At 43.9% G+C, this 51,890-nt stretch overlaps 3 protein-coding genes across 11 annotated transcripts in view; 2 read left to right on the top strand and 1 right to left on the bottom strand.

Annotated features, from left to right (window-relative positions):
• The first annotated feature begins 1,726 nt into the window (after positions 1–1,726).
• Positions 1,727–25,729, top strand: TRAF5 (TNF receptor associated factor 5). 8 transcript variants are annotated; one of them, XM_030034538.2, is made up of 13 exons: positions 1,727–2,121; positions 12,117–12,256; positions 14,438–14,586; positions 14,948–15,318; positions 16,464–16,521; positions 17,814–17,915; positions 18,474–18,638; positions 18,947–19,024; positions 19,406–19,480; positions 19,755–19,847; positions 20,797–20,937; positions 21,449–21,617; positions 22,130–25,729. In XM_030034538.2, the coding sequence occupies exons 4-13, from the start codon at positions 15,104–15,106 to the stop codon at positions 22,705–22,707; spliced, it is 1,674 nt and encodes a 557-aa protein (XP_029890398.1). In that variant the 5' UTR covers positions 1,727–2,121; positions 12,117–12,256; positions 14,438–14,586; positions 14,948–15,103; the 3' UTR covers positions 22,708–25,729. The 8 variants fall into 8 exon arrangements, with proteins under 8 accessions (XP_029890398.1, XP_029890403.1, XP_029890401.1 ...); XM_041128249.1 differs by lacking the exon at positions 1,727–2,121 and adding exons at positions 2,241–5,339; positions 11,899–12,025 and having other exon boundaries at positions 12,117–14,586; XM_030034543.2 differs by lacking the exon at positions 14,438–14,586 and having other exon boundaries at positions 12,117–12,184; positions 15,094–15,318.
• LOC115350242 (ADP-ribosylation factor-like protein 6-interacting protein 4) lies at positions 24,901–34,672 on the top strand. The gene is made up of 8 exons (XM_030035653.2): positions 24,901–24,995; positions 26,885–27,222; positions 27,837–27,908; positions 28,161–28,292; positions 31,427–31,479; positions 32,118–32,201; positions 32,437–32,529; positions 34,093–34,672. Exons 1-8 carry the CDS (start codon positions 24,901–24,903, stop codon positions 34,141–34,143), a joined length of 918 nt encoding a protein of 305 aa, XP_029891513.1. The 3' UTR covers positions 34,144–34,672.
• Positions 34,673–41,250: 6,578 nt separating this feature from the next.
• RD3 (RD3 regulator of GUCY2D) overlaps positions 41,251–51,890 on the bottom strand; it is a 23,878-nt gene continuing 13,238 nt past the window's right edge. For both annotated transcript variants that reach the window (XM_030034523.2, XM_030034524.1), the window contains exon 3: positions 41,251–45,480. In XM_030034523.2, the coding sequence (XP_029890383.1) occupies positions 45,183–45,480 (298 nt within the window). In that variant the 3' untranslated portion in view covers positions 41,251–45,182. The remainder of the gene's footprint in view (positions 45,481–51,890) is intronic.

Below are 51,890 nucleotides of genomic sequence, written 5' to 3'. Positions count from 1 at the left end.
AAACCTCAGTTTGCCTTTCTCTGAGTGAGTTAAAGGCAGGCACTGTTGTGATAGACATCTGCTTTAAGATCACAGGAAGTTGTATGTGAGATGATAGGCAAATATAAACTCTTTAACACAACTTACAGTCTGTTACTGATGAATTAAGCATCAAAGGAGGAGAGGGAAAATACACAGGCAAGAGTATCTGGACTGTTTCACAAGCAACTGGCCCATTTTTTATAAGACATCCTTAAAATTTGATACTCAAGTGCAACTTTAGAAAAAAAAATTTGCTTCATTTTCACCACTAGTGAAGGTCGCTACTTCGCAGTTGTGTCAATTATTCTTTAATCTTAAAGCTCTTTTTCAGTGTAGTTTTGTACACTGAAATAATTATAGCAGCAAAATAAATCCTCATTGCTGTTACTGACTTTGGAAGTTTTCCCTTGGACTGGCACAAAAGGAAGCACTGAGCTTCAGGGACTGTGATCTCTACTGCTGCCTCAGGGATATGACTTTATCTTAATGCAAACGAGACCTCCTGTTACCCTCACGGAATCTTAAGAGTTTTGATTTTAAAAGTAACGCCTGCACCCTGATATTCGATGATCCTTTTGACAGATCTTTGTCACCACAAAGCTCATTTCTGGGGAATTATAATGTTCTGCAGTAGGAGGATCATGAGTGCAGCAAATGTCTGTTCTTGGGAACCCGATCCCATCTCCAAAGAAACTATTCATTTATGTTTAAACATTTACTTACAGAAACATAATGCCTGTTGTTCTGATGGATATTCCCACAAAATTCCTGGACAAGTAGTACCCAGACCAGTCGGGATAGTCCTAAAAGCTAAGAAAAAAAAAAAAAAATAGTCCTCAGTTTTAGCAAGAGGGAGTGCTTTAAAAGATCTCTGTCATAGTAATGGCCTCTACACCTTTGCTGGACTCCCAGAATCAATGCAATATGGACTGACACCCTTGGGAGTGGCAAGTCTTGAGTCATTTTAGCAAAAGAATCTTTCTGAAACCATTTTATTACTATTATTTTTAGAGCTCATCTTAAGACAATCCAGATAACACAGCCTAATTGTTTCTTTTTCAGGTATTGTTTATTTTTTGTCAGCCTTAGAGCTTTTGTCCGCGTGCTAGTATGGTATTTTCCTTAGGGACTGGTTTTCCTAGAAGTGGTTTAATGTGAAAGACAGAACAAAGTGCAGCAGCAGGTGATGGGGAGCGAGCGGTACAACAATTGCATCAGTGCCGTTGGCTGGAGGATGGCTGTGTCGCCTGCGTTTGTAAAAAATCCTTTGAGATGTCTTGAGTAATTAGCAAATATAATACTGGCATGTGGTAATAGCTAATGTCTGTGTTCTTTGTGTATTTAGCAGAGGCTTTGTTTTGCCGTTTCACTACCGCAGATGTAAACAATAAAGACGACTAACTGTATTCCAGGCAGGCAGGCCGAGATGCGAGCAGGGCGTATCGCCCAAAGGAGTGGACAAAGCCTGCCGATCCTTACCAGCGCAGCGGTGCTCCTCGCCATGGACTCTCATTAGCCCGTCCTGGAAAACTAACTACGTAGCCCGTGGCCGACTTTTGTCCTGGCTTGATCAAATCTTCCCGGAGCGTTCGGGAGGCTGCAGAGCCCGGTGCTGAACTCCGAGCCGGCGGCGGTGAAGCGGGGCTGCCGGGGAGCCTTCCTGAGCCACGGCGGCCCGGAGCTAACGTCTTAGCTTAAAGCTGAGCGGCGGCGCCGTTTCGGAGGGCGCGGGGGGAAACGCCGCCGCTCCCTTCCCAACCCGGGGACGCTCCACGGCGTCCGGAGCGGCGCGGAGCTCTCCCCCGGCCCCGCGGGCGGGGCGGGGCCGCGCCGCCGCCGGGGTCTCCCCGCCCGGGGGTTGCCATGAAACCGAAAGCGGTTCCCGCCCGCGGGGGCGGCGGCAGCAGCGGCAGCGGCAGCCAGGGGCGGCGGCACTAGCGCTTCCTCGCCGCGCCCCCCGCCCCGCCGCCGCCGCCGCCGCGCACGGTACCGCGCCCCGCGCAGCCAGAGGCGGGCCAGCACCTCCCGCCGCCGGCGGCGGCCACCGCGGCCCCGTCACGGCCCCCGCCCGGGGGCGGGGGGCAGCTACCGCCGGCACAGGTGCGGCGGGGGGCTGGGGGGGAGGGGGCGGTGCCGCGGGTGCGGGGGTCACGCCGGGGCCGGGGCCGGGGCCGGCAGGTGCCGGGGCCGCGGGCGTGTCGGGGAGCGGGGCCGGGGCTGCGCGGGGCCGGGGCTGCGCGGGGCCCGCGGGCGGCGGTCGTGGGCGGGAGGCGCCCGGGGTTGGGTGACCCCCGCTGGGAAGGCTCTCTCTTCCTGCCCCCTCGACTGGGAGGGGAAGCCTGCGCGGCGCTTTTCTTTTTGCGGCGCTTTTCGGCTTAAAAAGGAGGGCCGCGTAGAAAACCTGAACTTGGTGCCCCCGGGAGTTCCGCCTTGCTGTGGAAGAGCCCCTCTCTGATGGCGCGGGAGGTGTCCTCCGGTCTCCGGAGCTGAGCCCGGCGCCGGCCCGGCGTGCCCCGGTGCGGGCTGGCAGCGTGAGCTCCCCTCTCCTCTCCTCTCACGAACGGGCTCACCAACGCCGCCTTCCCCGCGATGCTGTGGGGAAACGTAGGCCCGGTGCGTGCCTCGGAGGCTGGCAGGGCTGGAATTTTGGAGGCTGAGAAGGAAACAAAGAGGCAGGGACTGCTCGGTTGGATGGCTTTGCAGCGGCTCTGATCGCTTTCCATTGCGGGGAACTGTAGCAAGTATCGCCGCTCGTGTCAGTTGAATTCTGCTGGGGGGGGCCGGGAAATTCCCCTCTGCGTGTGTGCAGGGAGACCCAGCCAGCCCTCCGATTTTCCTTGATTAACAGCACTCTAGGAGCATACTGAGGCAGCAGGCTTTGACAAAATACTTTCAACACTCTTTAGATTTAGAAGGAAAAATGGAGAGCGCCTATTGTTGCACTTCTTGAATCGCTTCGCCTATTGTTAGCTTGGCAGCGCCTTCCTGGTGCCAGCCAAGAACAACTTTCCTCATAACTTCCGTTTTATAAATACAGGATGGCTGAAAGGCGTGCAACGATGTCCTAAAAATAGCTGGGTGTATTCAGGTCAGGCATGCTTCCAGACTGGCGGCAGTAACACGGTCGTATTTTTAAACAGCCCCAGCTGATTCTACACAGAGCACGCAGGTTTAGCAGTGAACATAAAATTGAGGCGCTCTGGGGTGCTCTCGTGTAGTACTGTCCTGGCTAGTATTGCATTTCATCTTGTTTCGCCTGAGGACTGCATTGCATTGTTGCTTTTGATCTTAGCGTGAGCCGTGGTGGTCATGTGTTATACTCGGCCTAAGACTACCCAGAGTAACTTCCTTTGCCGTTAGCCTGCATTATCCTTTTTATTTCTGTCACGTGGAGAAGAGTTTGCCGTGGGTGAGGACCCTGGTGTGCCGGGAGCTGTGCAAGCAGAGGGCAAAACCGCAGCCCTCAGCTGAAGGGGGTTTATAGTTCAAGTTGGGAGGGAGGGAGGGAGGGACACACCTGTGTGCAAGAGCAATAGGAGACAGTGCGACCCTCCAGACCAGTGTCATAGTCAGAAGCCAGTTGTTCCCAGCTGCTTGGCGAAGGAGATTTTACAGAAGAGACTTGAAGTAGAATAGCCTGCTAATAACCCTCCAAAAAATCTGCCCTCATAGTACACACTTGCTCAGATCGTTAACAAGGAGGCAGTGGAGCCTGGTATCATCATTTGGCCAGAGATGATACCAGCCCTTTTAAATCGTTGGAGGGGATGCAGGGGCAAGTGGAGGGAGACTAGAACAGGCTTTGAAAGTCAAGAAGTTTTGGTGCAGTGGGGAAGTGGAGGCACGGACAGAGAGGTGATGTGGTTATAGCTGTGACTTAGAAAAATGATCCCTGCAGCAGCACCCTGGGTGGCTAAATAAGTAAAATATTGAATTTCAAGAAAAATGAGTGTTTGGAAAACCAGAGAGTATGATGGATGTTTTATTTGCATGAGTGGACAAGAAATACTGTATCGTATAGAGTTATGAAGCAGGAGAAGTTGGTGAGATACTGTGAAGATCTAAGGCGTCAAGCCTGAGAGAGATGAAGGTTATGGACCCAAGTGGGATATAGGCTGGCTGTGTCAGGTTTGGACACTGAGGCGCTGTGCAGAAGGCCGGTTGGGGAAGGCTGGGGACAGTGGGCTACCTCTGAGCTGGTAGTCATCCACAGCTCGGGTACTGGAGGAGAGGCCGAGAGTTCAGCCTATGCAGGAAGATGGACTGCGGCAACAGGGCACATCTATGAGTAGTTGGCAGGAAACTGTGGCTGAAGAGGTGTAAGCTGCTGAAAGATTAGATTCAGAGTAACATCAGGGAGGAAGAAAGAAATGCTTGTGGCACTCACAGAAACTGTGGAGGGCATGGGAGTAATTGCAGAGTTTAGAGAGGATGAGGAATGACATCCAGGAGGGGACGATATTTTAAAGCTAGAAAGCTGCTGTTGGAGACTTGACAAAAGGAATTTCAAATGAGTGCAAAGAGCAGAAACCAGACAGCGCTTTATTTCACCCCACAGGCTCCCTAATCAGTCTCCCTAAGGAGTATAATTTTTACACAGCTGTCAAAGCTACGGGCCAGGTCAGGAGTTCTTCGTTCTGTGCTGCGTTATCGTTTGGGTCACTTTGCCACATTCCTTCAATGGGAAGCTGCAGACTCGTAGGGTGCTTCATCTCCTGGACATTATTTGTGTCCCATCTTTAAGCTAACTTATAGCCCTCTATCTTCTTCAATTCTTTGTCTGCCCCTTTGATTTTATATAAATAGACATTATTTATCATCACTAAGTAGCTGACTACGGAGAGGTGTTCCTCCCTGTGGCCCTCCAGGGGGTCTGCATGAGTTATAACTTTTCTTGGGCTTCTGATCTTCTTGAGAGAGTTGGTGGTGGCTGCAGTGATACAGGTAGTTTCTTTCATCTCGCAGAGATGCCGTTGTCAGCAGTGGTCAGCGGCCTGCCCGGAGCAGCATGCCAACCTGAGGGTGCTGCTGCAGGACCGCAGCCAGCTGGCTGGGGTACCTTATGGCCAGCGCGCCCTTGGGTCTGGGCCCTGAGTTGTGGTGAGGATTTTGGAATCTCTTCTTTTGCTTTTTGGTCCTTTTCTGTCCAAGTTTCTTGGTGAATGACTGTGAAGAGTTAATATTCATGCTGTTAAGTCATCAGGTCAGTCCCTTATCTGTACCAATTTGGGCTGCAATGTGCGGTTGTTCCACACTCTTCCCTCAGCCCAGGAAAGAAGCGAACTTCTCTACCCCAGTGCGTGGCTGGGCTCGGGAAGGTGAGGAAACTTGAGTCACGCATATTGTTAATAAAAACGTTGCAAAAATTTCCATAGTCTCCCCAGCTCGGTCTTGCAACAAATAAATAAGTGTGTGAGAAACTGTCGGCACCCTAAACCGCAGTGGTTTTGATATGGGACTGCCCAGAGTGCTCTACAGTTAAGCGTGTTTGGGGGGTGGGCTGATAAAGCAAGTTTTTATATGTAATATACTGACATTTGCATATAGGGATTCTCCAAGGGTAAATATGTTGCTGTGTGCTTATTTTGCAGAAGATAATATTGAAATGTAAAAGTTGGGGGCTTTTATTATTATTATTGCTACACAAATCCACCTAGTGACTAACCAAACCTCAAGGAGAGGAGCAATCTGCAAAGCAGTTTTTCCTGAAGTGGTCGCTGTGAGACATGCAATGATCAGACCTGTGCTAAGTCATATGGTTTTCAGTCTTGTCCGCTATATCCATGCACTTGAAACGGGAATATGGCCCTTACTAACTATGAAAGAAGCAAAAATCGAGGGTTTCATTTCTTAATATTGCCTTAAGAGACAGCAGGTACAAACAGTTGCCAGATCACATATTCAATGAAAGATATTATGGAAGGCTACTGGGCACTATCTATAAAGAAAAAAACTTGTCCGTTTGTCTGTCTTGCTGTCATTGACGTTAAACCTTGTGTGATGGCAGTTTTTTACTGAGGAATTATGAATGTGGACCTTGGTGATGCCTGAGATGCACCTTGAGGTCACTAAAAACTGTGACATTGTTCACTGCTGGGAGCAATAAAGCTAAAACTGGTGCCAACAGCGAGAGCAGGGTTGGATGCTGCCCATGTTTAGCATCCTTCTCTCACGGCATCTTGCCTGATGCCAGAAGGGGTGGTTCTGTCGTTCACGCCTCATGGCAGGTCCCTGCGCCTTGCTCCCGGCACTCATCCAGGCCCATGGCAGTGGTGGGGCTTGCTGTGCAGCTGCACTGCTGCCTGGCTGCGGCAGCGCGCACGGAGGGGCGGCAGCACAGCTGTCAACTGCAGATCGCATTTAGAGAAGGGGCCGCGTGAAAGCACCGCTCCCAGTTCATACCTCTGTAAATCTCCAGCCTGTCCTGTTTGATCTCATGGGAAGGACTACTTAAGAACATATCCTTTCCCCTGTTTTTTTAGGAAAAGAAAATGGTGACAATCTTTGCTGTCACTGCTTTCCCAACAGCAAGTTCATGGGGTCCCCAATAGCATTTGGGTTTTGACATTAGCAGTTACCTTTTCAGTGAGGACTGTGACTAGAAAAATGTGTGTCTGTATGTTGTCAAATCCATGTGTGTGTTAGAGCAAAATCCACTGAACTCATGAATTCTTGAGGCTGCAGTTGGGGGGAATCGTTTACCCCTGGAACAAGGGAACACGTCAGAAGAAGGGGGTGGCCAGCCTTAGCAAAATTTGAGTTCATCCTAGTAATTTGGATAAATAGCCATTGAGTTGATTCCTAGGTTTCTGTATACATGCTGATTACGTTATTCATTAAGACTAAATTGAAGGGTGAGGGGTGTGGAAATTTAAAACCAAGACTCTCTTATGCCTTGAATAGGTATTCATGGCCAAACCAACTGAATGGTCAAAGCAACTGAAGTCCTGGATAGCATGTCCCCTTGGGGCAGGGAAGGAGATGTAAACTTAAAAGCCCCAAAGACCTAGTTCTGCAAAATGTGTAATGGCCTATTATTTGTTAGGAAAAGTGAGGACTTCACTTTGGCTCCAATACACTAAAATAAAAAATACTAAAACCCATTAGCTGTCTCGCTCTCCATCCCTTATTGTAACCTCTTTTCAGTAAATTTTGTTTCTTTATGTTGTTCTTGTGCCTCTCTTCCTTCATTCTGTTTCCTAAATGCTATGCTGTCTGTCTTTTCACTCACCTTCATCCCCTTGAGCATGCTTGAAACTTGGTGAGGGTTTCAGCACTGCAGTTGGTGCTGGAAGAGATGGAGGGCTGCCCACAAACAATAACACTGGCCTATTGCTCTCTACTCATCTGCAGAGTGAAATTGTTTAAAATTAAGATCCTGCTCCTACTCAACTTCTCCATTTGGGGTTTTCCCCAAAGCTTCCCAGAAGCAGATGGTGCTTCCTGGAGCTGTGCTCGCAGAGCACTATGCTTTCTGCAGCGCTGCCTCCTCCCGACGAAACCACCCGTATCCATCCTTCCTCCAGAGCTGCCAGGTTCAAGGAAAGCCAGTGTACAAGCTCTTTTGCTGTTCTGATGTCAACCTGTGCAGAGGTTGTGTATAGTCAACAGCTTGACCAGGATGCACCCTGAGGACGTGAGTTCATGGCAAGGACAAAAGAATATCTTCTGGTTTAAAAAGCTTAACTGTAGAAGTGAGCTTAGGCTGTGTCTAGAAATACGACTTGGATCAATTTAATTGATCCCATAAAGAAGCAGCATGCCTTTGAATCGATGCCTTTCCCTTTGCCTGAACAGACTTCAGCGATGACTTGTCTGTTCCAGAGCTTCAGGGAAGGTTCAGGAAAACATGCAGTAGGTTGAGATGCCTCCTGGGAGGGGAGATGGAAAGTGAAATAGGTTAGAAATGCTCTGGGAGCAAGCTCCGTTAAAGGGAAAAAGCTAAAGAGGATATGTATTGCATTTACTACAAGATAGAATAGTAGCTTTCTTTGGAAAACTAGTATTTTAAATAACAGGAGACTTAAAAATTATTGCCTTTATAGAAAATAAGATACCTTACTTTAGGAGAGGGGAAAAAAGAGACTAGAAAGCCAGGAGAGGGGGCAGAGGACAATAAGAGTGGGGTTAGAGATGGAACCCATGGCACTGCCGTGAGGGCAGCACGTTTTGGTCTGGGGAAGGAGGCTGACACAGAGTCAGTGGAGATGAAGGCTGCCAGGAATCCTGTGTGCACAATTAAGTTCAGGCTACAAAATCATTAGGGTTTATGGCCACTCAAATTATTACAAACCCAAATATAAACGTTTATTTTCTTAAAATTGATTTTATCTCAGTTGGAGAGTTCTGGTTTAAATGCAAAATCCCCGTGCAGCCTGTAGCGTGAGTTGATGTAGTCGCTCTGTGACCGAGCCGGTGCCGTTTCCTCCATGAACCATCCCTTCGCTTCCTGCAACAAGTGGGTCCACCTGGGCTCATCAGGGCTACCGTGGAGGGATTCACAGGGTTGGACCTGGGTTTTCCTTACGTCCTTACGTGTTTTGTGCTGCCCATGTATTTTTAATTTGGTCTCATCACTCACCACTTTTGCGAAAGGTGAAAACTCCTCTGTATCTTGGACAAAAACTGTGAGAAAAGTTCTTGGTAACTTTGTGTTGCTCCAGATGGTAAAATCTGCAGTCCCTACATCAATGCAGTAAGGGAAAATACTTTTCGATAGCTTGCCTTTTGTCCTAACACTTTTAAAACATTTTTAGACATGATCTTTTCAAAGCTACGCTGGGGGATTTCCGCTCCCTTGCTGTTTTAAAACGCGTGTACTCTTGTTTTAACCACAAAGCTTACGCTGGCGTGAGCGCGCTCTCTCTCTCATTTTCTCCCCATTGAGGACCAGCTACAGTTTTCAGGTATGGCTTTACCAAAAATGTGTCTCGTTAATGCCAGCAGGAGCCTAACGTTGCTAGAATTATTCCTCATCTCTGAAGGGTTCTTCAGGGGTGAACTGCGGCACACAGGGGTGTCAGTGGCACAGGGCTGCAATGGGGGAAGGCTGCAGACCTCAAAACATCTCAGGAACTGAGTTCACTCCCTGAACCGGCAAAGCAGTGCCGGGGTGTCATAAGGGTGAATGGTGGTGCCCTCCTACCGAAATGTCTGTTGGTGCTCAGGAAGGTGGTAAAACATCCAGGTATTGCTACAGAAGTGATGGGAACAAAGTTATTTTCCAGCTGTGAATGAGATTATTTTAAGGCAAAAGTTTTCCATATTACTGTAACAATATTGTGTTGATTAGGTGTAGAGAGATTTCTTGATAATACAAAAACAATTAATGATTAGGAGATGCAGGGGAAAGAGTAGATGTAGCAAATAAACAAGCTGGCTGTAAAATCAAAACTACTTCAGCACCAGACACACTTCGTTAGATGTAAGAGTGTATTTTTTTAAATTTTTTTAAAATGCTATCTGTGTTGTAATCTATGCCTTAAAAAACCAATGAAGTCTAGTCTTATGGGGGTTTATTGTAATGCTTGACTGTAACTCTATGCAAAGGAAACCCTACTGTCTTACTCTGCTTAGTGAAAATTTGCCTATGGAGATTAGCAAATTGATGCTTGCTTAGTAAGGTTTTACTGTGCTTTGAGAATAAGGTAATACTGGAATTTGAATTGTATAATATTGTCTATATACAAAAGAAAACAAATTTGTTCTGCTGCCCTCTGCAGCAACATCCCCTGTGGGGTCTCAGGCACACATCCAATAGGAAATTATTACAGTTAGAAATATTTTCTCCTGGCTACCAGCTGGTCACTGCACCATGGTTTTTAAGCTATTAGGACAACAGCAGAACAGTTCCTGAGACTGACTTGCTGCCAGGTGAAGTAGGAGCAAGCCCTGAGTGTCAGTGGTGGATCTGTGTTGGTGCAATAGGGGATCCTTTCCCTTCGCAGCCTCTGGGATGGGGGGCCACAAATGATGCAGGCGGAGTCCTTCTCCCCCACACTGTAAGTGCATTTTGTTGTCAGCAAAGTGTTATAACTCTTCCTGGGTTGGAAGGGACAAGGATGTTCCTTCAGTGAGGTCAGATGTCATCATCTGCTGTTTTCACATAATCTGCTGTATCTTAAATATGTATTTCAAAGTGTATAGATATTTTTAGTCATTCTTTAGCAGACTCTGTTACCTGTTCCACTCCATATGTTAAGAGTTGGGGCATATATTTCTTGTCCCCAAATTGCAGTGTTTTTGTGGAGGACCTTATATTAGTAGTAAATCATATAACTTTGTTCTTTTAATTCAAAAATACTGGAGGCAGCTAATCTACCTAGTTTATAAGGCAGCTTGGAGGGTGTCATTTTAATGCAAGGTATGTTCCCCTCCATCATATTTCTGCCTGTCATCTCCCAATGAACTGGATTGATCTTAGACCTCTAAATTTGACAAAACTTTCCCCACTGGGACTAAGACAGGCTTCCAGTTCTGATGTACCATAAAAGGTAGATAATTTTCAGAGAGAGGGACAGGGCATCCTCTAAGACTTGTCCCTACCAAGTGCCTTAGGGCTAAGCAATAGAGCTGAACTGGAGCTAGGTGTATAGGAACATAGGTATATAACTTTTTTTCTATGCCCTGTTGTATGTATTTCATGAAAGCATGGTAAGTAAGGAATTGATCACAGTGCTTTTTACTGAGCAATACCCCAGTCCTGGAGGGGAGCTGAGCATTACCCTCCCCTCATGCAGTGAACCTGGCAGAAGCCATGCTTTCAGCCCCTATTTGCTGGGCAGCAGCAGGACCAAACTTGTCCGTGTGTGATAACCAAAGCTGTGATAACAACACATATTTTCCCTTCTCAGTGTAAAAGATGTGGTGGCATTCAGTGCCTATGCCTCGGGTCTGCCGTCCTGGAGGGTTTGGTGCTGCAGCCTGCTGTAGTGGCGTGCTCATAGCTCATGGGGTAATCTGCTGACCTTTTGCAGGGGCTTGGCTTTGTGTGAGAGAAAACAGGAAAAACACGTTGTCTTTAAAAAGAGCAACCGCATTATAGGGATGGTTTTCTCTATGTGCAGTAAGTATGTTTTCATGGCTAAAAAAAGTTAATCTGTCCACAATAGTTCAATGTGATATTGATGTTGCACGCCGCTTCTCTCAATTCTGACTGCTGGTGGCGTAGATAGGCAGCAGTGCTGCTGGAGGGGAACTGTTTTAACATGGCTTTAAAAATGCTAATGTAATTTTATATTATATTAAGTCATGCCCATGCTGAGTTTTCTTCTTATTATCATGTTCTGTTTGTGTCTTGCTCAGTTTCTGAACAGCAAGATATACTGTGTGGAGCATTTTAGTGGAAAATGTTTGGGCGCAGTTTGGTGTGGTGGTAGTTAAAACAGGATAGCCCACATTTAAGAAAGTTTATTGTTGTTATGAAAATTCTCCCCCTTGGATTATTTCCGGTGGGGTTAAAGCATCTGTGTACAACACCGTTATGTAAAGAGTTGTTCCAGAAGTGTTTTGCATGTGCTGCTGTTGGTGCAGGCAGGGCTGGGATGCTGAAATGGTAGGAAGGTGCAGCTGGGAGCTCTTTGTACTGCACTGCTATTGAGCTCCCACTCTTTGGTAGCTGTTCATAGGACTTGGGCTTAGCTTCTAGTGGCTCATACTACTTTTCTATGTGCGGTCAGAATTAATTCTATTTATTTCAGTATTTTGAAATCCAATTTTTTTTGACGTGTAGATTTTCAGCGTCCATAGATTGGGGTATTTTTTGTGTGTGTGCTGTTGCAGTGGAGTTGCAGTGAAAATCCCTTTGCTGCATGCGTTGTGTGTCTGCCACAAGAGCATTGTCATGCAGCATGAACCTGCCACTCTCTTTTAAAACAGCATTACAGTTCACATGCATGCTGAAATATTGTAGTGTGTGCAATAAAGGATGCCTTCCCATTACTCTTAGCTGTGAACAGGCAGAAGCGAAAGCATACCTCTTCTCCTACATGGGCCAGGCATTAGCGTAAGCAGGAAATTGATTCAGTTAACCATTGGTGTGCTCTCCGTGTCACAAAAAAGCACTTTTTCCCCTGACGGTTTCCCTTTGGTTTCAGTTCCGAGACCACGGGCGCTGGAAGCCAGACGTGAACGAAGAGCTTTTGCAATCCGCCCTGAGTCACCGGTGGGCACTGGGACGGGAATCACGCGCCACCTGCGATGGTTTGGATTGCATCCCGCCGAGCGCTGGCCGGCGGTAGGTCTGGCACAGGGCTGCCTTTCTCGGCTCCTCCGAGCCCCCCTCCCCAGCTGGTTCACACAGGCACTTCCCCAGCTTGGGTGAAGCATCGCCATCCACAGGCCCTCTCCTGGGGCAGCCCGTTTCCTCCAGCAAAGCAGCTGCAAACCCTGCAGCAAACCTCCTGCAAGGCTGGCAGTGGTGGCAAACATCCCCAGTCTTCTGGGCGCCCAGAGGTTTCCGTTCTGCCCTCTGAGCAGGCAGGCTTGCCTTTCACCTGAAGTGCTCTTTCCTGTGCCCTGAGGTGCCCTCAGCTGTGCAACAGGCTCCTGAGCGAGTCTGAGGTGCAGCAGGAGCTTTCATAGAGATGCTGAGAGTCTCCATTTTTAGGAATGGGATCTGGGCTGGGTGCGTCATGAAGGTGTTTAAGGATATAAAGGCTCTCGTTTCAGCAAGATAGTTGGTAGGCATTGTACCACAGCAGAGTGCTCCTTGCAGAAAGAGATGGGAATGAATGTGTTTGATTTGATGAGCAGCGAGAGCTCTGAAGGAGTTTCTGGATGGGATTTTGGGCTGGTGACTGTGTTTCTTCTTAATACATCCCATAACTTCATTGCCTAAAACATCTGTAACATTGTTCACCCCAGCTGGAAGTACTTCTGGAGTTAAGGTAGAACCTTAAAGGCAAAACAGGTAAAACGTGGATTTTATTTTTTTTTTTAGTGTGTTTTTACACAGTGTGGCATTAACTTGCTAAACCATACTATCAGGTGATGTAAGTCCTGGAGTGTAATAGGACTCAGGAAATTGGATGCCATGTAAATGGGAGAGAGCACTAATAAGAGAGGGGAAGAAAACATGTTTCAGGATCTCACCAACCAACGACAGAATGAGTTTGTAGGAAATCTGTCCTGTAGGTAGTCTGTGCTGTGGAAGTTAACAGTGACAGCTGTCCATCTGCCTTTGAAGCAGCAGGTGCGCTCTGCTGCTGGCATCAGCTACCAAGGCAGCCCAGGCACAAGGCTGGTAATCCCTTGGGCTGCATTTGGGCGTCTCTGGTTCCTGTGAGGAAAATAGAATTGCTCCTTACTAAGCATCAGAGAACCGGGAACCCCATTTTCAGAGGAGAAAAGGTCAGCTGTATAAAAATGAAAGGAGTGACATGGACAGTCATCTCTGGTTTGAAGCAGAAGGCCGTTCATTTGGAGGGACCGAACAGGGTAATTTGCAAACTCCAGTTGGAATAAGTCTTTATGCCTGGAATATGATTAGGGCTCGTATTCCTGTGGGCTACCAATGTTAGATGGCCAGTTGTGCTGGAGTAAGTCTGACATTCAGCCTGGTGGAGGACAGGGAGGCTCTCACAAGCTGGGCAGGTAAATACGGCGTATAACCGTGAACAAGGGTGTTGAGTTACAGGAGCACGCAAATGTTTGCTGTGAAATACGTTTTCGTTGGTTAAGTGCTTTGGCTTGTTTTTGAATCAGGTACTTCATCTGTCTGCAGGATTTCCTCACCCAGTATGGGATATTAAAGTAGAAAGGAAAATGGATGCTGCTTTCTGAAGCCTAATCACTGCTTTCATGGGCCAGGAATCCATTGCAGCAGGGAGCTAGGGCAGTATATCAGTACTTGGCATACTGTTTCATGCAAGCCGTGAGGTTATTAATGGTGATGTATTGGCCCTGCTTCCCTACGAAAGCAGCAGATACCCTCGGTGACCTTACAGGAGCTGAGTCAGAGCTCTCGGAGAGGTGCTGATGCCAGTAAGAGTGACTCGAGTGACTGACAGGGTGGGTGGTGCACACAGAGGTGAAGTAGCGTCCCACAGCACAGCTATAAAATTGAGCACTTCCCCTGTGAAACAATGCGAGACCTCAGGTGCATTGTGCTTTTGTACACATCCTCTAAGGAAAAAATGTCTTCTGAATGCAAAGCCACAAGAAATGAAAACGAGAGTGGCTCTAGATCTCGAGCTACTTGCAAAAACAATACTGCAAGATTGAGGGACTGGTGGCAAATCTCAAGGTTTGTGACTTAGGGCTGAAAACAAATGTTGCTGGTTTTTCCTATTAGAAAATTAACATTGCATTCCTGTGCTGTGTATAAGCTTTGGTAGATTGAGAGAAAAACTTACGTCACTCTTCTGATTGCAGTCTTGCTTTTCTGTCTTTTTTTTTTTTCCACCGCTTCTTTCAGGCAGGATTAATGTAGCCAAGAACTTGCACATGATTAAGTAAAATTTTGAAAAAATAGGATTAGAGTTTACTGCTATAAATGAGTGATCAACAGGAAAAAGGAAGATGTCAAGTTAAGAGGCTTTGACTCCTGTAACACCTAAACTGAAGGTAAAATCCCCTTGCTACCTTTTTTTTGTATGCTCCTTGCTGTGAATCACAAAGCTGTCTCCTGCTTGAACCAGTGCAATGAACTTGTGAAGTCATGTGGGTGGGCTCTACCTTAAGCGTAGACTTCCCTGGCAGACATTAGGGCCAAGACTTGGCCTCTGCTTTCCCCAGCCATGTCTGTGACTCTTGTAATTTTTTTAAGACTAAGAGCTGCTGCAAGAAAATTTAAAAAAACATAAACATCTCTATTCTGCGGAATAATTTTGAGATTGTGAAACTCTTTTCCAAAGAAGTGTGCTTCGATGCTTGTCGTGTAACCATCATTTTGTGGTTCTCTGAGCATTTTGTTGTTCTTCCATAGTTGGCGCTGCATTTACCTCCGAAATCTGTCGCATCCTGCTGCAGATGACAACCCTCCCGCGAGCGGCAGCCTGCTGCAAGTGGTAGCCAAGGCAGCGTAGCTGCCAGTGAATATTTGAAAGGAATCCCCCTGTGTCTGGTTCCCAGTGCAGCTCCCATGGCCTGTGACGAACCTGCTGCTCTCTCGGGCATCTTCACGCGCCAGAACTCTGCCAGTGCCATCTCTCTGGACTTTGAGCCTGATGCTGACTACAAGTTTGTTGAAACCTTAGAAGACAGGTACAAGTGCGCCTACTGCCACCTCGTCCTTCGCAATCCCCACCAGACGGGATGTGGGCACCGATTTTGCCAACAGTGCATTCTTTCTCTGAGGTCAGTGCAAATTCTTCCTGTGTCTACAAGCTCCCCATACTCCCCTTCCTAAAAAGAAGTCAATGCCTTCTGTAAATCAGCAGTGAGTGCCATAATAATAGTACTGATCTGATAAAACGCTGAACGAGACAATGGAAAGGCTCTGCTGAACTCAATGACTGCATGCTCGGTGTTTTAAAGGTGTCTTTAAAGACCTTACCCAGTGCTGGCGAGGAATACTTTGGTAACTGCAGGGAAGAAATCGTTGATGTAAGCTTAAGCACTACTGCGTGAGATGCTGTTTCAGTCTGTCTGTCTAGCATTGTGCTGTTCAGATTAATTTGTTGCATTAACGTCTCTCAGTACTGGCACTGGTGGTTAGATTAAGCTGTTTTCATTTGCTTCTGTACAATTTCTTTTATTTTAGTGGAGTTATAAAACTGATGTTAGTATTACCTGATATTACAGTCAAATCACAAGGCTGCTGGCATCCATCTGCTTGGGATTTACCTGCAGGTACAAATGAGTTTACCCGGCAGACCTGTCTGGAAATACATTACGTACTGTTTGGTGTACCTGAGGGCAGGATTTGGCTTGGGAAGGCTGCAGAGCAGCCTGATTACGTGGATGGATGTCGCTATTTACCTTTTATGAATTTTAGATGCTTCGTGTTTGCTGCTTTCTCTCTCTGGGTTGCCTCCCTTTTGCACTGACTCAATAAGTGTTTTCCCATCCTTTATCGTAGGACTTCTGGAAGCCTTTTAAGACAGGAGCCCTTAGATCTTCTTTTACTGGCGTAGCAAGAAGTGTGCTGCTTGCACAAGGCAAAGGCTAGGTTTAATGCACACGATGGGATTTTTTCAGATATGATATTTGCAAGCAGCAGATGGCCAGAGAGTGACAAAGGCCTCTTAATTAAAAAACATCAACACTCATAGGACAAACTCTGCTTTCTGTTACATATTCACTGTCGCAGCTTAATACCCCCTTAGAGCTGTGGGCAGAATTTGGCTGTGTAGTTGCCAGACAAAAGTGTTTTCAAAGCATTTTTTGGGGTTTTATGGTATCTAGTACTGACTTCTGCCAGAGTCAGATTCTAGCATAGCCCAATTTCATAAAATAAATCAAATTTTCTGTGGGTTAACATGAATCTTCTTTTGATCTAGAGAGTTGAATGCAGTACCCACTTGTCCTGTCGACAAAGAAACAATAAAAATGCACGAGGTAAGTGGCTGTAGTTTTACTTCAGCAGTCAACATCTGCATGGAAAAAGCAAGACAGCTGAGAACAAGGTGGCTCAGAGTCCGTTAGTCCTTAGGGGCAGAGCAGTTTTTGTCTCTGAAATGATGCTAAGGGAAGCAGTGTATTCAGTGATGCTCTCCCAGAAAGGAAGTATGGCTATAGAGCTAAAGATTTATTTTATACCTCATGTTCTGAAGTTATTTCATTTTAGTCCTCCGTATTTCCAGTAGCATTGAAGAGTTTCACAAAGTTTTAAATCTTCTCTAGTCTTCAGATGTTTGGGTGGTTTTTTTTTAAGGGAGAGTTTATTGACTTACTTTTTAATGCCCCATCTTGCTGGGGAATCTTTTTTATTTGATTGTCTTTGTTTTGACTTGGTTATAATTTGCTGCCTTAACTATTTCCATTATATATCATTAACCCTGCAGACTTAAATTTACTTTTGGTAACTTTTTAAAGGAAAAGACAAGTTCATGCTTCTTATTTTGCAAGCTACTGTTTGTTTGTTTTTTTTTTGGGGGGGGGGGTTGGGTAATGGTTTCGTTTGTCCTTATTTATATGCCACAGCTTGAAAGTATGCCAGATACTTGGTCCTGCCAGAATGAATTTTCCATTGAAGTCAAATGTCTCCTTCCTCTCTTTCTGCTATAGCTGATAGGAAATTGTAATTAGACTGTCTATGTGATTTTCATCTTTCACTCATCGTTTTCTCCTTTGTGCAAATTTTTATGGCAGTAGTGCAACAGTGAGCAGCTTTACAATGCTCCTTATAGGAAGATCTCTAAATAAGACTGAAAGTTAGCTCTGGGGGCTTAATTTGCTTCTGCATACACAACTGGGAACAGTGCTGTTTCTCAGAGTCTATAGAAGGGGTATCTCAGCATCGTCTCCATCCCAAAGGCAGGCTGCACTGCTTGAACATCAGACGAGTGTGCACAGAGCTGGTTTGGTCTTTGGGGTCTTTTAGCTCCAGCTGCTTTCTTCTAGATACAGGCAGGCTCTGGGAGCAGTTTTATGGTTCCTGAGCTACTAATCCTTTTGGCTGTGGGATGGATCAGCATATGTGGAATAACTATATGGGGAAAAAACCCTATGCTTATTAGAAAATTCATATTTTTAATATAAGTTTTCAATATGAATTATCAAGAACCATACTCGCAATTATGGAGTCTACACTTGTGTGCTTAAAAGATTTGTTGTGACGTTTTGCTTTTTTATATTCTTTATAGCGTCCTATGTGACTGCGTATGAAGGTTGGTTTGCTTCCTTTACAGGTATTCAAAGACAACTGCTGTAAAAGAGAAGTTCTCAACTTGCATGTGTTCTGCAAAAACATTCCTGACTGCAATTCAAAAATAATTCTGGGACGATATCAGGTTAGTTTTCTTGATCGGTTTTGAAGCCTTTGATTTTCATGCAAACTCTGTATTTATGATAAGCTGAATTCCAGTGATTGTCTTCAGACTTCAGAGTTACTGTAGCAATGTGGTTTAAGTACAAAGATTATGACTTAGCTATACACTGTAAGGAACAGATGTTAAGCTCAAAATATTATGGCTGTTAGCTTGTTCCAGCTTTGCTTTAGGTTATTTGTTTAAAAAGAACCATTTGCCTTTTGTAGCTTTAGTATATCCACAGAGTCTACACATACCTTCTTTATGCTTAGGTGCCATGTAATGGTTGATTGAAGAAAACTTGCCAAGACATCTTGGCCATTTGGGCCTTTATTGAATGAAAAATGGAAGTCATACAAAGGAACCTCCAAATTTTTACGTTCACTTTAATTTTGAGGTTGGAAAAGGAGAAAGTTTATGGACGAAAGAGTATTTGGAATTTTGTTTGTTACCAAACTGCTAAATGTTTCTGTGAGTCTGTTAAGCACCTGCAGATGCGATGAAATACTTTGGGGTTTAATTTGCTGTTGCGTGTTGCAGGAGCACCTTCAGCAGTGTTTGTTTGAAAGCGTGCAATGCACCAACGATGGATGTTGTGATCAAATTCTTCGGAAAGACTTGAAAGAGCATTTGAGCCGGCACTGTAAATTTCGAGAAGAAATGTGTCAGTACTGTAATAAATATGTGGTGTTAATTAACATAAAGGTAAGATTATAAAGCATTCCCTGGGAATCCATAGCATGTGTTTCCTCTTAGTGTTGCTGAGTGAAAGGTTTCCAGCATTGCAATGGGGCTTAACAACTCCTGAAACAAAATTTGACTGAGTAGCTGAAGGAGAAACTATAATAAATGCGCTTGCTTTAAATAACACCAATTACTGTTGCTCTTAGGAACAACAATGTGATATGGGACTTGCACATGTACGTTTGGGATTATTCTTTGCATAGCTTCCTCTATGTATACTACTTTACAAAAATGCAAACCATTGCCTTGTTTTGTTTCTTCTTCCCCAGAATCATGAGAAAAATGACTGTCCTGATTATCCTGTGCCTTGTCTCCAAAACTGTTCACAAATAATTCTGAAAAAGGAGGTACTATTATTTTTTTTCATATACTGTGACTCAGCAGATCACACACATTGATGAAAACTAAAAGTTATGTTGCAGATCACATTGGCCTGTGCCAATAAAACTTCATTGCACTAAGTATTTTCTTTGTTTGGTCCTAAAAGGGATATATGTCCAATCTTACAAGTGAGGTGTTCAGTCACTGCAAACCATTGGCATTTTGCAGTATGGAAAAATATCTGGCTGGCTTATTGACTCTAAATACTCATTTTCCTGTTTACGTGATCAGTGGTGTCATGACATTGGCCTTTATTCACCCTTTAAGCAGGCATTCAGATTTTATCAGTGCAGCAAGTTACTTAATATTTATTTCATTACAAGTTTCTTTCATGTTAATGTGTGCAGATTGAAAAGCACCACGCGGTGTGCCCTGAGGCAGAAGTGGACTGCCCATATAAGCAGTATGGCTGTCTTGTAAAGGTACTGTTTTATAGATCTTGTTTGTACCGGGACTGGAATTTGTCTCCCAAACCAATTGGAGTAACTAATCAAAACAACCAATTTTTGTTCTTTCACAACCATTTCTAGTATTGGCTAAGATGCTGTACTAGAGAATCAGGACTGCCATTCCCTCACTTTCAAAGCACAGAGGAGATGTTTTAAATGCTTGCATCAATGAATTTTTTACTAACAGCTTCAAAAATCTGTGTATCTTATTATTTTATTCTTTCACTTCCCCCTCTGCCTCACTAAGGTTAAAAGAGGGAAACTTGCCGAACATGAAAATGGTGCCCTGAGGGAACACATGCTGCAGATTTTAGACAAGAACTCCCGATTGGAAGAACAGGTAAGTCATATTTAATAAGCACTCTTCAGCATTTCTTGGCTGCTTGGAGGACGATACGAGATTCTGCATTTGTTGCCTGGTTTAGCTCAGCTACATTTTAAAAGAGTGTTTTTATCATCTCTGCACTCCTCAGAAGTCAAAATAAGCTCTTCTAGTGAAGTCAGTCAATTAGATGGAAACCTCTCCGTGCTCAGGCACGTATATTCTCCACCAAGCACGGTGGGAGGCTCGTTGCCATCACTCACCCCATTTGCTTTCAGTCTCTGCTTATCATTGATACGAGGGTTGGAGATAAACCATTTAAAAGTTTCAGTGGCCGGTCAGATTACTCTGAAAAGGAGCCTTTAGATGCTCAAGTCACCCCCTCTGTAGAGGCAGCACAGAGAAGTGCAGAGGCAGTTGTAAGCACCTTTCCACACTTGTGATCGCTTCTGTGGCTCCCAGCTGGTGATACTGGGTGTATGCCCAGTTCTGCTAAGATGTATGCATCCAAACTGATGATTGACTTACTCTTCTGCTTGTTTATGCTAAAAATAAGTGCCTCAAAATGCTACAACTTGGGTTTGGAGTTACTACTACTCACTGACTCATCCCTTTTACTGGCTAGATCCTAGTATGGGGGGGGGGGGAAGTATATACATACATACAGAAACAGATGTATTATCCCCCTATAGAGCTGAATGGATCATCATGACTGGGATGAGAGATACAAGTCTCTTTGCACCTGTTGCCACACAGATCTATTAAAGAGTATGTCTACCTTATGTTCAGTACTTGCCAGTGCTTATCCACGAATTGTGAATTAAGTAGTGCTGTATCTTGCTAAGTTAGAGGTTTTGCATTGTAAACTCTTCCACTTTCTCCTATGTAGTCACATATGTCTTAATTTGTTTGTTCTATATTTTTGGTGTGCCTTAGCGTTTTTACTCTGGTTTTTTTCCATCTGTAGATATCTGACCTGTATAAGAGCCTGGAATGTAAAGAGATTAAAATCCAGCAGCTAGCAGAGGCCATTAAAAAGTGTGAGAAAGAATTCAGACAGTTTACACAACTGTTTGGTAAAAATAGCAACTTGATGGTAAGCACACAGGTGAGACATAATTTTATCTTTTTTGGCCAATTGCTTTCTTGCATCCTGAAACGTGTTTATCCAGTAGTAGTTGTCATTAATAGCAGGGCAATAACCAATCTCCCAGACACTTCACAAACCCTTCTTGTTTTTTTAGAATACAGTATTTTCTTTTCATTTTAACCAATAAAGACGTTTAGATATCTGATCTGGGCAAAAAGAACTGTATAAATCCTCATGGCCAGATCCCCATGGCAAATATGCAGGTGTAAATTTGAATAATAGTTGAATGAAGTGATGCAGTGCAAATAGATCTGAGTAAGGGGTGGCTTCTCAATCACTAAATGCCAAATTAATTGTGAAGGAGCGTTTGGATATGTTCTTAAGCCAGCAGAGTACTTTTGAATGCACCATATAATTGATATTGCTGACATGCTGAAGGCTTCTTTATCTTATTTCAAATTAAATGGCTGATTTTATGAATGTCTCTTATCTCTGCTTCCACCTTCTTCCAATGGCATGAACTGGGAAGGCTCTGGCCAGTCACCTGGATAAGTCTGCGCGCCTGGAATTGCAAGTGAAACAGCTAATACAGATGGCAAACCAGCAACAAAGCAAATTAGACTTGCGACCCCTGTTTGACACAATTGAACATGTAAAACAGAAGATTGCCCTGATGGAGACATACGATCAGCGCTTGGGTGTGTTGGGACTTTCAGTTCTTTTCTGCACGGGTGTGGGTTTTTTGCAGATTTACGGGTAGCTAAGTAGAGGCTCTGGTGCTACAGTCAGTCAGTTGCAGCTCTTCACCAGGAAGGACTTTCTTCTTCTTGCTTTCTAAGACCAAGCCGTGGTGCTGTGTGTGCTGCGTACTCCCGCCTTCCCCTACTCCACAATGTCTCCTGAACTCCTGTGGCACTGCAGGGCCAGAGAGCTGGCCTTGGTCAGGCTGGTGCACTGTGGTGGAAGCAGGGGTACTGTCCAGTCAGGCATTAAATCTGGTTTGTAGTTACCGAATTTCCTTATTCAACTACAAGCTGCAATTACAATTAAAAAAAGTTAACAGTAACAGCCTGTACTCAGTAGTTCACATTGTTAGCTCGAGTCCGGTTGCTCTTTGTATCCAGTGCTCTGACAGTTGTATTTTACCAGATGTTTCTCTCTCTCTCTCTTTTTTTTTTTTTTTTTTTCCCCTCCCCCCCCCCGCCTCCAGTTGTTTTGGAAGGTCAGTCCAGCAAACACGATCTCCAGATCAATATTCACAAAGCACAGCTCAATAAAAATGAAGAACGGTTTAAGCTTTTGGAAGGCACATGCTACAATGGGAAATTAATCTGGAAAATCACGGACTACAAGATGAAGAAAAAAGAAGCGGTGGAAGGCCGTGTCCTCTCCATATTCAGCCAGCCCTTTTACACCAGCCGCTGTGGGTACAGGTTATGCGCAAGAGCTTACCTGAATGGGGATGGCTCAGGAAAGGGAACACACGTCTCCCTCTACTTCGTGGTGATGAGAGGGGAGTTTGACTCGCTGCTACTGTGGCCTTTCAAGCAAAAAGTTACACTTATGCTTTTGGACCAAAGTGGGAAAAAAAATCACATCGTGGAAGTCTTTAGAGCTGACCCCAACAGCAGCAGTTTCAAAAGGCCGGATGGAGAAATGAATATTGCCTCTGGATGTCCACGCTTCGTGCCACACACGGTCCTGGAGAACACAAAGAACACCTACATCAGAGATGACACTCTGTTTTTGAAAGTGGTGGTGGATTTAACCGATCTGGAGGAATTGTGAAAAGCGTGCCCAATCAATGTGACTGCTTTAAACATTACGAAATGCTTTCTTGGAGACTACTAGCCATGCAATAGTGAATTGCCACTAATCAAGCTACTGATAATGTTTCGAGGCTTTTGGACTGCATAACAGATAATGAATTGCCAAAGCATCAGCCTTTCCTTTTTTAACCTTTTTTTCAAGACTGCGTGTTTAAGGCAGCTAGAAGTCCAGTTTGATGCGAACATGCATTCGATCCAGACTTGGCTCAGTCCAGGCTGGGGGGAATGCTTGTCTCCCATCACCAGACTGGTGTTTGGAGATGAAACTCCTCCAGTAAGCACCCTGGAGCCCAAGCAGGCCTGTGGGCTCCCATCCCTCACATAGAACTGAAGCCATGCCCAAGTGTGCAAGTGCATTTCACTTGTCTGAAATGGAAGCATTTTTCAACATTAGCACATTTAAATCAATGTATCTTGATCCCTCCATCTCCTGGATTTTTGAAGTGGGGAGAATGGCTTCAATCAGGCAGGGAAAACATTTGCCTGGGATCTTGCATCTTTTTTGTTTGTTTGTTTGTTTGTTTTAATTGTTTTTTTTCCAGAAAGCCCAGAGGAAGATGCCAATGCCTCTTACTTTTCTAGCCTGGTATTTCAGCTGTATAGAGTACCCCCAGGTCACAATAGCTTTGTTATGTCCTTTCCGTTCCTGCCTAGTGCCTTGGGACTGATTTCCATTGGTGGTAAACATCCACAGTCCCCATCTGAAGCCAAAAGAAGCTGCAGGCACTTCTCACCTCTCAGGACATGGCCAGAAGCAGGGTACTCTTGGCTGCACTGCTGGTAGAAGGGGTGCAAAACTCCTGTACTTGTGCTCCCACACCTGCACAAAAGAGATGTTTTCTGGCCTACCAGCTCTACAAAAGACAGGAAGAGCTTTGGATATCTGCTTGGGAAAAGGTCCATGTAACATGCACTGTTCCCCTCTGCTAGAAATTTGGATGTTTGGGAAAGAAGGAGGAAAATGGGTTAGGGAGTGAGGTTGCTGTAAGAACCCAATTCTCACAGGTAGTGCAGCTCTAGTGTTTGTTAAAGGGCGAGACAGCCGCTAAGTAACAATGAAGTGCGTCTGAATATCTTCATTTTTATCGCAAGTTCCTTCCATACTGCAAGGGAACGTGTGCATTGTGCGGGGTTTATTGGAGACGCACTAAAACCACCAAGATCAGGCACTGAGGAACAAGTGACAAAGAATACACGTGCCTTTTTAAAGCCTTTTGGGTGCCTGTAAGAGGGATGTAATTTTGCACACCCGGTCATTTTATTACAAGTGACAGAATTTTGTGTGTCTCTCATCTCTCACAGATTAGGTAGTGAAACACCGCAACGTTATCCATTGCTCCTGCAGTCCACTGGCAGAGCAAACCCAGAGCTTGTCAAGAGACAGCAAGAAACCAAGCTGGGTTTAGACTAAGAGTAAACTAGGCAGGATAAAAATCAAAATGGGGCACAGACTGCAAGGTATAAGGTAGAAAATTCAAGAGGGCAAATGTGGCAAAATCAAAAATGCCCTTTCTGTGTGGGATGTTGAGATCAACTGAAATAATACAATTTGGGGATTGATACAAAGACAAAGGCAGAATACTGTATTTTATACCTGCAATCTCATTGCTAGGCACTTAGTTTCCCACAGGGTTTCTAGGACATAATTCAGACACAAATATTTTCAAATTTAGGGACAGGAGGGAAGAGACCTTAATTATTGGTACATTACGGTGACTTAGCACATCTGAAATGTTCATTTTTATTTAGATGTCCTTTTTGTTGTAAGATGTCAGGGCGTACTGGGCCACTGTAGGGGCTTTCCATGTTCCCAGGGACAGATGGTGAAGAATGGATTTTATTCTCTTGTATGGCCATGACTGACTTTAAGACTCATTTAAGTCTCATTTTGGCTGTACAACAGAGACAATTAGGCCTCATGTCCCTAATGCTTCGTTGCAGAAGGAGCAAGCTTGGTTTGCAAATGGCGTGGCATTCTAGGACATCAATCCTGAGCCTCGGACGTGGACTTCATGTCAATTATTACTTTAATATTTGTCATGTAACTTTCAAAATGGCACAACTTGCATAATAACCACTAATAACTGATAGAAACATACCACTCATGTTTCCTGGAACTCTCCAGTATGTTGAGTGTGAAATACAGAAAGCGATGAAGAACTTGGAGAATCGAGGGAAGCAAGAGGGAAAGGATACGGTCTGTATCCTGTCAAATTCCCAGCCCTCTCCGCCTCCACCACCCCAAGCGTAAAATGGGGATAATAATACTTGCAGAAGTGTTAGGACTATTTAAATGTTTGTGAAGAATTTTGAGCATGAGAAGAGCTAAGTATTATTAAAACTCCATTTCCAATTGTTTGAGTAGGTGATGGAGCAGTGATGTGGATAAGTGTTTAGTGTGTTCCTGGACAGATTTTGAAAGCATGTTCAGTTTTAGCCAATCCATACTGCAATCTCTCCTCTACCTACCAGTTGGGTTTAGGTTTTTGCCACGAATATTCCTTTTAACATTTTGAAGCACAAATGATTCATCCTGGGTAATGGAAACATCCCTTTTGAAATACTGCCTGTTTTATAAAGAATTAGTTGAGAAAATTTTTTTAAAGACAACCTTCTTTAAATTCGTTCTTTTTATTACAACAATTGAGAGATTTATGTTAAAATTCTCAGTGATTTTTACTACTTGTAAACAGGATTTTCAATTTCATCCCATTCCTAATAAAGAAAAAAATGTTGTATCGCATGAATTGTTGGGAAGAATTTTGATGTTGCATGAAAAACACCAAAAAACTTTTCAATAATATTGTACTGGGTAAGTAACCAAAAAAGTGTAGGGTATTTCTACATCAGCATACAGTATGTTTTTAATGTATTTATTGACAGTTTGTAGTTGTTTGAATATCTCTTACTACAGGCATTTTTCTAGCCAAATGTCATCACTGTATACGTAAATTAATGTAAGAATAAAAAATTTTACCATCCTTCTGGAATGAGTGTGGCATATATTCCTTTTGGCTGGATTTAAGCAGACTTTTTAGAAGGATATGGAGTACTGGATATTTGTTTACAATCAAAAAAACCCCTGACACTGCTTTAGATTAAGAATCAATGTGCTTCACAGATAGTTTGGTTTATACTTGAATATCATAAAGCAGCTGCACATAGAAGTCCAGTAAATTCTAAGCTGAGCTAGATCAGATGAAGATCCATGAGGTCCAAGGATCTATCGGAATCATAAGCGGACGTTATTTCTGTTTGGAGCAGGTTTGTGTTCAGCTGAGGCTGGATTTGTTTCAGTTTAGGCCAGTAACAGTGTCCCGTGATTACTTTGTGCTTGAGAACATGGTATTTTAAAAATGGGAATGGAAAACTTGGCAGGCTTAAGCCCAAAGTGTTGGAAATCGGCTTGGGAAGAATGTTAGCGTCTGACTCCCATTCCTCTGTGAGAGTTCAAACACCCGCTCAGTGCTACAGGGTGTCCCAGCTCCGTAAATATGGCACGTAGGGTGGAGGTGATGGACGGCCTTGGCACTGCGCTGCTGTGGGCAGCGTGAGAGCTGCCTTCTCACTGTGGGAGGGAACGGGAAATGAGGTCCTAGGGCAGGACTCAAGCTCCCTTAGTTGCTTTACAGCCAACCCTGCTTGGCTCTCATCTGTGCGTGTGGAGATAAAGACATGCAGGAAGGCCGTGTCCACGTACTGGTGCACAGCAACAGAATGGCGGGGGAAGCTTGGGCTTTGCAGGGGTCTCCATTGCAGGAGCCACAGCTGGACCTGGCTCACCCAGCGCTGTTCCTTGGGAGCCGGGGGAAGTCCGTGCACTGGCCCACAGCTCATTAGGGCTAACTGCAGAGGGCACTGAGCAACGGCAACGGCCCACGCTGGCCAGGCAAGGTGGGCGGTGGGGCGAGAGGCCCTGCAGATCCTGCGAAGCACGAAGGAGCCTTGTTCGGGACAGGTTCCTGTGGCAGGAGCCGTTCATTTTTTGAACAGGTACATGGGATAAGTCACTTGCTTCAGTTGCGGGCGAGGTTCAGCAAAGGCTTCACGACACCCGTTTAAGCTCAGCTCAGCCCACGGGCCGGGAAGGGGTTCCAGCGTGTGTCAGGCTGGGCTTGTGGCCCTCCTTGCGAGAGGTGCCTGGCCAAGTCGGCAGCACCCTGCAGGAGCCCCCGGGCTTTGGGCTGGCAGGGGCCTCTGGGGCTGGCAGGGCCCTTTGCGTGGCCGCGCGGTGTGACGCCCGGCGCCCTCGCCCGAGACGCCCACCCAAGCGCGGGGAAGGCGGGGGGCAGAGACGCCTCGGCCCCTGGAAGCCCTCAGCCCCGAGGCGAGGTGCCGGCCGAGCACGGCCTGAGGCCCGGCCAACCGCCCCGCCGCCGCCGCCTCCCCCTCCCCGCACAGGAAGCGGCGGCGGGCGGCGCCGGCAATTTCCGGGTCGCCGGCCGGAGCGCGGCGGGGCCCGGGCCGCCCCTTGGTAAGCGCGTCGACGGGGAGGCAGCCGGAGCGGCAGCGGCCGGTCTCCTCCCCGGGTGGGTCGGGCAAGGGGTCCTGCCAGCAGCCGGGCCGGGGCCCGGCCGCGGGGAGGGGGCGGGAGCTGGGAGCCGAGAGCCGATCTTCGCCCAGGAAATGGCGGCGCGGCCCCTAGGCGCCCGTGCGCCGGCTGGCGGGGGAGAGCCTCTCCCGGGCCGCCGGCCGCCGGCGGGGCTGTGTACGGTCGTGAGCGGGCGGGTGAGTGGCGGCGCGGCGGGTGCGGGGCAGGTCGGGGCTCTGCCGGCGGCTGCGCAGCCCCGGGAGCCTCCTCCGCGGCCGGCCTCGGCGGGGCCCTGTGATCCACCCGGAGCCTGCCGTGGGGCCGCGGCCAAAAATCCTGCGTCCGTGCTAACGGCGCAGTCGTCGAAGATGACACGGAAGCGGGGTTTTGGCCTCAGATGCAGTTTGGCCGTAGCCTGATGCAGTTTGATAGGAGTGCCCTTAGAAGTGCTCGCTGGTTTTCTCGGTCTCCGCACTGCTCTCCCCCCCCCCCCCCCCCCCCCCCCGCCAAAGTCTTTTGGAAATGATGTTATTGAACGTACTTTTGACTCTCACTAGATATGGATGACGGGAAGGACGAAAAAAACAGGACGCTCTGTGCAACCTCACAAGGAGAGCTGAAAGTCCGAGGTAGGCACTGCTAATCTCTTTCCGTGCTATGGTGTCGCGCATGTTATCCTTTACATCAGTTACCACGTTTGAGCCTGGTGTTGAGCATTGTCACTTGCTAATGGCAGTAGACCGTGGTGCACTGGAAGAGGGGGAAAAAACCCCACCAGCCCCTCAAAATAGGTGTTCATTGTGCTTAAGTTCTGTGAAGAGTCATTTTTGTAGACAGTAGTTACTAGCATGCTTGTCACTGTTGCCTTGTGTTATCATAAGGAAAAGAAAAAAGGAAACGAAAACGCAGTAGAAGCAGATCATCATCCATTTCATCCACATCGTCTTCTAGTGCTGCATCCACTTCTTCCTCATCACGCTCATCATCGAGGTCGTCTTCTTCAAGTAGCAGAGGTAAGCTACCTCTATGCGTATTCATGATGTTTACCAGTTCAGATAGCGCTCCTGGAAACATTTAAAGCTTATTTTAAATGTAGCTAAACCACCACAAAAGGACTGTGTGGCATACCAGTACTGCATGTTCAGAGCATTTCTCTCAACACTTTCCTATTGCTGTGTTAAGGTACCTCTTTACGCACAATATGCAATGTTCCTGTGTTAATTTAAATAGCTTCAAAATAGAAACTGCCATTCAAAGAAATGTTACTTTGTAACAATATGCTGTATATATTTAAAATGCCATGTTTAGAATGTATAAGGGAAACAGACCTTTTTCTACTTCACCCATCTATCTAGATCAGAGTTGGGGTGTTTGATTTAGTCTTACTTTGGTCTTAACGTTTCAAGCATTTAACTGTGAGGATTCACGTGAAGTTTATTAATACCAATGACCAAGTTCAATGGGAACACGTATGCAAGCATTGCAGGATTAAGACTTCCCATACTAAGCTGCTGCTTACTTAGAGGAATTGGGGTAGATACTATCTGCGAGTCAGTGCAGATTTTTTCTGTGGGTGTAACTTGTGACCTCGAGGGGAATGTATTGCTGATTATATCCAGACTCCATTGTTTTGATATTCTGTATCAAAATATTTGGTATCACTGCAGGTAATGTGACCAAATTGCCATTTTTTTAATAAAATGTGTCAGGCTAAACACTGAACTGTATTTTATCTTTTTTTACTATGATTGGGAAGTGATTCATATTTGTGACTGTGTATTCCACAGTTTAACAGAGACTTAGTTCTGCTTCTCTTGAAGCAGATTTACATCTGTATGGAAATATTACTTGTTCTCATATTTCAGTGGCTTGATTCAATGTATCTGCCATAAATATATTCTGAAAATACTCAAATATATGAACTTGCACTTTGATGGGGGGAAGATGTCTTCCTTTCTTCTTGAATGAATTTTATCCCATGTGATACACTCTACAACTTCTGAAAACAATTAAAATGTCATGTCAGACACTGACTGTGTGAACATGCTCGGCGTGCTCTTTGGTTCATCTTTTGGAGGGATGTCAAGAAACATGTATCTGAGGAAAAAAGTCATTCTGAATTAGGCTTAAGTCATCAGTCTCATAGATTTGCTAAAACTTTACAGCTAAAAATTCCCTAAGTTTTTCCGTTCACAGGGGAGAGCAGATGATCTAGCAAAAATGTCCTACAAGGCCATGTTTAAACAACTCTACTTATTCCACCTAGAGAAGAAAAGACACGAGGTAATTTAGCTAAGAGATATATAGGTGTAGGTAGTTGCCACTATGGAGAAGGACTGGAAAATAGTTCTGTGACTTTCAGAGCAAGGAATAATGCCCTAAAATTGCAACAGGAGGGCTTAGAATTCAATCTAGTAAAAATACATTCTAACAGCAGAAGAGTGGAATAGCTTGCCTAACCTGCAGTTGAAGACCTTGAATGACAAAGGTTGCCCCAGTCTCATGTGTTGGGTATAGCAGGAGTGGAGTTAACGTTCCTTGGGATAGCAAAATGGAGGGTTCTTCTGGCATTTTTTTATCTGTGTTTCTCTTTTCTTATTTAGTGAGTGCAGCTGTAACTCTGGCTGTTAGACACTGGGCAGTGGCTGGGAAAACCAAGAGGAGAGTGGGGGAAACTGTCTTCTGCTCTCTTGAACCTACCTTCTTCTTGCCCCACCTACCTTCTCCAACCTTGCTGGTAACATAGGTTATATGGAAAATGAAGCTAACTTGAATGCAGAAAGGACACACTTCGCTGTGGAAAGAGAGACATCGGGATATAGAATCTGGGAATGCAGCTTGTTACGTGGAGCTGGGAAGGGGGTTCCTCTCAGACAGGAGACAAGCAGGCAAAGCAGTGCTAGAACTAGGGAGGTAGGGCGGCCGAGTATGGAAGTGGATTGAGCTAGTGAGGAGGCCAGATGGTGAGGGATGGCAACTCAGAAAGAGTGAACAGGAGGAAAAGGTGGCCTGGCTTAGCCTAGGAAGTCAACAGTTCAGTGCAGAAGTCTAGAGAAGTTCTTCTAGGGTTTGTGGTCACAAGAACCGTGGCTAGGATGGTGGGAGGTAAAAACTGAGTCTGAAGGAGATGTGGGCAAAGGAATAAAACTGGGCAAGTGTCTGTTCATCATAGCGTACTGATTTTCAGAGTCTGGAAGGAAACCCAGTGTTCTTGAATGTACCCCTTTCTGATGTTGCCAAACGTTTGTAAAAGCCCTCTGGCCAGGTATACCATCCCCTGTGGGTGCTTAGTCCAGTCCACTGTTACCAGGAGACTGAATGTTGTGATAGAATTACCATTTTTATACTTGCTTCTGAGGTGCTTGTGCTGCATTTGTCATTAGGAGGCCACAAGAAGATTGCTTGGGTAGCCTTAACTTAGACTTTTCTCACTTTTGAGTCTGGCTGTGCTCTGGTATATTCCTGTTATATTATCTTTTGCTTGGAATTTATTGTAAAGAAGCTGCAGAGGTGATAGCTTGAAGGCAGTCTGTTGGAAGACTAGTAAGCTGTTTCACAGTCTCTCTAGGTTTACAGTCCCGTAGTCAAAGCTGGTGCTTCAAAATCAACTTCCTCACATACCAGTCACAGTGTAATCTTTAAAATCTATGATTGGCTTATAGAACTTGTGAGTTTCTGCTTTACAAAATTTACTAAAAATCCTTGAAGTTGGAAGGTGAGCTGAGTAGGTATGAAAAGTTTTTCATTTGCCTTGAACAGTGATAATATTTTCAGTGGTTTGTCAGCCCCAACAGTACTTTTTGTTGCTTTCTTTGTGAGTCAGGATCCCTGGCTATAAAACAGGTATTTCTGCAGCTGTGCTCAACAGATTGCAAAGAAGAGAGAAATATTGCCTCTGTTAATGTAATATATTGGTATAAGTAATCACTGAGTAAATCAGGTATTTTCAGTTTCCATGTTAGACCAGTAAGTGGCAGTAAGTTAATGTGTTGCTTTTCTCAGGGTTAGTTTCAACCAGCCTTAATATATATAGCTGAATTAAAGCATTTTCTTCTTATGGTTTACATTTCTGTATGCCTTGTCTGTAAAACCAAGTGCCTCTTTCAGAATACTAAACTTACAGGGGTTTGTTTTGGGTTTTTTTTAGATTCTCCTAAGTCTAAATCAAAGAAAAAGAAAAAAGAAAAACACAACAAAAAGGTAAACATTTACTAAGAGAAATAAGTAGTTAACAAACAGAAAATAGTTGTTTGTATTTCGATAACCTTCAGTGTCATGTAAGATGTCATGCTTTTGTCTGTGGCTATGTAAATCTGAATCATGCTTTTAGGGTTACAGCAGGTGAGCTGACAGGTTGGCATGTACTGAACTGTATACTAAAGGAGAAATAATTGAAAGGTTCCTTTTGCCAGTCATTGCTGGTCCAGCTAGAATTTAGAGTAGTCTCTGAAGAAAAGGGAAGTGGGGAGTCTTGATAACTTTATAGAATTTCTGTTAGAAGAAACTATTTATAGTCAGAGAGAGAGTGGTAGATTCTTGCAGTTGTGATTTTTCTTTTTCGTTTTATTAGGACCTTCTGTTCAGTGATTCTTATATATTGGGGTTACATTAAAAGAGAGATAATCAGGGATCAGGCCATTTCTGTTTCTCATGATCTCAAGGGTTGCTAACCCTGCTGCATTACTTTCTGTGTACTTCAGATAGTACCTGTTCAGCAGTGGTAAGGGCAAGCAGTAGTGGCTGTCTTGACTAGACGGGGTGTTAAGAGCTACTTGTGGGTTTCCTTTTTTTGCCCTTGTGAGTCTGTAAGCATTAGAGTACATGTCTTATACTTGTAGAAAAGGAAAAAAGAGAACAAAATGAAGAAAAAGAAAGAAAAGAAGAAAAAGAGAGAGAAAACGGGACCTGTCCAGCTTTCCAAGGTATGTTTATGTGAGTCTGAAGTCCCGTTATATTTCTCATCTAAACACTTAATCTGTCCTGTCATAAAAATGTTTATACCACCACTAGTTTTGTCCTCAGCAAATAGAAACCTATCTCTATTGTTCTGGCCAGTTAGGAAGTATAAAAGATGATTGTCTGTAATTTTATTTAAGATTTTTAACATTACAAAATAAAGCAAAGCTTATGTCTTTCTAATGTGTGATCTCATTTTAGTTCTTTAAAAACAAAAAGAAGAATGAAAACTACAGCATGATAACTGGAAAGAAAATTAAGATGAAAATAAAGAAGACTAAGAAGGATAAAGAGGTAAGAGTTAAAATAGTCTATATATCCCTAAGGGAAAATACTGTATCTTTTAATATTTTTCTAACAGTAGTCTTTTTGTAGAAGAGTAGATCTTACAGTTAGGGGTTGTAAATTGCTTGTAGCTTTTAATGTGGCTGTGATGCCATCTGAGAAATTTTAATTCATTCTTTTGGCAGGTTTTGTGTTACGAGTGGGCTTGGAATGCTCAGGCATGAGTAGATAAACGAAAGGATGCTTGTGCAGGTTCTTAGAATTTCAGTCCATAATGTTCAGCTGATCCGTGGCTTTCTCTGTTGATTTAATTTGCACTGTTTTTAATTATCCTCATCTTCTTCCAGTCTCTTGTGATCAATTGTGGTAATTGCTGCTTTACTGTGTTTTTCTAATGCATGTGAGACTAGGCATTATTTAGAGAGGAATTAAAAAGAGATGGTAATAGTATTAGGACCACATGCTCATGCATTCTCTCAAAGCAGTCAAATGTTTTTGCTGAGATACCCAGAGAAATAGATACTATGAATAGCATTTTGTGCTATTGCTATGGGTGTTTGGGCTCAGCACTTAAATAATATGTTCACTCTTTTCAGCAGTTTCCACACCTTAGAGCGATCTGCAGAGGGCTTCTGGTAGTAGTCAGTATGCGTTAAAAGTGTTACTTTGCTGAGGTATCCAGTTTGGCAGATTCTGATTCAGCTGTAACAGTTCATTCTGTAGCTACCAAAGCAGACCTGAGCATTCCAAGTTAAATTTGGTCAAAAATACATTATCTTCTTTCTGGAACTGAAGTTTGTGTTAAATGTTGCTGAATGCTTGCTAGTCTTATCCCATTAACCTGCTTGTTACAATACTTGATGTTGGTCCTTTTTTGATTGGTGTCCACTGTCATGAACATGCTGAATTGAACAACATCCATTCTTCACAATAGTTTAAGATTCAATGATTGTTTTATAAATTGTGATTTTTAAAAACACTGGAAACAAGCGTTCTGACTTTGGGCCATCTCTTATGTAAAGAGAGAACCTAAATTCATGGTTCTCTTTCTGTTATGCTGCCAGCTGCTGCTTATGCATAGAAAAAAAATGATACTTCCCAAAGCACAAGACTTGCTGTTTGTACAGTGGAAGTTGCCTCAGACACCAGAGAACTGCATCTGTTCTGCTTGGGAGTTCCCTCCTGAGCAGGCCACGAGCTACGTGATGACAGCCCAATGGAGCCTCCATGGGGAGCCACTTAGAAAATGTATCATGAAATAGCGACAGCGACAGCTTGTCTCCTATAGCATCTCTCCTGATTACCCATTGCCTTGCACTTCTGCCAGGCACTCACACCTAACTGGTTGCTAGTCGTATCCAGCTGTTTGTGGTAGCGTTTGTTGTGCAGCATGCTGAGATGTGAAAGCCCCACAGAAAGCAGGGTCATGCAGCCTGAGATGTTGAAAGCCCCACAGAAAGCAGGGTCATGCAGCCTGAGATGTTGAAAGCCCCACAGAAAGCAGGGTTATGCAGCCTTGGTCCACTGAGTACAGGTCTGTTAAACCACTGCTTCTGCTTTTCTGCTCTACAGAGAGACCGGAATCGTGCAGAACTCCTTGAATTTCTGAACTCTGCCTTATAATGGGAAGAGTGCTGACCAAGGACTTGTAAATATACCAAGCCAACTATCATCATGCCTAGCAAAACACTAAAGGGAAACTCAGGGAAAAGGACACCAAGTTTGACAAGACCAGACTCTCCTGCTGAGAAGACAATCGGGATGTCCTTTTTTAATGGCAAAATGAAGAGTAACTGATAACTTGTTAATGAAGATCCATGTCCTCCTTTTGAGATCCTAAGGTAATAGCCAGGCTGTGGTGTTTTAGAAGAGCCTATAAGAGAGTGTGTTGTTGACAATGATAAGAAATGACACACTGAAGTCCAATAATGAAATTTCTATCCTAACTGCATGCAGAACGCACTCTTGATTTCAAATGTCTTAATGTTTCTAGTAGTTTAAGCAAAGCAGAGTATTTGTAAATGTCTATTTGAAAGATGAGGCGTTTCTATATGTATATTTTTTCCAGTAGTGGTTTTACTTGTCCTAAAGAGCAAGTTGACCTTTGTAAATAGAACATGCTTTTACATAAATGATTTTTGACATTCGCTAATATATTATTTTCTTTCAGAGTATGAGATATGATCTTTCTCTGGATGGTTTATTGCGCTCTCACCAGGGTAAAATACTCTAGAGCAATAGTGGTAGCTGAATGATTTTTATCCTAAAATAGAAGCAGGAAAGGTCTCTGGTGTGTTTGTTTATTTGGATCAGCTGTTCAAAGGCAGCTCACAATAGATAGTTTACCCCCCACATCTGGAGTTGCAGTTCCTAGACCTAAAATTCTGGAGTTCTGGCCTGCCTTTCTGATCCTGTGAGCTGTGTATCAAATCTTCCCGTCTGAAGTGTGGCAAGACACATACGCATATCTTAGTCTAATGGAAGGAGAAAGAGCTGTAGGAATGATGCTGAGGCAGGCAGTGACAGTGACCCTCCAGGTGTGTTGACAGTCTGCTGTGAGATGAGACAGGTCTGGATAGTGTGTCTGTGTGTGTCTGTGTGTGTCTGTGTGTGTCTGTGTGTGTCTGTGTGTGTCTGTGTGTGTGTGTCTGTGTTTTAGCTGTGGTAGTTTACTCAGTGCTTGCTCACTTCCTTCCAGAACCTTGACTTTCAATTACCCAGCAGGCCCCTGTGTACCTAACTCTGATGTGGGAATTCCACTTGAATCCTTTGTGTAGCAAGCGCTCCCTGGGAACCACAATTTAGGAATACCTGGATAAAGGAGTCAAGGGTAGTTGACTTTGAAAAGAGTATCAGATGTACAGTGGTCAGAGTGTGGGGAGTTCATTAAAGAGCAAAAAAATTGGAAAACTCTTTACATCTGTGTCTGCCACGGTATTTTAAGTAAATCTGAAGATTTGTACCATTGATCAAGGGATAATTTAAAAACTGTTTTGATGTATGAAACCTTGTGAAGATGCTAGAATCCTGTCTTTTCCCTAGGTTTTTTTTCTTGCAAAACATTTTGCAATTGTTGCAGAGATGCAACTCTTTAGAGACTAAAGCCCTGATCCAGAAGAGCAAGTCCTTACATCCTTATGAACATAAAACATGAAAACAGATAGGTAAGAACTGGAGTTGACTTGGCTTCTAACTTGGTGATGGATGCTTTTTTTGGAAGCACTGTTCTGAAATGTCCGTAGGAGAAAAAACAAACAAAAAACCCCTCCCCCTTTTTTTTTCATGGGGATCATGCTTTGATTTATGCTACTTTGGTTATCTTCTAGCTAGCGATGCCAAAGCGTCTTGCCCAGATAAGCAGCTTTTATCTCTGGACTTCTCTTAACAAGGTTAATCCCAAACATGCTCTTAGGAGACACTAATGTCCTTGCCATTCCCTGGGTTATATTTTACGTAAAGATAGTATCATTTCCTGAAAATTTAGTGGGGGGAAAAAAAAAGGTAGAAATTTGGAAGATAGAAAGCAAGTAGGAATGGGAAACTCAGAGATCACACTTGTAGAGAACTGTGTTGGCTGGAAGGTTCAGACTTCATTGAAATAATCTGCTTTTTGCTGCCTTATTCAAGATCGTAAAAACTCCTTCACTGTTCCATGCTAGTATGGAAAAGGCAAAGGACCTTTAGTAATATGATGTGGTCTGTTCCTCTTTTAGAGTTTTGGTAGTTGCCAACTCTGGACAAAAGTGAGTCAGAGCACTTTTTAAAAAAAAAAACAAAAAAACAAAAAAACTTTTTTGTTGTTGTTTCAGGACAGAGGAACTTTTCCTGTTCAGTTTTGACATGCTGGATATGCTTTGGTGTCACTTTAAAGTATTTCTATGCCAGCATTTACTTCTAAGCTATCATTTCTTTTAGAAAGCCAAGCTGCTTAAGTTCTGTGGCAGTGATTCAGTTTTATTCTCTCTTGCCCAGCCAGTTATAAGTGCTGTCTGAAACTTCCCAGCAGTTGCTGCTTTTGTAAGCCTCCTTTTCTTTCTTACCCATCTCTATGTAGATTCTTGGGTTTCTAAAGAGGTTTGCATTCATGTTGCATCCTTCCCTCCCCCATCTTTCCCCACAGGCACTGAGATCATGTGCATCTTTTGGGGACTGAGTATCTTTGAGGCTGCTGTTTGGAGCTGGCCAACAGATTCCAGTGTCCCTAGTGAGCACAGACCCATACAGCCAGAATAATTGTTTGTGCCTTGCTGCCTGAGGAAAGAAGTTAATTTTGTTGACCTTTTCACTAAAGCATAGCTTCTTAATACTGCTTCAGATTACTGTTGTGGCAGCTGAACCAAAGACTGAATCAGATGTGAAGGTTATGACAGTAAGGTAAGAGATGTAGAGGAATGTGATGAAATACAGATGGAGAAATTTGCATGAGGGAACTGTGAAGTGGCGTGGGATGTTGACCTGATATGCAAATAGCTGATAGAGAGCCTTGCTACCAGGTCTCAAAAAAGTGCATATCGTGGGGGAAGATGAAGGCTGGAACAATAGAACAATAGAAGAGGTATGAGGTGGGGATAGATGGAGACTGCTGCTGTCAGAAGCCATGGAATGGGGCAGAGGTCAGGTGATAAGAAAGGGGCTGCAGAAGGCTACCTGGCTGGACAAGTTGAGATTCTTGGTAAAATGCTGAATAATAGAAGTCTTTCAGATGTGAAACCTACTTTTGTGTGTGTGTGTGACAGTCTTCCGTATCACACGCACTTCCTGTGTCCCTGCACCATTTTCCATTCTGGCAATCATGCAGAATTCAACTGAATTTTTTTAACAACAGAAATTCGAGAAACAGAAGTCACTGGCGTGGGAAAGAGAGGAAAGATACATTCTCTGAGCTGCTGCCACCATGCCCATCTTCCTTGGCACTGTTCTTTCTAAGTATTCTATCCCATTTACAAAAATTGTGCCACAAGCAGCGGAATTGGTAAGACTTGGTCCCTTGGGATTTGTGTCTGTTGCTCTTTAAGCCCTTGCTACCACACTAGTCCTACCTCCCACTTGAGTGCTGTAGTTAAGCAGGCATAAATGTAAAATGGCTGTGTGGTTTTCATCGATTTCATGGTGGAGGGTGCTCATTTGGACCTCCTGGATCTAGTGAGTAATTGTCACGAAGCCAGAAGGGAACCAGGTATTTCTAAAGATCTCTCCGCAAGTGATACAACTGTTAAGTTGTATCCGCAAAAGTTATCAGAAGGGGATGGAGCACAGTTATGTAAGTTTCTTTTCTTATGCAGGGAAAACAGGCAAAAACCCAAACATGAAAGAACGGTTGATGCAAGTAATTAAGTGATTCAGCTAGTTCTTATGGGCAATGCAATTCTTTGTTACTCGTTTCCTTTATGATTTGCCTGAACTTGAGTCCTTTGCCCATGCAAAAATGTACAAGAGATCAAGATGAGAAAATACATATGAATACCACTTTGTATTGGAAGTACTTGCCTCCACTGAAGTAAGATGTATCATCCTGCAGTGCTGAGCAGGGCCTGCAATTTTGATACCTGTTCGATATTTAGTATGGTTAAACTTAGGCAAGTTGTGCTGTTTTGGTGTACTTGGATGTTTCATGCTGCAGGAGTATATGAGCTTCCCAGTCATCCTCTGCAGCGGGAAAAACTGAGTGAGCTCTATATGCAGGGGAAAAGCAGAGGTCAGAGGCTGAAGTAACTTGCCCTGGGGTCACCTGCTGAACCTGCCCTGGTGAGGTGCGGGTGGGGGCCTTGACCACTGGATGGAGCTCTGATATGCTTTGTTGTACGAGTTAAATGTACTCCTCGTTGTCTTTGCTGTGCATATTTAGAAACAAGTTTCTAAAGTTATTGCTCAGCTCTCAAGGTTGGGAGCTCCACTTTCATTTGGGCCCTCCATGAAATGTCTGGATTTTAAGTGGTAGTGGGTCCTCCTGAAGGATGTGAGGTCCTGGGCACACCTGAAAATCCTCCAGTCTGCTACTTGGTTGTATTTGAAGCTGTAGGCTGATAAGCTTTTGAGGAGCTGCTGCTTAAAATTACTGGCAAACACCCAGCCTTCTAGTTCCATCTCTGGACAAAACAAATCATCAGAATTACTGTCCAGTGCACAGATCATGATTTATCTGGCTGTTGACAACAGGTATTTTTTTCCTGCCTGTTCAATTTTGGTCTTAAATTGGTCTAAGGAACCATGTTTTGAGCCTTTTCAAGCAGTGTGAAGAACATCATTAATATCCAGTCTGACAAGTGTACATCAATCACAGAGGCACAATGTTGAAGATGACAACTCTTCTGATACCAGCGTGCTGGCCACTGGTGCTGTCTTCCAATAAGGTGCTAAACACTACAGCTAACATCAGTTGTGTTCATTTTGCTCTCCATTCATGAGCTGTTCTCTGGGTGACAGTGGTGTGAGAGAAAGGTAGTATAAGGAATCTATTTGTCAGGAGAGGCCTGGTTACAAAGCTGCTGCCCATTTCCTGGTTAATCATTGCTGGGAAATCTGCCGGCAGGTGGCATTGCTGTCCAGCTGGATGGTCATGGAAATCTAATTTTTTTTATTTTTTTTTTTTTATCTTTGGACATTGGCTTTGCACTTTCTTATTCTGAAACCCTATAATTAGTCTGCAAAGACCTAATTATGTGTTGATTATGGGGAACATTTGTTACTGCTGTCCTATGAATTTAATCCAGTCTTTGTTCATTTCTTGCTCCTGCCGGTGCTGTGGACAGACAATAGTCTCTCCTTCTGGTGCTTTAACTGGAAGCCTTTAACTTCTAAGTAGTTGAATGCAATAGGAGCAAGTTGCTGAGAGCCAGTAGGGACCTGGAAGGACCAGGTGTTCTTGCACCATCCCTACCTGGGGCTGCTGAGTTCTTCAGAAACTGCACCCTGCTCTTCTCCATCTCTGAAATAACTTCAGACCTCCAGTGCCAGAATATAGTGGAAAAGAAAAACCCACCTGAGGAGTATTTCACTGTCACTGCTTCATACCACATCTGGTTATTTAAATAGTCTTCAGACTAAATTAGGTGCAATCTGTTGCTTTAGGCAGCCTGACACTGCAGAGAATAAGGTTGGAAAAGGTACTGCACATGGACTGTGACCTAATAGAGGCCTCTGAGAATATGGCATTGTGATCACTGAACAGGTGTAACTAATTACATTCTGAGAGTAGATACTCTGATGTAGAAAACACATGTGCTGTTTCCCACACTTCTGCAGTATCTACTACTGGGTCAGATTAGATTTATTTGGTAGAGGAAAAATGTAATTGTGACTAAAATACAGAAGTGAGATGCTGTAATCTGGTTATCTAGCCAAGACTCTAAGAATTTATAATTTTATGAAGTGTACCGTATACACAGATAACCATAGATCATCACATAACACAGTGCTGCTTGTAGCCCTTTTCCTCACCTTTGTCATGTTTAAGATCTCATCCTGCAAAGATTTTCCCTCAGTTTGAAAATATCTTTGTGCAGCAACTGCACAGAAAATACATGGTAGTCATTGGGAGACCTGGGCCCCGAGACCCAACTCTCACAGCCAGCACAGTATCTTTCTGATGTAAGCCAGCTTGAAACATGGCTTGTCTGATCATACAAAGGGAACAAGAGGTCCCTTGTGCTGACAGCCTGCAGCATGGTCGGCAGTACCAGGGAAAGGCAGGGGCAGAGATTATGATGTCTCTGCCTGGCACAGGTGGGTGGAACTGAGGGAGGCTTAATAGCCCTTCCTCTATTGCAGGGCACAACCAAAAAGGCTTTGACTTGTGCAGTCTAGTGCTTCTCAGAATGCTTGTTGGGCAAAACTACAGTGCAATGTCCTTTATCAGGGAGGTGTAGCAGAACACAGGAATATCAGAATGGCCATCCAGAATGGCCTAGCTGTCTAGTTTTCCTCCTGGGAGAGGCCTGTAGCAATGTTTGGGGAAGTAGTGTAAGCAACAACACTGGGAGATTTGCGTGTCCACAGCTTTTGGCAAGGAGTGGCCTAAGCCCTGTGCTGTAGGTTGTATCCTGACCACTGTGGTTTCCTGACCCTCTGAACTCATGTAGTCAGTCCCCTTTTGGAACCACTCATCTGATCTCCAGAATCTGCCGAGCGATGCATTCCATACTTCAGTAATACTTCGTATGGGGAAAAAATCACTTCCTTTTGTTTAACATATGCGTGCTTTACATGTACAGTGCTTAGCACGGGGAGCCCTGAGCCATCTGGGGCCATCTGCTAATATTAAGATGTTCTAGTACCCAGGATCAGGTACAGAATCAACAGGAGTGACTCAAGTATCTGGAGACAAAACATCCATTTTGTCACTTATATCTTCTCATTTCATGGCAATACTGGTTAATGTGAGACGTGCTTGGAAACACGTTGATGAAGACTTCAATTCAAGGTTGTATCTGTAAACCACTTAGCTTTAGAGAATTTCAGACCTTTCTAGTAGTTTAATCCTGGTTATTTATCATTTTAAATCTTGGGATCTGTTTGTAGAGGTATCAAGATAGAACGTAGGTGGCTGCATTTGTAGCCTGTAGAGAGAGGATGGCTTTTTTTGTTTAGATCAAGTGCCTTTACCATTCCTACCTTCCTCCTTTGATACATACACAGTGCATGGTAGGGCAGTGAAACAGCTGTTGTGTTTGGCTAGATGTGGACAGATTATATTTCAGGAGATCTTTAATTACAGACAACAAGTACAAAAAATTGTTTTATATTTCACAGCTTTGCTTTAATTCTCTGAGGTTCCATGATGAAATGTATAAACAGTGCAATCTCAGCAGACAAGTATTTACTGCGAAGCTTACTCCAATTCCCCATGGTGTGATAGCTGTCTGAACTATATGCTGATATGGGTGAGGAACCTCACCTCCTGCACACCTTTGCTGGCTACCACAGCCTGTGGGCCAGGCTCATCTGCAGAAGGCATAGAAGCCAGGCTGCGTAGTCTCTGTCAGGCGAGTAGTGACTCTGAGTGTTAGCCCCTTGAAGCTGAGCAGTGCAGCTGAGCTGCTATAGAGGCGTTGCCGTTACTTTTTAGAATGTATAGTAAGTCTAGGACTGCTTTTTCCTGGATGTAACGGTGTCCTTTGGCCAGCATAACACTATCAGCAGTGGGGCAACCATGATGCTCTGGGCTTATACCAAAATCCTTGCTCAGTTTTGAGAGAGTGATTGAGGATTTAGAATTATTCTTATTCAGTTCACTTGTTTGTTAATTATGTTGTGCTCCTATTTCACTTTTTATTCTTCTTGAAGAGTTAAGACACTGGACTAGCTCTTGGGAGGGGCTAAGAACAGATCAGAGAGTCTTATCAGGGCTGTGTAGAAATGTGGGTGTTTTTGGGTTGGTTTGTTTTTTTGGTTTTTTTTTTTTTTTCACACTAGCAAATAGGGCAGCCCAGGAGGAGCAGAGCTGTGGAGTCAGACAGTTGTAGGTGAGGACCTGATGTTCACACTACACAAGTTTCATGAGGGTTTACTTCAGACCAGCATTAGTCCAACTTTATGATCTATAAGCCAGCTGCAATCGATCATATGGGTTAGCTTCATCCAAAAGCAATCTAGTTTGCCCAGTATGCCTGCCCAGTGCCATGGACCATAGCACAGTAGCTAGGGACAATCAGGAGTTGCATGCTCCTGATTTGAACTAAAATGCTAATTTAGCCACACAAAATGTGGAATTAGGACAAGGCAAGCATGAGTGGGTAGTTGTTGCTGCATGCTGTGACCAAAGGATCTTTTATGGTTCGGTCTACAGCATTCCTAAGAAAAATGAACACCACAAGCACAGCGTGGCAGTCATGCATCTTAACCACTTCCCCAGCTCTGCTTCAGTACCTGCTGGTGCATACACAATGCAGAAGGTCACAGTCAGTCTCCAAGCAGCTGGCTACAGGCAAACATGGTACTACTTCTATACCTTTAAGAGTACTAGATAGCATGTAGTAAGAACAGAAACCTCATAGCTTGGTATCTCAATACCCCTTTATGATCAGATACTACTGAGAGCGCAGTGTAACTTGCAGAAGAGGTACAGGGAGAATGATACTGTTTAAAAGTTTGGGTTACATTTTATTGTGGAGAAATGATAGGTAAGTTGAGGCAAAATAGCTGTTGCAGGCACTGCCACAGCCTGGCCTCCATAACATACATGGCTTTGACCAAAGGTCAGATTTGTCTCCCTTTGCTGGCTGTTAAACAAGAATGGTATCTGCTAGCTGGAGGTTGTTAATGAGGGACACAGTATGATCACAGGCTGCTGTGACAGTGCGAACACCCCTTTAGGTGATTTCCTTGGCTTTGTACATTGGTGTAGGGAAGTTAGTTACTCCTGATTCTCCTTAAGAAAGAGTGAGCACATTACAGACACTGTACTGTAACAAAGAGCTTTATGTCAGTGTGTCTGAATGTCCCATCTCTCTCAGCAGTCCATCAAATATTGCATCAATACAGTCAATACTGAAGGTGTCAAATAGAACGTGAGTGCAAATAAAATAACAGAGCTGTAGCATGAAATTCGTGAACTCATATCAGCCTTCAGTACCATACAGTGGTTTGTAAATATATTAAAAAAATATGGTTAGCTTTTTTCCAAACAAGAATTGTTCTGCCAGTTGTGGTGATCCCTTTGCTAGAGATCCCACATCTTCTAGACAGCTAAGGCTATGCTAAGTGTGTAAAGCCTTTGTTTTTACTTCATATACACAATCACATTACTTCGCAAGGACATACAGCTGAAAAACACCAAGCTGATTGTCAGAAGACTTTAAACTCTCCCTCATTGACCTAGAGTTGAAATAGCCCATCCCAAACTGGATGCTGTATCTGGAAGCCCTGAGTTTTTGATTAAAAGTGAGCTTCTGCTTTCTGTCCCTAGGAGGGCTGCTGGCAGCACTGTTTACCAAGGGACTTAGAAACTACAGCTTGGTGCTAGTAAGAAAGCCTTGTCTTCAATCTTAGATAGCTGAGAGGGGAGAAAGGAAGAGCCAGAATCCCACAGTTTTAGAGAGCTCTTAAGGGTTTGATCTTGATCTTTGTTTTATGCTACCCTCCCCCATCTCTGGAAGAAACTGCACATTTCTACTCTGGGATAGATTACATGTACTGGAATTCTTCCTGGAGGTGGCACAGCCTCAAAGGGTTTTATCTTGGCTGCAGTACCCACATGTTGCTGCAAAGATCCCCAGGGAAAAGACTTGGAAACAGACAAAAGAAACAACAAAGCTACAGGGTCCTCCAGGAGGCTATACACCACTGGCATGATTCCCCAAAAGCCAGTCATACAGGGAAATCCCTCTCTTCCTTACCCATCTCCCATTGGTCACTACAAAGCATCCTCGCCCTTGGCTTCTCTACAGGACCCATGACTTTCGGAGTGTGCCATTCTATTTCCTTTGCTGGTGAGAGCTCTCCCTACTGATGCTGAGTTAGGGCCCTAGTAGCTTTTCCTCTGTGGCATTTTCCTGTTTCTTCAAGGTCTCAGCAGAACCATGCTGTCCTACAAGCTACTCAGTTTGCACCAAAGATTCTTTTGTAATAGTATCAACTCACTGGCCAACAGCCTGTGATATGGAAAGCTCTCTTCTGAGCGCTCATGAGAGAAGACTGAGAGAACAAACCTTCATCTGCCGGAGCCCTTCAGTCACTCACAGCAGCAGCTTATTAAAATGATCTCAACTATTGCAGCTGTACAAAGAGCCCTGCAGATGAATGCTGATTCCCTTCACCCTTCTCTGTACATTGATACTATTCTTTAGTACTCTTTCAGGCTTAGCCAAAAACATTAATTTTAGCCCACTGACTTATTACTGGGATGTGGGGCGGAGCACTTACCTCAGCAACACAGAGCACTGAGGACCAAGAAGAGCATTTGCCGCAGCACTGGTGTATGCGCCTGTATATCTACGCAGCAGGTTGTTATATTTCTATCTACTCTGCAGGTGCAAGATTCAGGGGGTTCTGCCTGCACAAAAGAGAAAATACTCAAGAAACCTGAGCATGCGTAAACTGGTTGCTGTGGAATAATATTGGTCTTTCTTCTCAAAAACTTGGGTCTGTTTCTACTCAGGTTAGATTGTGAATTGTCAGCAAAAAGCTGATCAAGAGCAGTGCTGAGTTACCTATGAAGTTTCTTGTAGCACTGAGGAAGGTTATTAGTTGGAAAAGGAAGTTCCAAATCAGATATGAGCTTTAACTCACAGGCCTGATCCTGTAAGCCTTACTCATGTAAGTGGCTGTCTTGCTTTCAGCAAGATCGGTCCAGCCAGCAGCTCTCACTAGCTTGGGCCAAAAGCTTTCATAGATAACTACATCCAGGCTGGGGGGGGGGGGGGGGGGACGACAGACATCACAAAACTAGTTCATTTTCCACAAGAAAGCAGTAATAAGAATGAGACAGTAAGTGAGCCTTGTCCTTAAGGTTACTGAATAGCTACTAAATTAAAGGAAAGGCTAGCATGTTTGGTAATAAATTGTGTTACACACCATGGGCATCAGCAGTAGTTAGTATGGACACGGCTTCCAAGAGGGAGACAGGCAGGAAGAGAGAGCTGGAACAAAGAAGAAACAGTAGAGCTAAAAAAGGGTTAACTGGGATTTTGAAAGATCACCGTCTAAAAACCTTATTTAGTATAGAGTCAGTAATCCTTGGCATTCCGAAATTCTGGCATGCTCCAAACCCTCCTGGTGGGCTGGGTGCCCCGCTCCACATCCTCAGAGATGGTCTTGATGTCACTGATAAATGGGGAAATCCTGGACCGAGATTTAAATGTTGTTAAGGAGAGGCTGGTTTTGTTCTTTGTGTTCCATTGCCTGGCAAGCTTCTTGGCCTCTTCCTCCTCTTTGATCTTCTCAGCAGCTTCCTGCAGGACAGAGCGGAAGAGCCTGGATACTTCCTGCGCTTCTGGTTCATATTCAGCAATGAGTTGCCGGAATCTGAAAGCACAGTCAAGGCACAGTTTTGATTAAAAACATCAAATTACGGATTGCTGCCAAGTCACTGTGCTAGGCTTGGAACTTGCCCTCTCCTGCATAATGGGACTCCCTGGACTGAAGAGAACAACAGGGAGGGGCCATAAAGATATGCTCAAGGTCTCAAATCAGAAGCAAGCCAGAGAATGTAAGGAAGCAATGAATCACCGTTTCTCATAAGCACAAGAAATAATAGGGAGCACCAAACAAAACTAGAAGGTGGCAAGTTTGGAACAGAAGGAAGTGCTCTTTTCACACAACACCTATTAAATCAGAACTCAGTGCTATCAATAGCTTAAGAAACAAAATGATGAGACAAGTTTGTAGAAAATGTCCCTATCACTGCTGATTAAACGTGATTGTCCAAATGCAAATCCTTGCTCAAATAGTCCCTGAACTGCTGCTTACCAGAAGCTGATGATAAACCAGGGAAAGCCTCACTAGACTTTCCCTGTTTCCAATTCTTGTTTCCCATAGCATTACCCAATGGCTACTAGACAACCAAAAATCCTGTAAAACTCTTTTTTGTTGTATGTTTGGTAGGCTCTCAATATTTAAATTTCACGGAAGCGGTATTTCATCTTCCTCTGGATTTCTGTAGGATAATGGACTGGCTCAGCTGATAATACCTTCATTGGCAGCATGATGCTGTATCTAATTAGACAACTGTGAATTAATCCAGTGCTTTCTCAGCAAAGAGCTCAAAATGCTTTTTTGATGTTTATTAAGCTAGTTTAATACCAGGGAAGAATTACCACTGTTTATTTCGCAGGTGAAGAAGATGAGATGCAGAGCAGGATAGTTTTCTTGAAGTCACTGAGTGGCTCACTGGCTGGGCCAAGAAGAGAACATACCATTCCTGACACCTTGTTGGGTGATTTGGTTCCCAGCCTGGAGAGTGTGGGATCCACTCCCAAGGCTCAAACGCACAGATATTGTAGTTGTTCCATAGTAGTATGCATTTATGACAGATGGTAATATGGCTACTCTTCTAATAAATATTCAGTTCTTAACATAAAAATTATATCTACAAGCAGACATAGAGCTAAACTAGAACTTCACTAAAATCCAGGTATTTGTACTTAATGGAAGCTAAAGTGTATAAGGTCTGTAAGCATTTTGATATTTTTCTCCAACAGAACTGAATGAGGATGGAAAACAGTAGGATTGCATTTAAATAAGCCTAATACAGCAGAAGCTGATAGAAAAGATCTTGCCTCTTGGTTTTTTTTTTTTTTATAAGCCCTGGGAATGTAACAAGGAGTTTAGTGCAGTATGGAATTGCACTGCTTAATGGTGTACCAAAGGGTACCCAAGATAATAAGGACAGAAGGAAAACCAGAGATAAAACAAGAAGACTCTTTGTACATTTATGCCTTTTGACTCTTACTGTGGAGGCCTGGTATTGGACATATATCTTAACATCATGCCGTATCCCAGATATTTCAGTGTGCTTCTTTCACACCAAGTATTGGCAGCTACATGTACAGCTGTGGAGACACCAATATTGCATGCTGAGGGAACTCAGTATCAGCAGAAGCACCAGTCCCTTTCACGGTCAAGCTAAAGGAGTTTGATGCAAAACCTACCAGAGTCACCACGATGTTCCTTAACCATTTCAGTTGCTTTGGATGAATTCCTAATCTCCCTTCATCCCCCCCCCCCCCCCCCCCCCCCCCCCAAAACCTCTAAACTTTGAACATTTGGGTGCAAAAAGCCTCTGAGGCACTGTAGTTCACGCTGGTACATAAGTACTTACACAATGATGCTAAACCAAATTGTGCAGAGCCTGTAAGAGCAAGTGACTAGGTCTTGCTGAGGGTTAGCGCATAACAGCGGTAACAGATTTGCTGTACATTGCAAACATCCTTTCTGCCTTCTGAGGCAGCACTTCAGTTGCGTTACCAAAGAGCAAAAAATACAAGTTTTCACAATAAATACACTTTATCCTAGTCAGAATCATAGACAGATAAGTCCATCGAAACCCAAGTCTTTGCAACATCATTATTATACCAGGGAAGGCACCTTCAAAGGACTTCTATTGCAGAGCTGAACGGAATGAGTCATTCCATTATTTTATCTCCATCTGTATTTTAAAGAGAGATGCTGTCATTTTATATATATCTATCAGGACATCCTCTTCTTTTGTATTGGCAATTGTGCACCCAAAAAGGCCTCATCACTGCCTCTGGTTTTAGAGGCTGTGTGTCATACTGCTGAATTGTGCCTCCAGAGCAGGTAGCAGCATGTGTCAGGCTATTACTGGACCAGTGACTGGCTCTGGGAACAAGAGAGAAAATGGGTGGTACGACAGCAAATTTACCCCCTGAACACAGAGCTCTAATGCTGATGCCTCTAACACTCCCAACGAATCTAGCTGAAATAGTTTTCTAAAATCAGTGTAACTTTCCACCTTCATGGCTATCTGCCTGTTTGCACTCTCCTTAGCTAGGGCAGCAAGAGTTATTTTGTGAACTCTGCTTTTGCTGTTAAGATTTACCTCTGACTTTTCAGGACCAACACAAAAAATACTTCATATGGATTTGAGCAGGTCTAAGAAACAAAGAGAAAGCAATCCAATAGACTGTCTGCCAGTCACCCAAAGAAAGGCCACTCTTATTCAGATGGAGAAGGGAAAGGGGGCCCTTTCCTCTCCCCTAATAGGATGAGCTAACTTTACCCCTTTATTAATGCCCACCTAACTTCAGTACCAGCATGTTTGTGTAAGGGACAGCCCACGTATGAAGTCCAAGAGGTGTGTATGACACAAATATTTCTCAGCAGAAAGGATGGACAGGTTATCAGGGGCTGTGGTCTAGCTAAACCAGTCTGTGTGTCAGAAAATAGATGATGTTTGCTGCAGCCACCTACGCATAATTGAAGCCATCTTCCCCAGTTACAATGGAAGCCAGTTGACGTGCTGGATGATCCAGCAGTCTGCTCTCTGCACAAAACAAGCAACATATAAAACAGTAAAACCACTGGAATCAAGGAATATGGGCTTCTATCCTGGGAAACAAACTCCACACAAAGCTGCTTAGTGCAGTTAAGCACACAAAATTGCATGAGGTGCACCTATCTTCTAGCACAGGTTAACACCCTTACACTTTTGCATGGAATAGTTTCAAACTAGGCAACTGCACAACCATATCTAGAAATCCCTCAATAGGGTTTCCTTACTCACTGGAAAAGTATATCTATCTATCTTATTTGTGAAACAAGTTATGATACTACTGGTAGCTAACCTGTAATATATTATGCAAGTCACCCAGTCTTAGACGTGACTGTCAACAAAACTCACCTGGAACCAGCACAGAAGCCTGGGGAGCATGTATATGCACACATAAGGATGAGCACATCCCCCAGTCCAGGCTGTGTTTTAATCACAGTTCAAACAAATTTGTTCTTTAAATTGTGACACTTCTATTTCCTTATATGGGCATTAGATTTGAAGAATCTGGCTGCACTTGGCTCATACTGGCACTGCTTTTTTTAAAGTGCTGTCACCTGCCTATGTTATTCTGTAGGTCCCCAGTTCAGTAGGTTTCCTAAGTACAGCCTGAACTTTAAAGACCTGTTAAATCCAATGGAAGTCCGTGGACTTAATATGCTTATAGTTCAGTGTATTCCTGAGTGCCTGTCTGAACTGGGAGCTCTAAGTAGATTTAGTCATTCGAAAATGTGGGGTGCTTAGGGCTAATAATTAGCTGCTGACTCCTGAATCTATATTTTGAGCAGGAATTCTGGTTATATTGTAAAGCTATGACCAGCTTTGCTACAGACGGCTATTTGACTCCCAGAGGACTATGGCATTCACACTTAACTGCAACATTCATGTCATATCACCTCAAACTTAAGCTCATAATTGTAAATAAACCCATTTCTGATTTTAGTCATTTGTCTTACATTCAAGCATACTAGGAAGTCCACTTCAGCTATATACAATCCTTAGAAAATTATAGTCCTTAGCCTGTGGTATTAATAACATCTAAGATCACCAAAATGCAGATTTACATTTCCATATTAGGGGGTTTTGTTTGTTTCTCTCTGGGCAGAGGAGGACAGAAACCCACTGTTTCAAAGAAATGAAACAGACCACAACTAGCTCTGATTAGAGCTAAAGCTCTGAGTAAAGATGGCAAAAATCTAGCATTCTGTATTAGCAAGCTACTAGTCTACTCGTACAGTTTATCCATGGCAGTTAGGTACTAAGGGCCTTGCCAAAATCACTGTCACTTCCTTCAGATGGCTCCAGGATTTAATTTTAAATGTAGTCAGCGATCTCCAACCCAGTAACCTAAAGCTAAATTACACCTGAATGCAATAGCTTGCTTTGTATGAGGTGAATCAGAGTCTCCAGATACCTGACGGTATTTGCAGTGTACTTGAATCCTTACAGAATTTCAAGAGACTCAAAGAAAAGTTTCAATTGACCCAAAATACAAAACAGGCAAACTGGATCTGAAAAAAAACCTCCCATTTATGAAGTGCTCCTTTCCAGCCTCCTCCACATCTAAAGAAGCAAATCTGTAGAAACTCAGCCTCTCAGTAGACGTGACTGTAGCCACAGAAAAGGACAATTTGGATAATCATTTAGACCTTTGGAGAATAAAGTGACATCTCTGACAACTCATACAAAAATGTTTTGTTCTGGCTTTGACTCTGAGCTCAGAATCTCACAAAGAAGGAGACCTTGCATGACACAAACAAAACAAACTCTGCAGTCTTGCAAGACGCATGCTACTTGTGTTATTTAAGTATTAATGTGCTTGTCCAATACATCGAAAAGGACTTCAGCTCTTCAAATGTCTAAGATGGAAGGGGAAGGATCAAGCTTAATATTTCAGACAGAACCAAGGCCTTCAGTAAGGTACATGTTCTGCATTTGAATTTCCAAATGCAAGCTCATATATTTTTTTTGGTGGAAGATTTTTCTAGAAGTTGCTGCATAATAGAAAGTCACAGAGTATTCAAGAGGAAACATCAGCAATGCAATGATCTTGTGATTAAAGTAATTCACTGGAAATAGGAATTCAACTGAAATCTTCACATTATACTAATCTTGTGCAATTTTGGGGAAGTTATTAAAATCTCCATGTTATCTCACTTTCTGAGAGGAGAATTTAGCCAATTTTGGCTGTCTTTTAGTTAGATTGCATGCTCCTTCTTTCTTCTGTACATTTTCAGCTCCTAGCATGGCAAGCCCCATTCTTTTTTATTGTTTCCACATCGGCAATGAAGATTTCTGAACCACAGGGCTCTGAGGTAGAAGAGAAGAGGGGTCAGCTGTTACATTTCCAGCACAAGACAAAGGGATTATCGAATAAAACTACTACATATTAGTTTAAGACAAGCAAAATACAGTTTTCTACAGCAGAGTTGTAGTTCAGATGTGGAACTCTGCCACAGGATGGCACAAATGCTGAAGTTTACATGTGTTCAAAAAAGAAAAGCAAAACCCCACAATCTAAACAAGATACTGGAAGAAAAAGCCACATAGGGCAGTTATGGACAGAAGGACCACTTCTGGCTCCAAAAGTCTCCCAAGTTACAAGGCACAGTAAGTTGGAGGCTTGTGCTGGTTTTGGCTATATACAAGATACTGTAATTGTTCATACTGTTGTATTCGATTGCCTTGTTCTTTTCTCTTTTCCTTACACTGATGCTACTGGCCACTCTCTCACATACAGATTGCACATCAGATCAAACAGACCTTTGACCCAATCCAGTTCTGCCATTTTTGAGGCTATGACATTCCCTTCTCAATTATGGAATTGAACCAACAAAGGTTATGCAAGCCTCATTTTTTTAATGTGGCTCTGCTAGCCATGCAAACTCCACAGTATGGAACAAACAAAAACATGCCACTTCTTGAATTATACTGTAATACAATTTGTGATAGCCTATAATAGCAATTTATAAGAGGATTTTTAAGAGGATGGTTTTATCCTTTTCCATTATGCCCATGTAGAGCCCACCAATGTTGCTGAGTATGTTTATCTACTGTCAGCAGTATGCTGAATCCCAAACAACAGCGAACAACCACTACATGCTGTGCTGAAATCATGCATCTTGCATGATTTGTCTCAGTTAAAAAAAAAAAAAAAAAGCAGCAGCAAGATGTATATGGCTCAGCTTAATACTCTTTTCTGAAGGAGATTATGAGCCTTGGAGCCTCCCAACTCCAGCGACTGAAGCCTGTTCTCATGGAAATAACCTGTTTGCCAGCCAGGCCTTGCTCAGTGGCCCTGGGGATGGTGAAGATAACTCTGAACCCCAAGGGGTTTGTAGCGGCTTGTTTACAGCATAGCTTGAAGTTATACAAATACAAGGCAGGTGCTGTTCCCAGCAAACTTTCACTGGAGAGAACTTGG

This window comes from Aquila chrysaetos, chromosome 13, assembly GCF_900496995.4.
Source record: "Aquila chrysaetos chrysaetos chromosome 13, bAquChr1.4, whole genome shotgun sequence".
NCBI classification, from domain to species: Eukaryota; Metazoa; Chordata; class Aves; order Accipitriformes; family Accipitridae; genus Aquila; species Aquila chrysaetos.
This window is presented reverse-complemented; position numbering and strand designations above follow the sequence as displayed.

What these genes read in the sequence shown, in the direction of transcription:
- TRAF5 (XM_030034543.2), top strand. Translation starts at nt 15,104, where the DNA reads ATGGCCTGTGACGAACCTGCTGCTCTCTCGGGCATCTTCACGCGCCAG. An exon ending in TAATTCTGGGACGATATCAG is followed by an intron (nt 17,916 to 18,473) that starts GTTAGTTTTCTT and finishes TGCGTGTTGCAG; the next exon opens with GAGCACCTTCAGCAGTGTTT. An exon ending in ACTTGATGGTAAGCACACAG is followed by an intron (nt 20,938 to 21,448) that starts GTGAGACATAAT and finishes TGAACTGGGAAG; the next exon opens with GCTCTGGCCAGTCACCTGGA.
- LOC115350242 (XM_030035653.2), top strand. Translation starts at nt 24,901, where the DNA reads ATGAAGAACTTGGAGAATCGAGGGAAGCAAGAGGGAAAGGATACGGTC. An exon ending in CCGCCTCCACCACCCCAAGC is followed by an intron (nt 24,996 to 26,884) that starts GTAAAATGGGGA and finishes TCCTTGCGAGAG; the next exon opens with GTGCCTGGCCAAGTCGGCAG. An exon ending in AAGAAAAACACAACAAAAAG is followed by an intron (nt 31,480 to 32,117) that starts GTAAACATTTAC and finishes TTATACTTGTAG; the next exon opens with AAAAGGAAAAAAGAGAACAA.